The 72,089-nt window shown below is 35.3% G+C and overlaps 1 protein-coding gene across 5 annotated transcripts; it reads left to right on the top strand.

Moving 5' to 3' along the window:
• The first annotated feature begins 23,800 nt into the window (after positions 1 to 23,800).
• On the top strand, positions 23,801 to 42,795 carry ptbp2a (polypyrimidine tract binding protein 2a). 5 transcript variants are annotated; one of them, XM_088927338.1, is made up of 15 exons: positions 23,801 to 23,881; positions 25,118 to 25,148; positions 31,085 to 31,160; positions 31,945 to 32,117; positions 32,447 to 32,590; positions 33,243 to 33,407; positions 33,605 to 33,715; positions 33,966 to 34,161; positions 34,661 to 34,738; positions 35,138 to 35,253; positions 36,790 to 36,823; positions 37,221 to 37,313; positions 37,868 to 38,084; positions 38,171 to 38,248; positions 38,691 to 42,795. In XM_088927338.1, exons 1-15 carry the CDS (start codon positions 23,874 to 23,876, stop codon positions 38,818 to 38,820), a joined length of 1,650 nt encoding a protein of 549 aa, XP_088783464.1. In that variant the 5' UTR covers positions 23,801 to 23,873; the 3' UTR covers positions 38,821 to 42,795. The 5 variants fall into 5 exon arrangements, with proteins under 5 accessions (XP_088783464.1, XP_088783462.1, XP_088783463.1 ...); XM_088927336.1 differs by having other exon boundaries at positions 35,123 to 35,253; XM_088927337.1 differs by having other exon boundaries at positions 33,966 to 34,173.
• Positions 42,796 to 72,089: the final 29,294 nt, after the last annotated feature.

The following is a 72,089-nucleotide window of genomic DNA, read 5'->3' as shown; positions in this document are numbered from 1 at the left end:
AATTAAGTTCTTGGTAAATCATTAAGAGTCATCAACAGGAGCACAGGATTAAAAAGACAAATAGACAGAGAGAAGGAGACATAAGAAGAATGGACAGAAAGACTCAAGAAGAGAGGTGAAGAAAAAGTGTCAGACTAGAGGTCCTCGTTTGGATCTTAAAGATCAGATTCTAGTTAAGTATCTAAACCTTGTTAAAGATCCGAATTTCTCAGAACGGTTATTACATCTCAGTAAAAAAATATATTGAGTGTCTAGAAAAATCTACACATTTTAAATTAAGTATAAAACTGTGAACTTTGAGAAAGAGAGTTTTAGAAAACTCTGATTTATTTTATAAAGAATACCTAGTTTAAAACAGTGTCACCTGGTTAGTAAATGCATTTTTTTTTAATAGGGAGATTGGGTCTCTTTTGATTTGTAGCATTCAGTCTTATAGGAAGAGAGATTATAGGTCATATTCTGTTCAGTGTAGAAGGCAGGTTTATCTCTCCTGTTGGCCTGTGTAGGTGTTATATAGGATTTTAGATACAGGGTCTGGGTCTTTTCTGATTGGTCAGGATTTAGGCCTCTGAGATGCCTGAGACGTTTTGTAACTACGACAACTTGTATGTTGTATGTTGCATTGTGTGTTGTTTAGTTTCTGTCATTGTTAATAAATATTTGTTTAACCCTGTGTGTTTGATCTATTATTTGCCATAGCTGAGCCAGAGATCTACAGTGCCTCTAATAATACCAATTTCCCTGATATATTCCTTGCATATCTTTCTGGGGGTCAAGATTGTTTATTTTAATTATTGATTATCATTGCTTAGTATTTTCTGTATTTTTTCTATTTTCTTAACCCTAATTTGTAACAGTGTTTTATTTTAAGTAAGTAAACTTCCTGCCAGCTGTGTTAAAAAGGAGGAATAAGGGTCAAAATATTACATGTGTAAACATTGAAGGTCGTACATATACAGTATTGTATGTACTGTAAATCTACTCTTTATCTTATAAACTCTCTTTACCATCAAAGAATCCGTTTTTCTAGGGAATGTTAGATGTGCGGCTCACATATGCATGACAAACAACAAAAGAGTTGTGACCTTGAACAACACTGCTCGAAGTGATCAAGCATGAAAATGTTCTTGCACATTCTGGTACCCATATCCATAATAAGTAATCTTGAGTCTCTCACGCTTTCCCCTCCACTGAAAAGAACAGCATAGTCATCATGTTTTATTGTTTTTTGCAATGTAAAAAATATTCGTATTCTTTCTGATTAGTATAAGACCGTGAAAGATAAAAATATATAAGAATCGGATTTTCTAGGAAATGTTAGATGCAAGTTAGTGTGGCTCAAATATGAATGACAAATGGCAGATTAGTAGTGTCCTTGAACAACACTGCACGAAGTGATCAAGCATGATATAGACTTAAGTGCTATACACACAGAAAATTAGAAAATGGAATAAGACCAAGTCAAATACTTTATTTAACTTGATTTTTTAACATTTTTTTATTTTGGAAGACAACAATAGACACAAATAAAAAAGAAACTCATGGGAAAATTTGTTATGTACTGTATATACCTGTATGTTTCTTAAGTGTGGTGTTCTTAAATTTCTTTAACGTTATCAAGTGTTCACAAATGTTTTTTCTGAAAGCTTGAAGCTCGCTAATGCTCACTAAAGCATAAACTAACTGAGTGATTCCAAGCCTAAAGACCGTGACATAAAAACCCTACATAATGAATTTTCAATTATCAAGCACTAAAAGCACTGGTTTTCTTAAAAAAATATTTAAATGCATTTTAATGGTGTTCATATTTTATTTATATATTGCTTTGCAGAAGTAGTTTTTTTCTTTACATTCAAGCAGTTCGTATTTGTGACCGTGAAATAAACAGGAATGATAAATAAAATAGAATACACATTGTTTAGGTAATTCATGTATACATTTGACCACAGTAGAGCAAAAAATGCTTTATGTTCACCGAACCCCTTGGTTGCATTGATCGTATGTTTTTGGTAATTGGTGCATGGTGAAGCACCACCCAAGCATGCAGGCAATCTTCTACGTAAGCCAACAAAATGTTTCTCTGAATTCCACAATTCATTCTGCTGCTGGCATTAATTACGCCATCAAGCGAGACAAGTAAAACAGTTCCAGGATAGGTCATGTTTCACAGATGCTTTAGTGTTCTTTGCAACATCTGCAGTTCCATTCACCCTTCACACTTTAACCTTTCCGTTACTTGGGTAAAGAGCTACCTCAGTCTTATTATCCATAAAACTGCTTTCCCAGACTTTTAAAGTTCACCTTCGTTATATCTGAGTAAGTTCTGAAGCATAGTGGAAAAAATGCAATGGTCTTAGCATGCTTGGCTGGCTCTGGAACTGGTTCTCTTAGACTGCTTCAGCCAGGTTTAAATCCGATTGACCAGTATTTTACATGTTGAAGAAGAAATTCAGAACACCTGAACAATAAACAAGAAACTGACTTTGCTGCAGCAAAGGCATGGCAAAGCATCTCAAATGAGCGTGCAAAGTGACCTCATTAGGTCTTGGGTCCATTAAATGCAGTAAACTCCCTTGTATCCGGAAGAAACAGGTTGGGGGGGAGGGGATCCCTGAAATATGCAGATAGATGAGATTAAAGCAAATTTACATGCAGTGACACCTAGCCTAAAGCAAAATGATTAGGATAGCAGCACAATGATACAAGGTGAAGTCATGTAATATAATAATGTAATGTAAATATGGTAAAACAAAATACAACAAATGTAACCCACTGACGCTAAGCAGATGTGAGCCTGGCTAGTACCTGGATGAGAAACCTCCTGGGAGACCTAAGGTTGCTGCTGGAAAAGGTGTTGGGGGACCATAGGGGCCACCCATTCTGCGGTCTTAATGCCCCAGTATAGTGATGGGGATACTATACTGTAAAAAAGGCACTGTCCTGTGAACGACACACAATTCCAAAGTCTTACACTCCCCATTATTGTTAAAAATCCCAAAGTGTTTCTCGAAAAGGGTAGGGGTGTTAATCCTGGTGTCCTGGCCAAATTTCCACCTTGGCCTTTACCAATCATGGCTTCCTAATAATCCCCACCTATGAATTGGTTTCATCACTCTGTTCTCCTCTCCACTGAGAGCTGGTGTGTGGTGAGCATACTGGTGCACATTAGGTGCCATTGCATCATCCAGGTGGGGACTGCATGCTGGTGGTGATGGAGGGGAGTATCTTTTTCCTGTAATGCACTATGAGTGCAGTGTCCAGAAAAGCACTACATAAGGTAAGTATAAGGAATTATTATTAAAATATGGTACTAACCATCCTGCCATGAAGCTATAGTAATGTAATAATGTAATCTTGGGCGCTAAGTATAAATTCAATTTTAATTTTAACACTTAACATGAAAGTTAGAAAATCCCTAACACTAAGTTTTTGTGCATTTATACTTAAAATAAACTCAGGTTCCGCCTTGTCAGAGTTGTCAACAGATGACTAGCGTGTAGGCCGAGGTGAAGTGTGTTCGGAATGTGGCACTGGAGGAGGAGAACATTGTGTTCAGGTCAAGGGAACAGAATCAAACACTGATTCGAAGCAAAACACAGCGGTGTGTGCCAGATTCAAGCTTACTCTATCACCCACATTTTTTTATTTTTAATTTTAATGATACTTGTTTATTTAATATTCATTTTTAAACATTTTTTACAGTGGCTTTATGGTCAGATGTGATAGAGTTTACTGTACTAAATTTTACACTCTTCATTAAAGGTCAGTGTATCCCAATACTTACGGTTAATTTGAAATCAAAGTATATTTATATATTAATATTATCAAATGTATATATGGAATTTGACAAATGTAAAAAATATATTGTACTTCATAGTAATCACATGCTCCCTAATAGAAATTGTTTGATTTTAAAGCAAAAACAAGTTTTCTACCTTGCTATCCCAATACTTTTGAAGGGCATTGTACTGTATATACAGCATAACACTTTTGGTTCCCACCTCGAACATACAAGCTACAGTATGTTGATGTGACCAAATAATTATTAAATATTTTAAAATAAATCAGTTTTGTACACATTATTACTCTGAGATTAGTACAAACAAACAGTAAGAATGGTTTGTAGATAGATGTGTCAAATTACCATTGAACTGGGTACTCAAGAGCAAATTAAAAATCAGCAGAAGTAAGTATTTCTGTGATATTGGTTTTGTAATAAAGTTCACTAAGTTGTAAGTAAATTGTGTTACAACATTGCCCTTTCACCATGTAATGATTTATGAAATTGCAGATAGTAGCATTCATATATTGTACATCATATTTAAATTGCAGTGAAAGAATCAGGGCAACCTTATTGGAAAACTGACATATTCACCTTAGGGAAGAGAACAGTGAAGTAGCTGCTTGTAATACAAGATCAGAAAGCTACTTAGCTAATAGGAAAAGAAAAATAAAACAACACATCTCCTGGGATCCCTGTTCTCATTGATGCTCCCTATTAAACTCTGCTGAGATACTGACATAAAGAGCAATGCATCTGAATTGGTAAACTTGTTTTTTTTAATTGAACATTTTTTTACTTCTAATGTTCCACATAAATATCAGAAAAATCCAGTAGCGTATATGCCTGTAGCTGTTAGTCTGTAAGATAGGCAGCCTTAGTTATCTTTGTAGTTCAACCAACTTTCTTGTGCTTTTGGTTTGCACCTTGGGAAATCCAGATGTTTACTGAAAACTTAAATGACAAAATCACTACATTAATGCAGTATCCTTAGGTACCAATTTAAATCTGTATTCCTGGTTCCGCAGAAAACATATCATCTTCCTGTCACAAAAAGCTAGGTTATGTGTGTATGTTCATCTTACTGCCTGAAAATGAAATTCACATTATGCCTCATGGATGAGAGTGAGTACACACAGGTTATTATCAGTGAACAAACCAAACAAGAAATGAAAATACAATAAGGTCACTTTAGTGACAGCTGGACATTAGCACAGTCTCTAGCATAGATTTTTTTACGTCAACATGAACAGGATCCAAGTAACTCTAATACAATTATGTATAATTAAAATACAGTCACAGTCAAGACAGTTTTCATAGTCAAGATTAAATTATTTACTATTCTATTTATAATTACCATAACTATTATTATGAAACTATCACCCACTGTGATCTCCCTCAATTTAAAGTTCATTTTTGTTATGATTTATTCTTATTTTTATCAAATAAAAAATATATATATAAAAACACAATTCATAGCAATAACCAGCTACATGTGGGCTATTTATTCAAAGCTGATTCATTACTACAGTATATGCCTATGCAGATTTATATATATAGAGAATACAATATTCAAGAAACCCCTCTGAGATGTACTTCAACCTCCAAGTATTATTTCCAGAATTAGCTTGCAGAGAGTTAAATGCATGTCAAAAGCATTGATCTAGATATCAAAGATATTATAACTTTCCAAGAGTTAGAGAGCTCTTAACACTCCCAATTATCCAGATCACTTTTCATTCAGGCTTCTTCTTAACCAGTGGAATATTAAGGAATTATAAGTTCCAATGTGGTAATTAACTGGAGCATTGATAATTTCTCAATTGGCATTACAGTAGTACCTGCATATTCATGAAATGGAAATGGCCCTGATTATTATTAATGTAATCTGAAGGTGGTCTGAAGGTGGTCACATGGGTACAGTCAATTGCCCTGATGCAGTTAAGAATTCCAGAAATCTGATTAAAACGTGGGCTTCATTCTCAGCAAGGATTGTCTGTCATTGGGGAAAGGAGATAAAATGGCAAATTAAATTAAGCTTTAGAAGAGTGTTTGGTATTGGGAACCCTGATATCCTATAATAGAGCTCACATTTCTTTCCAACATAATGTCCTCATCTTCTCCCTTATTTGTGTAGTTCTGTTACACTACAACATTGCTGATCTGGGGAGATGAAGTTATGTATTCTGACTTCAAAATGGGAAGAGTTTGTCCTCTAGCCCAAAGCTTCCAGTGCAGAGTGTCTGCATCAAATTTCTGTATCAAATTACAGAAGCAATCAAGCAGAGAAATCTATTTGTACAGTAGATACTAATAGTAGTAGAAACCACACTGTCCATTATGTTTTGGCTGTGCTACAACCAACTGTTTTTTTTTTAATTTGCCTTTCATTTAACTATTTATATGAAACTGAAACTTAACTGAAACACATTATAACAACAGGCTGTACTTGATTTTGTCTCAGATGTGAGAATCCTTCATTAGGGGCGACCGTATTTCTGAAACATGAAATTTACTGAAAATACTTTTGCTACTGATTTTTGACAAAACACCTCACGTACTGTATTAATAGTCACAGCAAACACACACATGCAAGTGAGAGGGCGCTACCAACAATAAGGTACAGCTCTAAATACAGCACTCTCAAATTGAAATGAAAAAACAGTTTACTCCAGGAGCCCAGAATGGATCATACAGAGACAGCAATGAGGATCTAGGGAATACTTCATCCAAGGCTCCACATGGAGTGATTTTTGTAATTCCTCAAAGCCACAAGGTTTAAACATTTAAACATAAGAACAATTACAAACAAGAGGAGGCCTTTTGGCTCACCTAGAGTGTTTGGTTGCTAGTAGCTAGGTAATCCAAAAATCTCATTCAGCTGTTTCTTGAAAGAGTCCATTGACTTTGTCAATGACGTCAATTCACACTCGCTCTCAAAAACTGAACCCACAACCTTCCAGTTATATACTGTACCAAGATCTCTAAGCATTACTTTGCTCATCCTATCTGGAAAAGATATCAAAAGCATTCAGTTTTCTTAGAGGCAGTAACATCCTTCCATAAACCACAGCCAATTGCCTTATTTACACATGAACATAATTGATCTTCTTGCAATTAAGCTGAAATATTAAAAACAAAGGCAGGTATGTCACAATAGGCATAAAGCTTCATCAAGATCCAAACCATTAAAAGTACATATACTGTACAAAAAACATTAATGTAACTCTGTTATACCTTTTGTAGAATATTAAAATAAGACACTCAAAAAATTCATCCAAAAATGTGTCATTACTAATTCATGCTTCTCTTTATCTTATCTCCTTATGTTGTAGACATTCCAGCATATATTATAAAACCAACTTGCACACATTGAGTTTTATAGGCATTTATGCATAACTACTAAAGTTATCAGTTCATTAGTATTCTGATGATGTGGTCCTTGTAATTAACTATTTATACATATACATTTTAAAACGCTTAGCAATGATAAAAAAAAATCTAATAATTGAAAGTTAACAAATGTGGAGTGTTCATTTACATTATTGGTATTTCCTGCTGGTCACTCAGCTGAAAACAGCAGGAATATCACTATGCCTCAATGATAGTAGAAATACTCATATCACGCTTTCACCTGAGCATAACCTTTAGCATATCCACATGAAAGACCCTCCTTTCTCTCACTGTTAATTCTCTATTCCTTGAGGGCTCAGACAGTGAAGATATGATGTTGAAATACCGAAGTCTCCCAGCTTCTGTAAATATGTATGGGATACCTTCATTTACATTTCCCATTTGTTTAATTTTAATCTTAGAGCTTTTTAATTAAAATATTCTAATTAGATTGCTAAATATTATTGCCAGTAAAGGTACACTGCGCAATGCTCCATAGTGCTTTCATTTAGAGCAGCAAGATGTTTATTGTTTCAGAGTATACACTTTTCATTTTGCAGATATGTTTTGTCCTTAGATGTAATACCCCAGCTTTTCTTCAAATCCCTGGTGAGTTGCTTTGAATACATATAAAAGAGTATTATTAATACATTGTTATTTCTTTAACCTGTGTATTAATCAAATTTAGTCTGCTCAGGGAACTCTAGATTCCTGCTATTAGTTTCTTATCCATTTTCCCCATGAAATCAGTGTTGCTTTTCTTACACAACCATAGGATTGGAAGGCTTATTATCTATTTGTGTCTTGAATAAAATCTGTCTTCATAATTGTAAAATTGTTTTATAACTTGAAATGTATTGTATTCCACAGTATTTTTAAGTTAAATTATTTTCACTTTCAAAAAACATTAGTACTATTCTTATTACTACAGAATTAAAATGTCACATTTATCCCACCTAAAATGAACAGTATGACAAATAACCTCTAAAAAATTCAGTTCTTACAACTCATCATTTTCCTGCTTCTCTCACCCACCCAATGTGACAGTCCAAAGAAAAGACTCTTATTTTAATATTTCATCATAAAAAAAACATTGCAGTTAACACAGAAAACTAATTTCTGAAATTCAAAAATACTTGAGATGTTACTGTTAGTAAAAGTAGATTTGATAGGTATTGAATTGGTATTTGATTTGTGTAGCACTTCAATTTATCACGGAGAATATTGCACTCCATTCTCGCAACTTAAATTCTTTGGAACTTCTTTTAATGATCACAGCATTACATTTTTGTAAAAATTATGTACTGTATGTGCATATACTGTAAGTACAACCACACATTCAATAGGTGCTACCTTAGTGCTCATCTACTGAGGCAGCCTATCAGATTGTTGATAAGGCCCTGCAGTCTAGAAATCACCTGCTTCTGCTTGGGCTGTAGTTTTACTCAACATTGACTGGTATTTCCCAAGGGGAAGTGTGCAATGAGTTGAACACTGCCTGGGTTGGGCGAGTTCTTGGCCTTCCAGGGTGTACCCAGCTTGTGAATCTGTGAGGCTCCACCGTGTGAGTCGTCAGTGCCTTTGATTTTGCACTGTTGTCGACAACTGATGCCTTGATTCTGCTCTTTGTGCTTGGTGGTGTTATATCTAAATGTGAAGAACGTGTGTATTTGAGGGCACAGTATGATGTCTTCATCTTTCCTTTACATGTATGAAGGATGAGCAAGACAGTAATTTGAAGAGGAGAGATTTGTTAGTCTGTAAAAAAGGAAAGTAATTTAATTTTAAACAAATTTCAAAGTGTTAAGAAAACAGAATTTTTCACAAGCTAACACCGTGATTAATGATTAGGCTGTTATGAATGCATTTAAAAAATCAGTTAACATTATTATTCCTTTACATTCTCTTTTTGTTTGTCTATCTTCACTGCTGCATTTGCTTATTGCGAAACAAAGAAAAATCCTGAACAGTGAACAGTGGTTCACTAGACTGAAAGTGCCTTTGGCTCCCATTCTCTCTCAAGCATGAGGCGAGAGACCAAACCCTCTAATCGGGTCCCTATGGTAATTGTTTACTCTCTAACTGAATCATATTTGCCAAGCTTTTGCACTCTTCATTTTACACTTATAGCATTTGAATTGAGGTAGGCCAAAGAAGTGACTTACGATTTCCCAATCCCCAAGCAGTTTTTGCTAATAGCTTCCTATGTGCAAAGAGCTGAATGCTATGGTGACTAAAGAAAATTAATTATCAATGAAATACCCTGAATATACAGTACCAAAGTACAATAATAATAATAATAATGAAATACTGGTCAGAGATGCAAGTAATGCATTTATATTGGATATATATGTTTCAGTTTCTAGTAAGATTTAACTAAATGTGTAAATGTTTGGCTTGATAGTGTTACACCCAGTTTTCATGTTTATTCTAAATGTATTCTGTATCTTACACAAGAGTTGTTTTACCTCACGATTTCATGTGATGAGCTGCTCAATCAGATCACCAGTCCAGTTGAAAGAAATTGGTGGATGGACTCTTTCAAACCATTTGTTCTTAATAGTCACCAGCTATTTGTTCCAACAAAATGAAGATGCATTATACAAATTAGAGGGAATTTAAATTAAACTGACAAGAGCCTAGAAAAATGCCTAACGTGGGTCAGCAACAACAAATGGGACCATGACTGGATTGCAGGAAGAAAACTTTTACAAAGGAGAATTTTGTAATGTAGACTGGATTATCTGTTAGCCTCTGTGGTTGCAGGGAATATCACTTTCTTTGTGGTATTTTTCTCTGTGATGACACTCAAAAAAGCCTTCACTTCCAAATTTCCCTCCAAACACAGGACCATTCCTTTCCAACTGCCTCCGGAGTTAAAAGTCAAACAGGTTTAATCTCATTACTGTACAAGGCCGGCCCAACCTGTGTAGCCACTCGCTGACACAATCTGGCATTAGCTTTTGTGATGCCTTCCCAGCAACCAGCTGTACAGCAGAAACTACTAGTTCTAGGATTGACATATCCTAGATAATTTACCCAGCCTCATGCCATGTACAGTACATGTTGTTCTGCACCACAGTGTGACATGTGGCTAACAGAAAGTAGTTCTCTTAAACCCTGGATTATTGACCATGCAAAACAATGACCACCGTGCTTTTAAAAGATGAGTTCTTCACATGGTACATTAATTTTGATTCCTAAGCAATGCTGTACTCCATGGGATACTACATTTGATCTTATCCAAAAGAATGAGAAGCTCAGTAAGAATCATCACGAATTGATTTATCAAAGAAATTAAATTCTTGGAAGCATCACATTCATGCTTTGTTTTTTTTTAAAAAAAGTTAAATACTTATATTGCGGTCAAAAACTGATTTTCTTTTTGTTTACTATGTTGCCCTTCAACAGAGTAGGGATTTTAGCAAGTATCACTTTTTATTTTTTGCTCCAGTTTTCACCATCTTAAATTCTACAGTCTATGATTTTTCAGCTGTATCACATTTTAATGCCATAACCACTCCTGATAAGTAGCCACTGCTGAAAAGAAATTCCCCTAACTTCCCTACCCACACCGTATTCATTAAAAAGCAAACATATTTATTCATCAAGGAGTTTTTTTTTCTGTGGAAAAACTTTTTTTTTTGCTGCTATACTGTGAGATAGTGCTATAAATAGATAAACTAGTAAATCCAATAAGGAACAACATAAAATCAATGTCTTGGACAGATTTTGCAATTTAAATGCTTTCTTTTGTCTACGTGTTTGAGGTGACAGGCCCCGTGAGAATATAGACAGCTTGCAGCACTCTGTTTCAGCTCATTTTCATAATCATGAGCCATCCAGTGTTGCAGCTGTGCCAATACTGCATGGTTAACTGTAGGGAAAACATGATTATACTACTCTGCCAGTGTCCAGGCATCCTATATAGCAGCATGGAATGAGCTCCTTAAAGGAATATTTGTGAATTCCTAATTAGATCACATTGGGAAAAATGGATTCTATCTCTTGGTCCCTCATGGATGTTCATTTTATCCTGGAGATGAGTTATGCATGGAAAACTGTGAGAGTTCAAATAAAATATAGTGGGAAAGGAATAATTAAAAATATGACAAACGGGAAAGAGAAAATTATTTAAATGGGACTCGGACGACCAAAAAAAGAATTCGCTCACTTCAGTTAAACTTTGAATTTCATGTTAATGGCGTGGACTCAACTATAAGTACAGTACATGTACAGTAAAATGTTTCTCAGATATTTTTTTTTAAAGTTGTTTATAATTACTATGTTTTCGGATTCATCTCACTTGTGCTTGGACAACAAGGAATAGAGTCCTTTAGCCCCAGGAGAATAATCTCTATTGCAAAATTATTAACTCAGGTTCCTGGCCATCTTGAAATATGTGTGTGTAATATACAGTAGCAAGGATCTCCCTTATCAATGCTGTGAAATCTCTTTGCTCTGAAATAAATGCAGCTTGACAAAAAAATATCATGCATTGCTGCAGGACCAAGGAAGTAATGGAAATATCACATGGGGAAATATTTGCAATTCTATATTTGTGAACTTGCCTTCCTCTGAATAATATATATCCATATTTTAATCCCATCTTGATTTAAGGTATCTTCTGTCTTCACTTTTTCAACTGGGTAATTGACTGCCACAAAATACTCTATTCCCAATTTACAAGTAAAATAAATGGAAATGCTTGTATGCAATGAATATATGCAACATTCTTAGGATGAATAAAAGATGGTCATGGTGTGTCAGTTTCTCATTTTTGGGCACACTCTATTACTTTAAATTAAATATAAATCAATCAAAGTCTACTGGTTTCATTTATCAATAAATTCATTTATTGCAACCCTGTCTGTCCCTCCACATGATTGTATTCTGGTTGATCTATGACCTGTGAATGCTCCACTGCTGTTTGAGAAGTGCTTCCAGAATCTAGACTGGTCTACAAATGACTCTGAAACGTTTGCTGCCCTACTACACTAATACATACAGTGAGCCTTGTTCATTACATTTCAAACATCTTTTTCATTATATCTTTCACAACACATTTTTTTTTAGTTGGAAAAAAAAAAAGCTGTCATTATTTTAAAAATACATTTCCACATCTTCAGCATTCAGAAACCAGCTGTTCCATTGTGTCTTTGACCCGGTTTTCATAGATTTTCACCCCTGTCACTGTTGGCAAGTGGCCCGTTGCTAGCCTTCGATTTGATTACTATGCAGCTGTTGTGCTCACCTCAGCCCAAGTTACATAAATAAATAAAGCAAAGAAACAGCAGCAACAACAACAAAAACCATACAAAACATTACAGCTGTCCTCTGTAGGTAAAATCTATGCAAATTATTAGTCTGTATTCTGGGACATTTAGTCAAAAGATACTTGGTGGATGCTGCTATTTAGTTTTCATCTTACCCTGTTCTATAATTGCCCAGGTGGAAAATTACTAAATACAGTACTTGATAAGAATTTTAATGAACTAAGTAGGGGGTTTTCTGTATTTAAATGTTAGTTTTGTATTTTGTTTGGTATATTACTGTCAAAAACATGAAAATAATGCAGTTACTCATGCAGAAATTCTATATTAATATTGATATTTAAGAGTATTTACATTATCTAGATCCATCTACAGTATATAGAAAAATAGATTATGAAGAATGTCTATATTTAAAAGGTGTATTTGACATTTCTACTATTACTACAAATAATAATGATGTTTATCACTATTCTAAGTTAATACCATTGTAGTCATCCCTTATAAGAAAGTAAACCTGAAATAATTAAAATTGCTCTCCTTATTATGAGCTTTCTTTCGTTTTAATTGATATGTCACTATTTTTTGTGGAATACCAGTTTTCTGTACTTTCTTGTTTACCTCCTTCCCTTTGTGTCACTGTTCACTTTCTGTTATTTTAGATGCCATTGTTCCTTTTGTTTAAGCTGTTTCTCACTGTGTTATATGGTTGTGTACAAAACGTACCTTTCCAATGCCTTGGAAACCTTGTTTTTAATTGCATTCCTTTAGAAATCACTTTTCCAACTATGGCTTACTATTTGAGGTTGCCTATTTGATTTATAACTAACCAAAGAGCAGTGACATGTGCACTGGTAGTATATTTTGGTTTTCAAGTTGCTGTTGCAGGTTTGTGGAGTAACAATGGAAAGGACACAGCATCTTCCCTGATCACTTTTTATTAAAAAAACAACTGCCATGTTGCTACATGGTTCCAAAATTCATGTGTAGGCATATATCGTAGTTGTCAGATGTGACATATCTACAACATGAACCTCAATACTTTCTCCAGAATATTCCATCTTTCCAAAACCTGTTGCACTTAGTTTAAGATTGATTGAAGCAGACTGTCATGACCTGAAGCAGATTGACTGCATGTGCCATTATATACCTGTAAGGAAGATAAACATTGTAATCTCATTACATTTAAATATCCTAAAATAAGTAACATACATAATACAGTGCAAACCAATTAACCTGTTTGATTATCATATTCCAAAGGGTATGATATCTGTCTGTTGTAGTCTATTCTAGCTAGTTTCAACTTCTTTCTCCCTAAAGTTCTCTTATCCATTGATAGAGTGAATAACTACTAAACATTTTAGCTCAATGCTTAATTTACCAGACTCTTAGGTGACTGACCACAAAGTCTGCTAAAAAGAAAATGCCTGCTGAGACCTTTTCAATAGAGGGGTAAATTAGATACAGAATGGGGGAATATTGTAGCTCCACTTTGCCATCAGCACATTGATTCTGCACTGTTGGACTGATACCAATGTACTGGTACCCAGGACTCCAGGGACTTAAACATGTATGCAGAAAATTGGAAATCAATAGAAGTCTATAATCACAGGCAAGCAATGCTATTTTTATTGTGGAGAGAGATGGCAGGCATCATGTTGTCATTATGGGAGCTATTAGACTGAGTGTTTTGTGCAAGGCCTTCATTCTTACCAGAGGCAATACATCACCCCCTGTGTAATGTAAGTACCCACTATATCATGTGAAAAGCCCGTCTATAATGTCGGCAGCTATCATGCAACTCTTTAAACAAAAAAGAAACATTATACTTATTTGTCATGTATGTTATTGCAACATTCAGCATTTTTTTAAAAAGATTGTGCACTCACCTGTCGTGAAATGAGGTTTATTGACCCTGCTGCTAGAATTCCTTCGAAGTGTGTTTTTCTGTTCTGCTACCAGAATTCCTTCATTGTGTTTCGGTTTCTGTTATGTAATCTGGAAATATGCAGAAGCAGATCTGGTAGTTTTAAATTTTTGCCATCATTGTCACTTCAATGTCTGGGTTTTCTTTGATATAGTTTAGTTGTTGCAATACTTAAAATAGTTCCCTTCTTTACAGGTAGCAGCCGTATCACCCTGCAACTCACAAGTGGTAACCCTCTGATGGAAGACCTCCTGGAAAACTAAGGTTGCAGCTGGAAGTGGTGTTAGTGGGGCCAGTAGGGGGCACTCATCCTGCGGTCTGTGTTGGCCCTTATGTCCCAGTATAGTGACAGGGACACTAATCCTTCAGATTAGATGTAAGGTCCTGCCTCTCTGTGGTAATTAAAAATCCCAGGGTGTAGCCCCCAAATTTCTAATTGGCCTATACCAATCATAGCCTCCTAATAGTCGCCATCTATGAATTGCCTTCATCACTCTGTTACCCCCCCCCCCCACTCATAGGTGGTGGTGGAGAGGAGTGTCCTTTTCCTTTAAAGAGCTATGAGTGGAGTGTCCAGAAAAGCCCTATATAAGTGTAATAATTATTATTATTATTATTATTATTATTATTATTTACAGTCCAGAGTGTATTTAAACTTCATGCAATTTATGGTGTACCTGGAAATGTATGCTATATTGCAATTAAGGATTTGTACTTTTATAATACTTAGCTTATTGTTTCTATCATGATAAAATTTGTACCTGTGGATGTATCAGTAATTCCTCAAAGTGTGGAAAGAGATTCCGAATGTTTTGTATGATTGACTCCTGAAACCTTGTAGGTGTGCAAAGATGCACAAAGAATCTAATGTCCCATTTGTGTGTCAAAATACAATTTTACATATATGTTTCAAACCTAATCCTTCTGTAGATACAGTACCTGGCCTCTAATGAAATACTAGATGTAATACTGTAACATTGAGTAGCATGACACAATTGTCAAAGAAATGCACAGTTTTACTTTTGTAAAAACTGATCGTGTCTATGTTTCTGTTCTGGGCACTGGTTCTGCTGCATGTTCCTTGAAATGTCAGGTGCTGTGGATGGGTGAAACTTTTATTTTGTCACATACTGTACATTAACAAAAAAGTGTTTTAATAATAAAAAAAAGTTAAAATGCAAAAAACAAATAAGGTCTCATCTTCCATAGAAAATAGTATTTATATAGACACTGATCAATATGTAATGGCTATACTGATTATATTAGGGAAAAAATTAGTATTGATGTTCCAGATGTTAAAGGTGGTCAATATAGTTTGAAAAGGCGCCACCTACAAAATATATCCACAAACTCTGCATAAAATACATATATTTTCCCATTTAAGATTCTTGAAACAATGTTTTTTGGACAATGGGACATGTTGCCTCCAATTGTTCATATACAGTAGCTAATAAGGTGTAAAGACTACACAGATTTGTGATTGAATGATGAAGTATCAGCAGGATTCACTCCAAACAAATATGAAAGAACATATAGGTTTAACAAAATCTGCAGTATTTTAGCATTTTTTGTATTGACATTGACTTTACTATGATGATCATTACATACTTTGTTTCAAAACAAATCCACAGTGCTTGTACCAACAGTTCTAAAGAGAAAACAGTTCAGTGGAAAGAAGTGATGGACCAAAAATCTAGTAGTGTGAATAATTTTCAGGGTAAAAGAAGCCTCAAATAATATACAAATAATTGATTGTCTAAATAGCTATGATGCTAATTTATTGTTTTGTGTAGGCTGTCAATCAATAACAGGAGCCCTGTAAAGTTAACGGTAGGAGCCCCAATCTCAGAAAATGTAATAACTCATTTCGAACAAGTTAACAGAGAGAAGTTACTTGGGTCTGGGATACATCTGTTGTAACAGACAAATAAGTTCTGGATCCCGAGATGAAGTTTAAACAACTGAGTTCATTGCATGCAAGGAACAATAAGATCAAAGTATTGTTCAGAATATAGGTACAAAACTTCCAGTTTATATAGCAAACTTCTGCCGTTTCTCACACAAATTGTTACCATAGTAATGGGGGGAGGTCACCCGTGTTTGGACATTCCCAAGACCTTGACCACTTTGATAGCCAGTTTTATCTTTCCTTAGTTAGGGGGTCTCTATCTTGCACTTGGAATCTCTTATCAGTTAACTCCCATTCCTGCCATAACTCAAAGGTGCTTAAGCATGGAATGTCTTGTGTCACAAGAAGTCTTTGTGCAGAAGGAAATCAGTTAATCCCTTTTTCACATCTTATATCTTTCTTCACATCTTTCATGAAGAAGTTGTCTGGCACGCTCATCAGTTATCCACAACTGTATTCCCTAATACCACAATATTTGTCCCATAGCACACATTTGTAACATAAATAGCACTAAAACATCTTGAGAATGACACCTCTTCAAACCCATACTAATATATTGTCTTTATAGATAGCAGATGTAATGTGATAACTGACAGACAAATGTCACCTCTTTCAGTTCTGTATTCGTTTTTTTGTTAAAAAGGGCTGTAACATATAGAGTCAACCTTCATTTAAAACATTTGTAAATGACTATGTTTGCCAGAATTCAAAATGAATTTCTGAATTTTGTTCTAATTAAGAGTGATTTAATTTATTGAGATATGTACAATTCACAACTAGCTCATCAATAAGCATAAGGAATAGTAATGCCCCTCTTACTGTATGTTGGCTTTTCTACACTTGTTTAGAAAACACAAGCAAAATATGTAAATAGAACTTGACCTTTATAATAGTCTTTAATTATATTGTATTAAGTAGCAAAACTTTTTATATTGCACTTAATTATATGATTGTTAGCAAACGATACTCGGCATATTTGTGTATAATTTCATGTTTACATTTGAAACATAAACAGAGCATCTAACGATAAATGAGTGCCTAAATTCACAACTCAGTGCTACACCAAAGCATATTTACAGTACACGCTTTAATTTGTAAATGCAGTGATGATATACCCTATTGGTCAACAGATATTCTCTTAGCACATCACACCTCAAACTGCGTTAGATTAAAAATTAAAAGAGCTCCCCTGGCGAAGTCCTGTCAAAAATCTTGTCACTACCATCATGGGAAGCAGCAGCCATCTACATTGGCAGGCTTTCACATGTTCATCCTCCACTTAACAAAGAAGAGAACTGTTTCTGACAGCATTCTCAATAATTCTGCTTAGACATATTCACCTCTTTATATATATATATTAGAACTACCATCCTTCTTGTTTCCAGAGTTTTGTGCAATTTTAAATAGCAATATTTTGACAGTAGGCCCATTCATTTTATTTTCTCCCATCACCTGGAAATTTGAGATGTTGGTTATTTCAGTAGTGGTAGCGATACATCTTGTTAATAAAGGTTGAAGTGGTACTCTTATTATATGTTACTACATAAGCATTAAATCTGACGCTTTTTTAGAATATTTAAGTTGCCTTTACAGATTCACATTTAGATGAGGGAACTCTCATCCAGGGAAATGTGTTTGTCATCATAAATATATATTGTCACTGCCTGAGTAAATGGAAAAGGTATCCTATAACAGCTCCAACAGCTTCTTATATCTCTTTACTCTGCGGTATGGAGACCCAGGTTTGTTTATTAGGTCTTGTGCAGACAGCAAAGCTGTTAACAAATATTCATTTATTAGTCAGTCATGTCTGACGCTTTTATTTCATGCCAGCCTCCAGCTTCTCTTGACAAGCTAATTTCCATAATGTGTTATTATGTCAAAATGGAAACTTAAATGCTTCCTTCTGGTCTGTAAATGGCAAAAGCTTGTCAGTTTTATACAAAATTCAGGAACTAATGCACTCTTCCTTAAGAAGACCTCACTGGCATTCAGAGAAGGATCTTCATTTGTCCTTCAAATTACTCATTGGAAAACTGGCTTACAGTGTCCATAAGAAATTAAACTTTCATTAAAATATTTTACTCCTAAAAGATGTTTTAACCTGCATTCAAGGCTAAAGCTGAGCTACTGGAAGTATCCTTTCAAGTGAAGCAATGTAAACTTAAAAGTTCTCCAGGAAGGAAGAGTAACCAGATGCCAATTTTGTTTTCTACAATATCTCCATACCTTTTATATAGTAACCATCATGAACAGTAATTACCATTTATTATTATTATGATGATGAAAAATTCAAGTGTTTTTCTGAATGTCTTTCTTTATAAGTTCAGCATTTCTTGCTGAAAAGGGTCTCGATCAGTTATATTTGCAATTAGTGTTTTTTTATTTCAAAAATTGAAATAATTGCACTATGAATTTGAAGCTAAAACCGATTAGATGTAATAGTTGAATAAATATAAGACATATTTCTAATGAAAATAAGAAGTACTACTGTTAAATACTGTATACAGCAAGCAGGATACCCTTCATGGTCTTTTTTTATTTCATTAGGCAGGTTTTACAGTAGTAATGAAGTTCAGAAAATTCTATAAAGTTGAGTAGAACTAGAACATGAATGGAATAATAGCCTTCAATTTACATAAATACAAGTGGAGTGTGAAAAACAATGGGATATATATTTCTATTATTTAGAGAGAATACTCTGAAATCGTATATCCTAAAACTTTCCCTGTTGATAATAAGACCTGTTTTACAAAAGAACCAGCATTCACCCTGCCTCTAGATGTTTTATTAAATGATATTTTTTTTGCCATGTGACAGATGTATATTTTCTACACAAGAACACAAACACATTCAGCCTATCTTCCTGAAATAGTGAAAGGAATAGTTTAAGAAAATATATTTTATCTAGAAAATATGACAGAATCCCATTCAGAAATACCACTGCTACAATATTGGTGGTTGTGTGACATATCAAACTAAAGTGTGAAATTTAGCATTGATTTATGAAATACTACAAGCAGTATGTGAATGCATTAAAGAAAAAAGGGACATAGAAAATATAAAAAGCAAACGGAAGTCATGAGGGTGAATGAAAAACGATACACACGTCACTAAAAGATTGTAGGGGTGATGGTAAAAAGACCAACATTAGTGGCTCTGTAGATCAAAAATTAAATGTACGTGTATTTTAAAACATATTCTGATATTTCTTTGGGTGACAGAATTGCATTACAAATTTAAAAGTTCTGACAAGCAATATATTTTGCAATGGAAGTAAACCATGGTTTATATAACTCCAGTTTAAGAGGGGCAGAGACATTACAAGGGAAATTAAACAATACAGTTTTAATGCATGGCTGCTGTCAGTGTGTTGGAATTAAGTTGAAACCTATAATGAGACTTAGTCTCCGAAGGAGACACCTTTTTTAATTACTGGTGTATTTTCGTCATGTGAATAAACGGGTTGAAACCATGTGTCTTTATATTGATTTAAGGCTATAAAGGTAAAACTGGTCTCATCTGTTATCAGGTGACTGCAGCAAAACCTTCCCTTTTCTTTTTTTTATTGTGATGCTGTCCCTTTATATTACTTTCCTGGAAATAGATATCTCTTCATCCAAGTGTGAAACTTTGCTCTTGAATACTGTTCATTCCTTTTTAATTGACTAGTCTGAAAATAAAATATTGAGGTGTTTCTAATTATCTTTAAGGAACTGAAAGTCAGACAGTTTTTATTTTTGAGAGCAAATGGCTAGTTTTCTTTGCGATTTTGCGAACGCCTGACAGTTCGCTACTTTTCTTTCGCTCTAGGGCTCACAATGCTAATTTCAACATGCCGGTATTGAAAGTACAACGGAGTGTTTGGGGAAATGTCATTTTTAATTAAGTCCCAGGTCTTTTAACATAGAATGAATTAACTTCACTTGGGGCGTGCAATTGCAAAGAAGCTGGGAGAGCATGACGTATGTCTGTCAAGAAAAATGATATGCATAAGGAAGTAATTTTCTGTTCCCCAAGAAAAACTGAAGCATTTAAGCACTGCTAAATTCTGAAATGCAATCATATGGATCAAAACTGTGAAAGAGTATCTCACTGTTAGGGCCACATGAATAATTCACAAAAGACACTTAAATGCAGACATGTATGCAAGAAAGATTTGTTTGATAAAACTTTGATATCAAACAACAAACAAGATGAGTATGTGTTTTATAATAAAAACTTTGAAGCTGTTTTTAGAGATGTTTTCTTCTGTTTGGAACAACCTAATTCCTTCTTTTTAATACTTATTTTTCCCCCACTGGCTTGACACAGGAATTTCAAAACTGCTAAAAAAATTTCATTTAAATCATTCATGACCAAAATAAAGTTTAAGCGTACACAAGGAAGCTCAAAGAAAAGGCAGAACTTACAAATAAGATACTAAACAACAACATAACAAATATATTACAAATAATTATTGTACCGTGGAGTGCTACTATACAATGCATGGTAAATTTCTGATAATTACATATTTCTTGGTTTCTTAAGATGATAAATGAAATCAAAAATAAAGAAAACTATTGATATTGATGCAACAAGTGGACAAGGAATTGTTGAGACAGATGATTCTAACCGTAGAAAATAAAATTGTTTATAAAGTTTACTTTTCCTTCTTCTGAAATATGTTTATATCTGTTTACAAAGTTAGCACTATTAAGCTATTTTTACTCAGTTCCTTAATATAAACAGTAGTTATATAGTTTAATCTGCAAATAAAGAATAAATGACAACAAAAGAGAAAATGTTTTTTGTCAGTAGCCCCACCTGAGGTCTACTTACACAAGAATCAAAATAATGTGCTTTTGCTGAATACAGTATATTTTCTAGACTTTAAAGAAAACAAAGTTAGGTCTAGAGTTCACTTGATTTTTTAAAAGGGGTTTTGGAAAAAAAAATAAAGAAATGTTGGCAAGCAAAGATTTTTGGTTCCCCAGAGTATTGTAGTTCAAGAATTAATACAAGATTAATGACTGCCCATTGTACTTTTAATGCACTTTGTAATGTGTATTAGAGTTCACATGTTGTTTCCATTATTTTGCATTGCTTGTGTTTTCCATATTTTAAATTCAACTTCCGTCCTCTCTCTTTTTTTTTCTTATGGGAAAAATCCTCTCCAACCGCTGCATAAACACGGTTTCTGTCATCTGAAGTCAGCAGTCTGTCAGTATGATGAGCAGAAAGGAAAAATAGCGACACAAGGCAGCCTGTCATCTCAGGAGAAGAATTTGCCTCATGGACCTGTGCTTATGGAGCAGACACGCTGACGAAATGGTGGTACAAGGTGAGGAAAAGAGAATGATGACGCACACCCGTGCCTGTTAGCAATCTCAGAAAGAGTGTACACATCATTACACTTTAAGTGATATCACGAGAAGGAAAGTCATGCCTTCAGGTAAAGATTTAACTTGACAGAGGACGTAAGAGGGCAACTCAAATCCTTGTGGAGAACCACTGTAGACATAGATTTCACTTCGCCCAAGAAAAACCGGTATGAAACAATATGAGCATATTCATGTTAGGAAAGAAATGGAACATGGTGGTATCAGAAGTTGCAATGTAAATTCATAAAAACGCACAGAAAGGGACAAACAACAATGCACCATTATTGTTTTTTGTTGTGATGGCTTTGTTTAATACCTTGTAAGACTAAGAATGAGAAACACGTTTTAAAAAAGTACATTAAAGTCTTCCTTCCTTCAATACATCTATCTCTTGTAGTTTATTCCTGTTGTTTATGCTTCCTACAGATACAGAATTAGATTGAGGGGGCATTCAAATTTCATTTACTGTATACATCCTTTATATCCTTTAATATACAAAAATACATTTCTAGATACTAACCTGGTAGTATCTTTACTAATGATTAATATCATGATATTAACAATAGCTTATTTGCAATCATAAATGCTTTATTAATGCACATTTGAGTATTAACACCTTGTGTTAATAATGATTGTTACAGATTTATGAAACACATATTTTATATGTTATAGCTTTATCAATAACAGAATGATAATCATGCTTGCTATGCATTTATGGATTGTCATTTCCTAGCCCTAAACTTCAGTGTGTACTTTATTAAAAGCATACATAGAGTCATATTAAAAATTGTAGCTGATTATTTTACCTGTTACAATGTTTTAAAAATGTGCCTTGTGGAATTTGATTCCAGATCTAATTAAAAATAAATGATTAAAAAGTTGCATAGAAACCTTAAAAGTCAAATAACCCTGCACATCTAGAAATAACTGAATATGTTGTGTTACTAGCGTATACAGTACTGTACGGTATTCTACTATTCCTCTGCCTTTAATAAAAATTTAAAACTGCGATCCTAGAGCCCGGTGAATGTGCTGGTGTACCTGTGGAATTTGCTTTGCCTGCTTTGGGATTTGAAAGCCACCCTGTGGTTTCTTAGGCTGACTTGCATGGCCACAGGAGAGTACTGAAGAATGAGCTGTCAGCATTGCCAGTGACAGTTTGTAAGAATTGTGGATTCAGAGTGACACACACATTCTGACGTTATTAATATCTGACACCTCTGGACATATTTATATTGAGTGTATATATAGCTAGAAGACCAAAAAGATATTCACCTACAGAAACTCAGAAAGAAGAAAAGCAAAGCATACAATTTTGAAGATAAGGCCATAAGAAAACTTACAAATGAAAAGAAGCCTGTTCGAACTGAGATTAGGTCCTTTTATTTCTGTGATGTTGGATGTGATATTGATTTTGTTGCATGGGAAAACAGCATGAGCTTGAGTTTTACAAAGTTCACCTGTATGTTTCCATCTGTGCAGATGTGGCCAAGAAGTTGCAAGGTACACAGTTGCCAAACAATAATCCTTAAATAGCAATTATCGCAATCTAAGGAAATAGTCTTACCTTACAGGTTGTTTTTAAAATGCTTGCAAGTTAATTAACAATTGCATGCTGTTTTACTCTCTCATACAATCTCCTTTGAATAAGTGTGATTCAACAACTCAACAGCCGCACTATTTAACTTTCAATACATTTGGTGATTTTCCATGCACAGATATTTGAGCCTTTCCCAATAAAGTGGGGCCATACTTCGTTCCATCAAAACTGGCAGCCTGTCAGCAATAAAAAGTACAACATTTTTTATACAACTGATACTCCCACTGTACGTACCTACAATTTTATATGGTTTAAAACACATTAATTAAATAACTTCAATATAATCTTCATGAAACTAGACGATTAGCTGTTTTCAGTTCTTCCTGCAAGCTCACATACACTGAATGACTATGGTTTAACAGCAGAGGTGAGTGGAAGAAGAAAAAGGAGAGGAAAGAAATAACATTGTAACGTTTTAACGGAGGGACAACTGATTCTCTGTACTCCCGGTGGTGTACACCTCCCATACACGGTTTATTTTACTGCCATCGATTCGGCGCAGGTTCCCGTCAGAGGTTCGGCTATGTTCGGCCATTTCCGTCTAGGGTTCCGCCACCATTTTGTCGACTTGCGTGCAGCTGGCTGAGGTGCTGTACCGTAGATCACATCGTAGAGATAGCTAATCCGGCAATGGACGGGTAAGGTGCCTTTTGGTTATGTTAATTATAAACATTTTAATTGTCATATCTTAGCGATCACTGCAAAGATACAGTAGAGACTAAGATGAACTGGGAATGAGAAGTCGGACGTGCGTGTCCAGTTAATAAACGGTCTGTGTGTTTTTTCACCCCAGCTGAGAAAGAAGTGATTTTTCTTGGTTATCTTGGATGTTAGGGCTTTGTTTCTCTTTTGGGTTATAGCGGGAATTGTAAGGGTTGCAAGCAACAGAGTGTGAAAAATGTTTAAAATGGTTCTTTGTTTTGTTAGAGAAATAAGGCGTGTTTATTGCTGCTTTCGTAGAAAGTAGCGCTTAAAAAGCACTGGCTGTCTCTTGTCGTGGATAGCACTGGGATCATTTGTGTGCTTTATTATTTTAAAACTAATGTTACGGATTTCTGCCGCACTTTTACAACCTCGGATGCACAATCCAAACGAATAAAAAGGTCTTAGGTCCCACTTGGTCCTACCTACAGTTTCTTTCTTTTTCCGGTGGAGAGCATCTTTCCTGTCAAGTCACGTAGACGCATCTTTGTACTTTGTAATCTAAATATGGTGTGATATAAGCGGTGCTACATGTGCTTTTTTCATACAAATTAAACGTTGGTTATAATAAGAATCAAACCTGACATTGCAAAGACCCCCGTTATTATACGCTGATGTGGAAATGAGTTACGCGGTATTGGAGGCGAAGGCCATATGGAAACAGGCCTCTTCAGTGGCGTGGAGCCAGGTTTATGCTTTTGAGAGTAGGGCCCTATTGATTCACGCTGTAGAGAAGTTGTTTTTGTCGAAGTGTGCTCCTCAGAGAAAAGTGGACTCTCTGTACATAATACATTTTAAGAATGCTTTTGAGTGCCTTTCTGAGGTTGTATCCAGCGCCATTTAAGCAGTCGTGACGCCCATAAACCTCTCCCTCTGTAATTGCTAGGCTGCGGTGAAGAACACAAAAGGATGTATTTTTTGCAGCAAATCACTGCCCATTAACAAAACACCAGAGGTCTCAGACAACTACATTGTAGTGCCGTTTGTAATAGCATTGACCAAATTCAAACAGGGTGGTTGCTTAAATTACACTGGCCAGATGTGTCTCTAAACCGAGTTGTAATGGATGATGCTTTGTTTTCTCAGGATAAGGCAGGTTGGTCGCGTGGGAGGGTCTTTGTTCGCTGGGTACCATACAGTAACACTGACTTTCTCCTTTTTCTGTGTTGTAGCATTGTCACTGATGTTGCAGTTGGCGTAAAGGTAAGGATTATTGCTTGTTATAAACGTGTAACTTTAATGTTTACACTGCCTGTGCCAGGCCTTTATTTTCATGTAAGTACTCATCTTCACAAAGAAGTCTAATGGCTCAAGTAGCCTGCACCCCATGAAGACAAAAAAAAACTTTCACAACATTAGAAAGTGATTTGAGGCATCACTTGTCTAATGCTTTCCTCTGTTCACCTGTAGGCTAAAATGTAAATTTGGATTTGGAAAGGACTGCTTATGTTAGTTATTTTAGAGTTGTATGAACAGGACAGGTGGATAGGTTATGAATTCAAGGTGAGTTGGTTTGGGTTATGTCATAGAGTACAAAGACATAACCTTAAATCATCACAGATGTACACTTAAAATAAGCTTATAAAAAGCGGACTTTTGTTGTAACTCTCTTACTATTTTGGTTCCCACTACTCACAGTTGTCTGAAGTGCCTCGGCTTCTTGTGCTTAGCATATTTAGGATGTCACTTTCAATTTAAAGGCCCATGAAGAACAATAGCCAACATTTTTCGGTGTACAATGAATATTTGAAATCAATGTTTACGTTTTTATTTTAAAAGTCCTCTAAAACAACCTCATATTTAGCTGGTCCCAACAAAAATAGTAATTCTGTCTTGACTGTTTCTTACTCTTATCGCCAAAGCATTACAAATACAAGATGGTTTGGTCGTACATTGTTTCTATGAAATCAGTTTTTAAAATGACTGCAGTTTTTTTCACAAAAAGCTCAATCTCAATTCGCAATTCAGAGATGCAGACAGCATTCCCATTGTAGCAACAACTTATCCAATTAAATGTGTGAGGTTCTTATACAAATTAAATATCTAACATCATGTCTTGTTCAAGTGCTTTATTCTGATTCCTTGAAGGACCCCTCACCAGAAGGTGTAAGGATCCTGCTGTCTTGACCTGAGTATGTTCTTCCTGTTTCCCAAATAAATGCCCTTCTGAGCAACTGATCTCCAGATCAGTATTGTAAATGTGAATTTGTCTCAATTGACATACCTGGCTATAAACTGATTAAATAAAAAATACATCTTAAAAAACATATTGCATGCAAAAGAACTAGACTGTAAAAGATGTTAAGGTGCCAAAAAAGTGTAGAAAGACATAAAAATAATTCAGCAAACTACAGGATAAGAATACATGATGCATGGTCAGTACAGCAGTGCAAGCAGGTACACACCGGTGTGTGTTGAGGAGCAGGAAGGTGGCTATGGATGATGTAGTCCTGCAGCTTCAGGGTGTCTGACTTCACCACTGAAATGCAAGGGGGGGAAATGAGCAGGCCAGGAGTGTAGAGAAGTAACTACTGAGTAAGTAGGTTAGTGGGTGAGAAAAGGGGAATTTACATAGATAAGTAACATGAAATCAGAGGTAGCAGAGCACTGAAGACAGCAGTATATAAGGAGAGAGGGATCATAGGTTGGATGTGTTTTGGTAGCTAAAGACAAGTGCAAAGATGAGGGGTTGCTAGCAGAAGAGGGGTATGGATTTTATTTCCATCCAGAAATCCTGACTAGTTCAATACACAATATACCTAAAGTTTTAAAAATGCTAATTCTTTTTTTAAAGTTGGTGAAATCGAATTTAAAAAACATCAGGACTTTCCTTGTAGAAACAGCAGATAAAATGTAAGAGATCTAAATAAACTAATTTTTATCTGATGTTTATAAGTATTAAAACATTTTGTTATAGGTCGAGGCATTTGTTATCTTTTAGTTTCAAAGTTTTAAAACAAATGAGTGATGCCTTAGTAATGCAATTAGTTACCAAATTGGGTGTTGGTGTAATAAATATGTTTAAAATCCATAGTTTTTTTAACTATTTCTTCTCAAAAACACATTACAGTATTAATTCTTTTGCATACATTATGCTCATTAAAATGGTCATTTTTATCTCTCATACAGAACAAATAGTTTTCTATCTATGATAAAAAGGAATTGATGCATTTTCTGAATTGTTTCCAGATATATTTTGGGACTTAAGAATCATGGTTCTTAAGTTTTCTGGTTTCTTTATCAACCATTTGCATAACTAATGCCACTTGTCTTTCTGTTAAAATACTGAAATAATTTAAAGAATCAGAGCAGAAAATAAAATGATAGCAGCTTTTCAAGATTAAAATGTTTTAATTTTGTTAAAATTGTATCAGAAGCAATATACTGGTTGCTAATCATTGTGTCCTTGGATGATTTTTCAGTCACTAAATCATATTTTCCAGTACAGATGGACTAAAATGAACTTGTAGGTTCAGTTAATCTTGAACGTCCCTTATGTGATTTGGAATGTTTTGTTGTTGGTTACCTGCTTATTTCCTACTGTCATTCATAATTAAACTGCCTTAATAGTTCATAGTGTTAAAGTGGTAGGAGAAGTCGTGTGCATTACAATTAACCTTTTGGTGTTTAATTATTGAATACCTAGAAATTAGCAGTTTAAAGTACTTTGATTATTGATGTACTGTTTTCATTTCATCAGATCACATAAGGATTTTTCTTAAGCATTCTTCTTCCAGTTAGCTGTCTAACATAATCTCCCACTTATCACACATTATGTTGCTACTCTGCAATGGCTTTCTTTGGCTACTGCACAGACTCTGGTATCTTTCAAGGCTAATATTGTGGATTATTTCAGGGTATGATAGGCACTGCACACAGTGTCAGTATTTCTTAGTATTAATGTCACTGCTGTCCAATGGCTCAAGTAAGACAGTAGAAATAGCAACAAAACTTTGAGTATAGAACATGTTATGAAAGCAAGGCAAAATATTATTTTGCTTAGCCTTTTCACATTGGTGAATAATCATTTTTGTATGCTTTAGTTTTCATTGTTAAAGTTTTAGGAACATTAATTGTATAGTCTTGTATTTTATGATTGTAAATGAAGTGCAGAAGTCATAATGTCAAAATTCAAAGCCATAAAACCATCATGTAATATTATCAAGGGTGATGTTAGCAGCTGCTTTTTAAAATGAATATGGGTGGTTATTTTCTCTGTATATACAGAATCTGGAATTGCCTGTTGATCATCTGAGTTCACTGCTGTGGCTCTTGTACCAGGACAACATAGATTGGTACCAAACAGAGCTGTCCAATACTTCTAAGCCCTGTAGTTCACATGGTCCCTGTAGGAGAATGATGAGATACATTTGAGGAGTGTTGTAGCTCTAGCTGACAAACGTGTAAGCCATATAGGTGCCCAACAAGTCCTACAGGCCTAAAGAGACTGATGAGGTCAGACTCGCCCAGCCTGGTAGTGCTCAGCAAGTTGTGATCTACTTGAGAAGTCCTAAAGCTGACTAATGGTCCAATCCAGCAAGAATGACTCAACCTGTACCCATTATAATGTCTTTTAATTTGCACAAAATAAGCTAAAGGTATATTTTCATTGTCAGTTTTTTCAAAAGTTGTAGTTCGTATTGTATGTATTGTATAGTATGTATGGCAAGGTATCCATGCAATACATGTGCATAATGCAGCAGGTATCACATACACATGCAAACAGTCACATAAAGCTATGAGTGTATAGTAAGCAGCTCATTTATACAGACACTTCATCATGATCAGTCGTCCAACATTTTTATTACAATATTATATTTCAGAAAATATTTAAGAGAATGTTGAGGTGTGACTTTCAATACTGTATCTGCATCTCCAGATTTTTTTGAGGGTATACATGTTTCTCTATATGCATTTTTAGTTACATAATGAAAGTTCAGTTCAAGGATTGTAACATTTCTTGTGCATATGTCTGTCTTTCTTCCATCTTTGTTTATACCAGGATAGAACTGAGCTTTACAGAGATGCATTAAAAATCTGGGAGATTGGGCCTTCATGTAATACTTCAGCAAATATTTTTAATACATATATAGCACTTACATATAAAAAATGCTATTCTATGTTCTTCCAAAGCTACTTTTTAACACATAGGTATATTGATTGTGTGGTTATACATTAGAAGGGTTTGGGTCATTGTAGTAAACTATTACTGCCAAGAAAATATTGCCTTGAACAAACCTACCAGTGGAAGTAATTAATGACTGATTTGTCTTGCGATTCTTTGACTTGGCTAATTAAAGGAGTTCATAAAACTCTAATTTTGGCAGGTGCAAGAAGGGTTCTGCACTTGTTAAGAGATTTGGTTTCAGCCGATGCCAGGAAGGCCTGTGTGTTTAATTTGTTACCTCTGTCATATCCACACAGCACTGTGCCAGAATGTTTGATGATTGTGTTGAAAGACTGCTCACAAAGGGATTGTAAAGTCAGTGTAGGGTAGGAATATCAATCGTGTTTTTAAATATCTACCCATTGTTCATCATATAAAGCTATAAAGATTAAGTCAATTTTAGGTGTATGGAATAAAGTATATAAGCCTACTGCTCCTCATAGTGTTTTGACACTGTTATAGGATTTTCACTATTTCACCTGCTTTATTCCATTGTCATTTGGGCAAATAATATATTTTTTTTTTTACTCACCTCACACAATTGCTTTATCCTTTAGGGAATGTGTATATGTTTTTCCAAGACTCAGAAAAGTGAATCTGATTTTGAACCTTGCATCATAGTTTAATTTTGTTTGCACGTTTGAATAGATGCCACTTTATGAGGTTAGGAGGAAGCTGAAAATAAGCCAGGCTTGAGGTATTTTTCACTGATGATGTAGTCTTTAGATGTAAAAAGTTAAAAGTAAAACTGAATTTTTCTGAATCATGCTATTACAAATCCCTATTTTCATGACATTTTGAAAAAGTTTTCTTTTTCCAGAAGTGCTCTTTTCATGTAACATCTCAAAATGCAGCATTCCATCAGTAGCAGAATTTTTGTTGTTCACTACATGCCAAAGTTAAGCTTTTGCCTTTGTGAACTACCATTATCTATAATGTGGAGCTCATACCAATGGGCTGTTTTGTATAATGTGGAGCTCATGTCAATGGGCTCTTTTCTTTACTTTGAATTTGTTTTTTCAATATTTCATGCAGTGGAAGCTATTAATGACTGATTTGTCTAGTGGTTCTTTGACTTGATAATTAAGTTTTTAAAATTCAAATTATTGGCATGTAGAGGAACAACTTTGCACTTGTTAACAGATTTGGTTTCAGAGGAATGCAAAGACTGCTCACATAGCAATTGAGTTAAAACTCCTGGCAGTGTGCCACTCTAGGCAAAAATATCATTTTAAAATAAATACTGACTGGTCATCATTGCTGGGAAAAAGTGTTATACAGGTTGATTAACTTGAGTTAAAGGCATAAAATCAATATTCTGTTGAGGTATTTTAACAATGTTACAGGATTTTCACTACTTTACCTGCTTTATTCTAGGTTCCTGAATTGATGAAAAATTTAATTTCTTGGCTTTCAAGTTTGTCTTTTTTAAATTTAATGTAGAATTTTTCATGAATTCGCTGTTAGGGGACTCACTTGTTAAACATTTTTTCTGCAGCTTACATTGGCTTAAATCCAGTAAGATTTAGATTGTAGCTATATTTTGACATTTAATTTATATGTGGGCCCTGACCTTTTGGGCTTGCATTTAATTTATTGCTTCCATAAAAAGTGAAGCCTATAAAGAACGTTTGCAGGAATGCACGCTTAGATGAAACTGAGGTGTCACATTAGATAGTGTAGTGGATAACACAATTCAGTAGTCAATTTGTGTTTGACCACCCATCTATCAGTCATTTTAAGCATAGCTCTTAGGAGCTTCTGACTGAAGCAATGACTGTTCTGAATCTTTAGGGAGAACATAAGGTCCAGATGAAATTACACCATCTGGTTATTTTAGATCTTAGACTTACAAGATTAAAACAGTGAAAAGAGAGCAACACAGCTTGTGTTGTTTTATGTCTCTCTATCTGTGTACTGTCTTAAGAGATCTGTTTGTTCAATATTTACGATTTCCTATTTACTTTTTCAGAGAGGATCAGACGAGCTACTGTCTAGCAGTCTGTACAACAGCCCCAACTCTAATATGAGTGGCATGGTTGTAACGGGTGAGTGTAAATCAATTTAAATTTGTGACCCAAATAAATTGAACTTAATTTTGTTTTGTACTTTTTGCTTCAACATTATAGTGAGGAATGGATGATCTTTAATTATCGGCTATCATGATAGTTATGTGATTTTTTTAAAGAAAGCATGACAGAAGATTCAAACAAGCACTACTAAACTTTGGTTTTTCACATGTCACATGCAGTAACAACAGTAGAATTGGGCCAACTGAATAGGATGCTTCATAATTTAGTGGCATTAAAGTCTTAGTAACAATTCGTAGACATGAGAGATTGTTCCCATATCCAAATAAAAACTTGTGTCCAGGAGATCCATTGTCATTGTTATAAAATTTGAGTGAACTTCTTGTGTAGTATTTTTGGGAGGAATACATGTACTCTGACAACTGTATGCATCTTCACTAGAAAAGGAGATTGGATATTTCAAGGCTGTTGCAAAGTTTGAAAAAAAATGTCTCATCGATTTCCATACTCTGATTTGAATATTCTAATACTTTTTAAGAATAGAAAAACTACTTGTACAAAAAAATATTTCAGAACTATTCTTTACTCATAAATTACTAAAGGTGATCATAGCAAATTGTCACATGTTAAAATAAATCATAAAGAGAAACAAAAGAGATCCTTTGACTAATTTTGCCTGCATTTACGGCATCTTATTTGCTTTAGTGATTTTTAATGTTGTCGAATAGCCAGTACTGAGATAAGATGGATGAGATTTCTATGAGAAAAGGACTTTTAATATGTAAATGTTTTTTTTTTACAGCTAATGGAAATGATAGCAAAAAGTTAAGAGTTGAAGACAGAATGGATTGTCCTCCTTCACGTGTTCTCCACATCAGGAAGCTGCCCAATGAAGTTACAGAGACAGAAGTTATTGCCTTGGGTTTACCGTTTGGGAAAGTCACTAATATTCTCATGCTTAAAGGAAAAAATCAGGTGTGCTTGTTACTTGTGTTTTTTATTATTTTGGGAAATAGATCTTCGTGATTGTCTGACATGTATTGTTTCAAGTTAGTGTTGTAATATTATTTAAAGTTACTTGTTACTGAGATTTTTTTTTTCTCTTATATACTTTAGCTGAAAGAGTGAAACTGTCAGCCATAAGCAAGAATTTTTTATTTAACTGAAATAGATCTTTAAACATTCAAAATAAGTTTGGCCATCTTTTAAGTAGTGAATGGATGACAGAAGGAAATGCTTTTTTTTTTGGAGCTGTAGAGATAAATTTAAGATATTCATGTATATCTTCATTTTCCCCCCAACAGGCCTTCCTTGAACTTGGAACTGAGGAAGCAGCTATTACAATGGTTAACTATTACACAGCTGTTACCCCTCACGTTCGTAATGTGCCCGTTTTCATCCAGTATTCAAATCACAAAGAATTAAAGACTGACAATGCTCTTAACCAGGTATGTTCTGCTGGATTGCTAAAAATGACTAGGACAGCTAACTCCACCTGCATCTAAAAAGACCTCAAACTGGTGTTGTAACCTAATTAAGGAATGTCGTATTTATAATGGTTTATTAAGATTGGTGAATTGTGTTAATCCCGCTTGCGTCATGACTGATACATTTTCACGGTAGCGTCTTCAAAACTGTTATATCTGTTAAATGTACATAATGAGCTTAAAAGTGAAAGAACTGTTTACATTTGATGCAATGACAAAGTACTGAGGAAAGTTTTACAATTAAAAATTAACGAATGTTTGTTGTCTTCCCTGTGTGAATTGAAATGGACCATACGATGGTTCCCGATTCTACACCTTTCACAAGTAAACCTGAATAGCATATAATAGAACTTATTTGCAAATAGTTTCCTCAATATGTCTGTGCTAACCCTGCAATGGACTGACGTCCCTTCCAAAGTGTAACCTGTCTTGTGTTTTGTCTGCCCTTTGTTTCACTGCAACCCTGTTGTGCTCCATTTCACTGCGTCTGTATTGGACAAAGTGGTTAAGAATAAGTGAATGGACATGGGTGTATTTTGGAGACTTGTATTGCAAAGCTTTTCGAAAGTTTTTAGATGTTGGCATTTTGAAGTTCATTCAATTTTCATTGTAGCGTGCACAAGCAGTTCTTCAAGCTGTCACTGCTGTCCAGGCAGCCAGTACCCCAACATCAGGGACTACAGCAAGTGAGAGTGCATTAACACCAGCTCCAAGTCCAGTGCTCAGAATAATCATTGACAATATGTTTTACCCTGTTACACTGGATGTTCTTCAGCAGGTAAGTTGGTATTTTACAGTCTTAACTTTTGTCTGGTTTATGGTTATTTTTAACTTGACATTAAATTTTATTTCAGGCAGTGTTCTTAGATCGCAAGCACAGGTACCATTTTTTATGTCTTGTTCTTTTAAGCACAGGAGTGAATCAGAGGTGTCATTAAATGTAGCTTTTCTAACCAGACCTGTTTCAATTGACAGATATTTTCAAAATTTGGAACTGTTATGAAGATCATTACATTCACAAAGAACAATCAGTTTCAAGCTTTACTTCAGTTTAATGACCCAGTGAATGCCCAGCAAGCCAAATTGGTGAGTGAAAACAGAAAATGGTGATTTTTATGTTCAAACAGTTGGTGTGCATGTCAAAAGAGACTAGCAAGTTACGTTATCTTTAAAATGCAAAATTGACTTGATCCAACATGGTCAACGGCATTAAGAACCTTTATTTTTTTTATTGTTGCAATCGTTTTTGATTTAAGATCAATAGTATGTACTTGCTTTAAGTCATTAGTCTTTTTGGGGAATATGAAAAATACTGATTGTTCCTTCTGTTCTCAAGGCTCTGGATGGTCAGAATATTTATAATGCCTGCTGCACTCTACGCATTGACTTTTCTAAACTGGTAAATTTAAATGTTAAATACAACAACGACAAGAGCCGTGACTACACCCGTCCCGAGCTTCCAGCTGGAGATGGTCAGCCCAGCATGGACCCTTCTGTAGCCGCTGCGTTTAATAAGGATTCCTCGCTGCTTGGTAAGAGTCAAGGTATAATAAACTTTGTTCCAAACTTTAAAAGGGGTGGGGGATATGGGTCAGGAAGTTGCACAACAATGCTTTTCCCTTTTTGTGGCCCTTTTGACAGATGCAACTTTTGATATACTAATTTGTTTTCAGTTGTGTGCCTTTGACCACAAAGATCTGATCACACTTTGCACGGTGTAAAATAACATGCTTGTGTTGTAAACATTGTTAAAAAGAAAGAACATGGCTTTTTCAGTGGCGATGCAGTCAACCAATGGGCAAAAAGAAGGAATGAGAATATAATGGAATTTGGGTTGATTTAAATCTTGTTCCTCACATGCCAACAAAGTGATAAGGGTAATTGGGTAAGCATTTAAGGAGTCTTTGGGGGAACATAGTGTAGCACTGATTGAAAATTATCCTTGGCTGTTGAACTGCTATCTCACAGTTTATTGTTGTAGATTTAATGGCATTGTCTGTTAAAAGAATTTAATGTACAAATTTTCCTTAGGTACTCCTTCTGGAATGGTAGCTCCCTATTCTGGCGGTGGAGGGTTTCCATCCTCTCTTGGTTTTGCCCAGGGTGGAGGTACATGTACTTTCATTATGGTCTGTTCAGGCTGTTCATGTTCACTGAGGTAGCTTAAGCAGATTGGCTTGTTTATGCAGTAATTGTTGCAAAAGAACACGGAACACCACTGCTGTTTTCAGCATACATCTTAGAAAGGTTTGAGCCAATTGAAAAATGTTTTTCCTTATAACGTTTATAAATTAACTGCATGCAAGATTAGACAAGCTGTAAAGTAACTTACCCTATGGCATGTGTGCCATGTTATATTCCTATGCAGAGACCATGGTAATCTTGATTAGAAGTCCTGAGCTTCATGTGTGAAGCTTGCGTGGCTAGATAAAGGAAAGCTCCAAGGCTTCTGGTTCAAGTACCCAGCATCCGACGAATGTTTCTTCTAACCAGGGCTTGCCTTTCCAGGGGCTCTCAGTCCTCTGAGTGCAGCAGCAGCTGCAGCCGCAGCCGCAGGGCGGGTAGCGCTGTCTGGGGTCTCGGGCACCAGCAGCGTGCTCCTGGTCAGCAATCTCAATGAGGAGGTCAGTAATCCACTGCTTTCCCCTGCAGACTGCGTTCTCTTTCTGTTGAGTGAGGTGACCATTGCATATTGTGCTTTTTATTGTGTTGCTCTTTTGCCATTGTCTGTGCGGTCTTGATATAGTGTGTAGTATTTCAAATGATGTGAACAAATCTGACATCTATTTGGGTTTTAGTTTTATTTGTAGCATTAACTCTTCATCCTGAAAATCAAATATACGTTAGCTATTATAGGTGTTTTTTTAACAGTTGAAGAGATAAGAGTTCATATATTTACAGATTCTGTGATGTAACTGCATTAATATTATGTGTAGCACATTTCCCAAAAGTGCTTCTGACATAAGGGGCTTTGCTTCTTTGGAATCACCTAAGCAGGTCTCGGCTTATTCAACAATATATTACACCCACTTAACGTATAACAAAAATATAGTTGATTGTAGCTCTTGTTGTTCATTGTTTTATTTTCTAAACTATTTTGTTTGCCTTTGTATTTGTGCTTGCATATGTCATATTTGTTAAATCTTGGCTTTATGGAAATTCTATTGAAATACCTCTTTCTTTCAAGGTTCTCTCCCAAGAGAATTGATGAGGGGCACTTTCCAGTCTCTTAGCAGTATTTTCTTTGCAGATTTTGGCCACTGTCTTCTAAACTCATCCTTCTGTACTCCTTTTTTTGTCAACTGATACTCGTTAATTCTTGGTCTTTTCTCTCTAAGCTCTCGTTTGCCTTTTCTCTCCTGACTTTCTCTACTGTTTTCTGTTGCTATGAACGCTGGTATGAAATGTGGGAGCGTTACCCCACTTAGGGGTATATCAATTTAAATTTGCCATGATTTTCCCAAACTCTTTGTGAGTTTGTGGATATAACATGATGTGCTTTGTGTAGTACCATAACTTTGCAAGGTGGTTTTCATTTCTACACTTGCATGCTAAAACCGATTGAACCAGTGCACCTTCTTTAACAGTTTGCCTGCATTTCATACTTTGCCATGCTTAAGCTATTAAAACGTCAGATTCTTTTGCATGCCCCTTTTTTCCTCATTGTTATATGCTGTAATTATTCTTTGATATGAATGTACTTTGCCCACGTTTGTCATGGGTGACTACATTTGGCACAATTATTTTCTTGTAAAAAACATAAACCAGCCATTTTCTGACCAAACTCCTGCATTTCCTATGTACTGACCTATATTTTATTTTTGTTCCCCTACTCCTTGTTTTATTCTGCATTGCTACCCCCCTTCCCCTTTCCATTCCTTTCCCCTCCTTTCTTTCTCTTGCCCTCTGTTTGCCCTTTGTTCCCCTGCCCCCTCCCCTCTTCATTACCTGTCCCCCCTCCCTCCTGTTCATGCTTTGTGCTTGAACAAAATGTTCCTCGGACCAACTTGCCCCAATTAACTGCCTTGAACCATGATCCATGACCACCTCACCATTCTACGGGAAACCACCCTTCGTTATGGATGATCTGTTCATCTCCGCTCTTCCTCGACTCTTCTCTCTTCCTGTCTTACGCTGCTTGCTCTTCTCTCCTTCTAAAGATGGTTACGCCCCAAAGTCTGTTTACCCTCTTCGGTATGTTATTGTTAGCACTCTACTTTTTTTTATTATTTTTTTAAATGTTTTTCATCTTTTGAATTCTGATTTATACCTAGCATTTTGGCTTACAGTTGTAGTATCTTTTTTTTTTTACTTCTCTCTTTGGCTTTAAAGTTTCTCTCCATAGAAAGTTTATGTTAATGCATGGTTAAATTATTTTGCATGTAATTTTTATCATTTCACAAAGCTTGTTTTGGAGGGTGTATCAGAATGTTCTCTTCAAATCTCTATTCAAATCTTGATTTATTTATTCATTTGGACGAATGTGCTATCTTTTCACTTTGATGTCTATATATCAGTTTCTGAAATGTTAACTGTTCTCTTAACTTCTAATTAATTTCTTTTCCCCCTGACTGCTTTTCACTCTGAAAAGGTGTTTATGGTGATGCTCAGCGCGTGAAGATACTTTACAATAAGAAAGACAGTGCTCTGATACAAATGGCAGATGCAAATCAAGCTCAGCTTGGTAAGATTTGATTTTTAGGATTTTAAGATTAAGATTTTTTTGTAGGATTAACAATGATTCTCTTTAAGCCTAAATTGAAGGTTGTCATCCACCCGAGAAAAAATATGCCCATATCTGCAAACGTTTCTTAGATCTGAAGTGTATTAACTAGTTTTCCACCATGCGTTAGTTCTTACCACAATTAAGAATAAATAAGGGGATGGCATATACTTCCATTTTCATTCATGATTGAAAATGCCATCCATAGCTTTCAGATCAGAAATGCCTTCTTGCCAAATTTTACAAAGGACAACGAAACATGTCCAATAAACCTTTTTTCTCTGATTCCTGCGAAGATATGACACTGAAAATGGATGGATTTGTTTTTTTGGGCCCTGTGTTGAAAAATGAAGTATTATGGTTGTAAGCCCCCAAGTTTATAGGAAACTATAATTTCATAGTAGGCATTTTTTAGTCTAGATTAATGTGTTTTTGAAATCCATTTCCCCCCAATATTTTCCTTATTCCACAATTCCTTATTACAGTTGAAAGTTTCCTGTCCTTGTATTTCTTAGCGATGAGTCATCTGAATGGCCAGAAGATGTATGGGAAGATCATTCGAGTGACCTTATCTAAACATCAGACTGTACAGCTGCCAAGAGAGGGGCTTGATGATCAAGGGCTCACAAAGGATTTCACCAATTCGCCATTACATCGTTTCAAGAAGCCTGGGTCAAAGAACTTCCAGAATATATTTCCTCCTTCAGCAACCCTTCACCTGTCAAACATCCCGTAAGTAAATAAAATAACTGTCCCATTTTTTTGGTTGATAATTTTACAGCTGAAAGTTAACCTGAGCTTTTTTTTCCCATTTACAGACAAGACATAACCGAAGAGGACCTCAGAGTACTGTTCTCAAACTCCGGTGGCACTGTGAAAGCCTTCAAGTTTTTCCAGTAAGATTCTTATCTTAATTTTATCGATTTTCAAGTCCCTGAGAAAACTTTAACTTGCTTATATGTGGGGGAAGTTTCCTTTTAAAAGCTTATTGACTTGTATGAGTTTTAGCTCAACATCTATTTTGTTTTTACAATGTAACCAGATGCCTTTTACATTATTTTTAAAAGTACTTTGTTTTCACTAACTTAGTTAAAAAGCTATTTTAACCATGCAATTCCTTATTTAAGTGTTAATTATATTTTGCACATTAGCTGGATAGATGGGTTAATTTAAGTTTCTTTTATGATAAAATATACTACCAAAACATTTGTCCAGTTCAGCATTATTTTGCTGCATTTACCATTAACGAAAACTTTAATTACCATTAATGAATTTCTTAAAAAACAGGCACGTGGGCTTTAAAGTCATGCATTTTTTGAAAACTATTCCTTTTTACAGGGATCACAAAATGGCACTGCTGCAGATGGCAACTGTTGAAGAAGCAATTCAGGCCTTGATTGACCTTCACAATTACAACATGGGAGATAATCATCACCTGAGAGTCTCCTTCTCTAAATCAACAATTTGAACATGCTCGCAGGATAAAATGTGTTTACGCTCTTTAGAAGCGTTACCTATTGACTGTTTCCGGACACTGGGGACCACAGTTTGACATTTTAAATTTTATCAATCATTCCTTTAAGAATATGATGGATTATCAGAAAAGAAACATTACACAGCAGAGTCTACTAGTCTGCTTTGAAGACTTTCCCCACCCCATTTATATGTTAGGCAAGCCATTAACTTTTTTCCATTTCATCATAAGAAGGAAGTAAGTAAATTCCTCTTTTTATTATAATTTGATTAGTTGACAAGATATGTGCCTTACTTGACAAAATAGTATCAACACTTTTACATCAGTACATTTACATGATCCATTACAGTTGACTATTTAGGCACATTGGTTCTGATGGTGTAAGAAGCAGAGCTGTAAAAATAGGTATTTCTGTATGTATTTGTACAGTTTGTGGAGTTCTCTACCCCTCAAAGTGTAGTCCTTACTAGCTGTGATTTATTAATTTCTGCAGATTTCCTTCCTTTAGTTGAAAATTGCATTTCATCAGTTAAGATTCAGAGTTTTTGTAAGACCTAAGGTGAACAAAGGACATTGTTCTGCTACGATTGAGGCTGGGGTGATGTATTGATTAATCAGTAAATTGTCAGTACATTTCCTTTTTGATCATTATCGATATCCAGGCCAGTGCATCATTTATTTTTTCCACTCACAAATGGCAGTCACAAATCTGACATCTTAATTCAAATACATTTGAGTTAGTTAGATGTGGAGCAGATTAAATCAAACAGAGCATAAAGAAGCCCAAATAAGAGTACATTACCAACATAGACATTTGTTAGCTCTGGCAGATAGGGTTTTAGTTTGCCTAAAAGTATTTGCCTAATGCAGGGATATTATTAAAGCAAAGCATATGGAAGTCGGATGGATGGCTTTCCAAGCCAGAAGAATAGTAATATGTTGCAGTTGTAATAAGTTTAGTAGTTTTGGTTTTATATAACAGAATTGCCATTCCAAGGCAGTCCTGATTAAAAAAAAAGTTGTGGCTCTTGAATGTGTTAAAGAAAAGTATATTCTTTTTGGGGTGATGTCTTTAAAATGGGGGAAGAAACACTTGTCCCTTTGTTGCTTAAAAGTATTGTCTTATTGAATTTAAGTTGAGTGTTGTTCCCTCTTGTATAATGGTGTCATCAGTCAGCACATTAAAAGAGCAAGATATTACGTGACCTAGAAAACTGTCACTAGCCCCTGTATTGTGCTTTCCAATGTTATTTCATGTATATTGTTCCCATAAAATATAATTTTGCCCCACACAGTCAAAAGTCATGAAATAAGCATGGAAGGCTTTAAAATTTAATTAAATACATTTCTGCTTCCATATCTTCCATATGACCAGTGGTTTGCACCAGGATCCCACAAGATAAAGACTTGACAATGATTTAACTATGACACTGATGTTCATATAATTGGATACTGGTATTTTACAGAATATGTACACCCTTTTTGTGTTGATTTCTTTTGATGGAATTCTCTAAACATTCTACAGTAGCATACTTTTAATTTGTGCAGTATTTTGCCCTTAAGAAATAACATGACTTATTTCATCAATAGGCCTACAAAATTACATCTGTTTTACTCTCTTATTTTTATCAAGTTACTTATTTTCATTTTAACTAAAAGAAATTAATACAGTGCCAGTGGAGCAGATATAAATTGCATATGTGTGGGAAGAAAGCATACAACCTCATGTTTTTTTTTAACTCAAACCACTCTGTTACTTAATTTTTATTACTTTTGATTGGCTATTGCTTAATTTTTTGTGTGACAGATGTAAAAGATGAGATTAGTGAATTATCCCTGCAATGTGTGATTAATTTTTACCTGAAATCTCAATTTATAAACAGATTAAATTTTGACCAGTAGCCAGCAGTTGTACAGATAGGTCTGCCAGGTGAGCTCCCTAACCATGCACAAATTCGAACAGAACTGATGCATTAGTTCATTTTACTCGAGGATCAGTTTGGAGACACTTTGACAACTCTTTCTTTATTCTCAACACATCATGAGTGTGACCGTAGCTGCGATTAACATTTTTTCTACTAATTCTTTGGAATCCTAACTTTAGAAACCCAACAGATGTTGTCGGAATACTGACAGTTTCACCTAGCTTGTGGGACATGGTACCAATCGGTTTTTAATCACAAGGGTATGTGGTTTTTCAGAAGCATTGGAACTGTTAATTAAGTTTCTTTCTCTAGTCCAGTTTGTATGTTTGGTTTCACTATAATCTCCCACTGGCTTTACTGACAATTTGCTAAAGTGAAAGAACAAATTTATCGATATCTCAATTTTATGGGAAACAATATATACAGATAAAAAGTCCTCGCCCCAGCCTTGGCTAAAAATGATCATTTTGCATTTGTTTCACTATTGACTTGCTTTATCCAGACAGCCAAAGATAAAGCTTTAATCTTATCTGAAACTCAGTAAAACCATCTAAAATGTCTGTTATACACTGTTGAGGAATTTAGTGTAAATGTTATGACTAAATATACTTTGTAGTTGTTTTTTGACCTTACTTATGTGCATTTATATTTTACCATGTTTAGTTTATATTTGAGGATTTAAAATGACTGTGGATTTCTGAGCATGTACTGACTGGTCTAGTTAGTTCTGGGACAAACTGCTGTTGCATGCATTATAAAAAGCTAACAGAAGTGAGCTGTGCAGTCAGCCTACAGTAACAGTGACAGTTTTTGTTTGAAGAGGACAGCCTGGTGGGACCAAAGTTTATGTGCCTTTAGTCTTAATTTTCCTTGCATTGTAATATTCAGTTTTAATGAACCTATGAAATTTTTTGTATTTTAAAATCCAGACTTTATAACAAACATGCCTCAGAATCTACATATGAATCCTTCAAGGATATTTACTACATGAGCTCACCTGTGATCACCATCAGATGTTGAAAATCCTTTCTCCTCAACCCCCCCCAATAGATGTACTTAGTTAAAAAATAGATTCTGTGGTCTATGTTTAAAAAATCATGTATATTTTCTATATTAGTTGAGTTTTTACATCTTTAGAAATGTAAAATTCAGTATAGTTTGGGAGCGGCACAATTAAAAATTAATTTTCTAACAAGTCGGGAGGTTTGATGGTTGTGTTAATTTCACCCTGCGTGTACTCTGCTTACCTCTGTAGCATGCTCAATAAACACTTCTGTAGCTCTATATTCACCTCTTCTGTCTCTATACTGCCTCTCTCTCTTCTCTTGTATTTCACCTCACTATGCTTCTGATGTCATGATCTTTGTCAGGGTGGGAAAATGCAGTTATTTGAAAGCTTTTACATTTTGGAATCCTAATCGGGAAGAGAAAGCCAAACAAGAAATGAACCAACAAAAAAACCCCACTGTCGAATCTTAAAAACCTGTTTCCCACCCTGTATTGTACTCTGCTGCGAAACAAATCTGCCCTCCCTGATTTTTAACTCTTTGTTCTGTCTCCGTAGATGTTTATACTAATCAATCTTTCAGGGTTTCATGCTTCTTTACTGCAAATTCATCTTTCACCTTCTATCTGCTATAGAGCCCTTTTCTACTAAATCTTTTCTCTTCACAAAATGCTCATTCAGTGCATTTGTCTATAATGTATTTTGATTGGCAGTCATACTTGATGCAGATTTATCCTCGCTTATTTGTTGAGATGCTTCTGCAACAGTGCAGCAAAACTGTCTGTAAGCACTGCTATCCAGATGTTCCCAGCATTTATTTTTATAAAATGTTGCAGATCCGGCAAAGGAAATTATAATTGGTTACTGCGCAATCTACTTTTCATATTATAGAAGTTTATCCCTCTAATTATTGGATGTTTTTTTTTAAATGGATTTACATTTTGTATACAATTTAATTAACAAATATGAAGGTTTGCATCAGATTCGAGAAATCTTATTGCATAAAATGAAAACAATAAATTGGCATTCAATGAAAAATATGATGTGCCAGTGTTAATATCTTCCTTTGTTTTTCTTTTTAAAGTGATTTCATTAGGTGCTTTTTCTCTTCCGCACATGCTTTTTGCCTAATTGGACAGTTAGAAGTATCATTTGAAATGTAATTACAGGATTTGCAAACAGGAAAAAATAGTCAAATGTATCTTTTATAAAAAGTGTCATACACTATAAATATTAAGTACTAGGTACTTAATAGTATAGTCTTTGTGACACTTTGCTGGTAATGGGTTGTGTCAGAGGCTCATTCATATATAGAAGGTGTATGTGTGGTAGTCTAAAGGTAATCTATACTATTTTAGAAGTTTTCTGAATGTGTGTTGCACATAGATTGAGGTAGATGGAAAATCAGCCTGCATTGGAAGTTGGTCACCTATAACTGCCCATGAAGATGTGGAAGTTCATAACTGGGGGAATGCTGAACATGCACAGCAAACTGTGGAACACAATGAAGAATAATAGCTGATTCTCAGTGCTTCAAGGTTATCCACTGTATGCTATGGGAATTTATGGCAGGGGCACAAAGCACAGGTCAGTGCTCAAAAAGGAATACACAAGGATGGCTTTTGGATTCTTGGATTCGCCGATATTGAGGTATGGAGAAGGGAATCATCTGTCGGAGTTATGAGCTCTCAAAGAATTCTTTGGTTTGCAGTGCAATCTTTATGATTAAGCGTGGTGATGACAATATGTTTATATGCATACATTTCTAATGACTTGGACTAGAACCATTGGTTTATGTGCAGAGAAATATGATGACTGTCCAAAACACTCGAAAATGTAATGGTACAGTATGTCACCCCACGGACAGCTCAGGCTACTGGCCAACTTTGGTAAGAACCACACTGCTTGATTAGGAACCTTTAACCTGTGTGTTGTCCCAATGCTTTTGGTAAAATATTTAGGAAAGCAGATGGATTGCAATTTCAGACTAATTTAAACCTTGACAAGTTTCTGCTAGCCAATAAGGCTGTTAAATAATATAAATCAAAAAGCAGAAGATTTGCTTTAAAGGAAATGGAGCAAAAAATAGCTAAAAATCAACACTAATCTATACTTTTCCTGGCTAAAAGGCATGTAAAGTCAACACAAGCTCCCATTCCCAATGACTTAAAATATCGTTGCTTGCTTTCAATGAATATTCTTTCAATATTATAAGTTTAAAGCATCTTTTTTGAATAACATTTTATTTAAATGTTCACCCATCCAGTCTTTAAGTTGAGTGGTGTGTCTCATAAAAGCAAACAGTGTGAATTGCATTAAATGGATGGCGTGGTTGTACGGTTAAGATTCCTTCATAAAAATTAATCACAATTATCAAAATAAAAATGATTTAGAAAGGGTTGCCAGTGGCTCAACTGCTTAAAGCTCACTGAGAACACAGCCGGAGCCCTGTAATTAGGACGTTGCTAACAGTGACTGTGATTCCCCATGTGTGAATCAACAGTTGCCCAACTCTGACTTGGCTGGACATTGCAAGCTTGCTTTATTAAGAGTCACTGTACTCTTCCAGTTAGCAAATTCATGTTTCAGTGGAAAGAGTGCTAGGGGCTAGGGTAATACTAGTGATAAGGCTCAGTTTAATTAGCAGTGATTCTATATTATCAGGGATAGGGGAGTTACAAGAAAACACCTAAACTGTATTATTACCATTATGTCTAATGTTTTAAATTTCTGCAAAAGCTTCAATATTGAATAGCAAGGATGATACTTTTGACACAAAAAAGGATGGCTTTAAAGATGCATGGAGCTGAGGCAAATAGCTTTGCCAAATGTGTAAAAAATTAACTTAGTTCTTGTTTTAAGCTTCTTTTCTCACCATTCGGAAGAGCATCACAACCTTGTAGCCTCGTCTCCTTAGATCTCAGAGGTTGGGCTTGGAAGGTACTGGGTTGGGAGGCATGCAAGGAAATCGAAGTTACTGCAGAAAGTTGTGCTGGTAGACCAGTAGGTGGCACTCTTCACTCTGGACCAAAGTTTTTCCAAAACCATGCCCTAGTATTGTGACCAGGGGATATTGTGCTGCAGGTTGAGCTCCCCTTTTGATTAGATGTTAAATACAAGACCTTATTACTTGGTCATTAAAGATCCCAAAGCATTCGAAAAAGCAGGAGTGTTAGCCCCTGTGTTCTAGCTAAATTCCACATTAGTCTTGTATAATCTGGTCTACTTAGTTCTCCCTTAATTCAATTAGTGAAGTACTTTCTCATTGTTCTACCTAATCTGTGTAGTGGTGTTATAGTGCATTACCCTGGTGGTCCTCTTCGATGTGTTATGTGCTTTGGGATCCTTTGGGATGAAAAGCGCTACATAAATGCAAGAAATTATTTATTATAATTATTAAGGAGTACTGTCACGAAGCTGGCTTTTAAAATTGAAAGGTTTGGGTAATAAAACTGAAAAACATTATGAGAGCCTCTCATTAAAGTACATATTTCAATTTGTTTCAGCTTGAGGAAGCCAAAAATTATATAAAATTTAATGAATTACATCTGTGGAGGGTAATCCAAGTAACTATGAATTCAGCAAATTAGAGAAGCCATTCTAAACACTGATAAAGCAAATTAGTGTTTTCTGAGATTTTGTTCAAGACAAAGTCTATCGAATTTAAATTGCTTAAACTGCAGCTAAGGTGCATTTAACCCAGAAATGAATTTTTCCTAATAATCAGTTTTCCTCCTCAGTCCTAGGCAGCAAAACTGTATCCCTAAAATAGGTTATTAGGTGCTTAACACACTCCGCCTTTTTCAGCTGTGTACCACTAAATTAAATTGAACAAAAAATGTTTTCTTAATCATATTTTGTCCTGTGGGAGCTGCTGCTCTCGTAACAGGTGCCAGCAGTGTCTCTCATTTGTAGCTACTACTGTGTCATTTCTGAGAGAAGCCCTGAAGAGTTAATTCTTTTTTACATTATATATCATCAATGGAATTGAAGGATTTTTTCCAGCAAAAGTAGACTTGATCACTGACAAGGCAGGTGTCTAATACCATTTCCCTTTTAAAGTCTCAGCCTGGATCTTGGTGATTAGCAGTCAGTGTGCCTTTTCAGATTCTTTTTAAATGCACCACCTAACTTTGGTGAATATCACTCAGAGTACACGTGCAGAATGCTTAAGGTGTCGCTGCAATTTTTTTTTTCAGAAACATTGTACACTCCTTAATCATTTTCTTTGTTTACTAATTTGTGTCAGGCTAGATAAACTACAAGTAAAAACATTTTGAGCATGGAGGATTATAATTATTTTTGCTGCAAAGTAGTGCTGGCACCTCTGCACTCAGCAAAAACAATTAGATTGATATTGAATGCCCTCTGGGTGGCATGGTGGCGCAGTGGTTGGCATTGCTGCCTCACAGTGCTGGGGCCCTGGGTTCAATTTCCAGGGTGTTTTCTGCATGGAGCTTGTATGTTCTCCCTGTGTTTGCATGGGTTTCCTCTGGGTGCTCCAATTTCCTCCTACAGACTAAAAACCTGATAGTAGATTAATTGGCTTCTGTAAAATTAGCTTTGGTGTGAGTGTTTGCTTGTCTGTGTTTGTGTCTGTGTGTGCCCTGTGATGGACTGGCTTCCTATCCATGCTGTCCCCTGTCTTGCGTCCATTGCTTGCCAGGGTAAGATCTACTTCTGTGTGACTTGGAAGAAGTGGTAAGAAAATTAATGAATGGATGCATTCCATCTTCAAGAATATACACCCTGTTACAGTGGTTCTTACAATGTAATAATACTTTTATTTTGTCTATAGTGCCTTGAAAGTGCTTAACAGTAAAACAACTGACAGGTATGCTCAAAATAAACAAAGGAGTATAAAAGTGAGTTTGGGGGCAGAATTTAGCAAGTGCTGAATAACTTGCAAGATGTGATATTGATCGTTCCCCAATCTTGGAGCAGTGGAACAGTGCTCAGGCTCTTACTGGAAATCCAGAGGCAAATGACATGAAGGTTTATAAGGAGTTAACAGTTCACTGATGTATTTCGGGAGACAAACCGTTCAAACCCATAAAGGTTAGGCAGTAGTATTTTGAATGTTTTTTCTGAAATCCATAGGGAGTCAGTACAAAGAAGGGAAATATGTGTTCACGCGTTTTAGTTTTCGTTAAGATGTTTGGTTAAATAATGGTAATATTGCCAGCTTTATTTTCTGAAGAGAAAAATAAGCTCCTCAGTTTAGAATCGGTAGTGAAATCCTACAGACCTCTTCCCAGCAGCTGTAGATTATTGTAACATTTAAAAGGGCTTTTTTATTCCTCACAGATACACATCCCAATGTGCAGTTTTGAAAGAGCTTTAGGTTTCCTGTCAGTCATCCTTTCCAGTGGTTCTGACAATTTGTTGCAATTCTTTTTATTTTCTTCAATTCATATTAATTGGAGGAAATCAAGTACAGTTTTTTTTTAGTTTTCTGTTATGTTTAAGTGGTTTACTTGATGTCTTCTGAAAAAGCAGCCGGCAATATAATATCCAATTTTTTTTTGTCAGCACATTGGGACCCATTCAGAGCTTGTTTAAAACTTGCCCAGTTAAGTGTTCATGCTGAGCAATAAAGAAATGCTTTAACATACTAAGTGCTTACAGTATGTATGGCAGTTCTTATATATTGAATGAGCAACAATGATCTGTGTGTCTTGATATTTTCAAGCGTGAAAGGTTCTCTTTTACTCGAATTTCAAATTTCTATGTCAATATTAAAGACAGTGTGACATGATTTATGTTGAAAATAGCATGGGTTAGTTAAGGAAAAACTGAATCACCAAAACGTTGTAGATTTTTTCTTTGCCTTGCTCAAAATATGTAGTGATGCACTGTTTGTAAGCCTGCTTACATGGTACAGATGCAGCCATTCAAAGTGCGCGTTACAGACACGTACCGCAGGTGACGTCGCTCAGTATGACGCAAGATGACGCGGGGCACCGCAGTACGTGATTGGTTGACCGACAGGGGCACTCGTGGTCCGTTGGTCTGTCGTAGAAAGACAGTAAACGTCTTTGCTGTGCCCGTTGTAGGTATTGAATTTTACCACTGAAGGGAAATCTTAGTAGCTGAGCATAAAAAGAATAGGAGCATACTGTAACGCGTGTGAAGGTCATAAACGATATTAATTTTGGAACATAAACATACAGTGTATAGCTGGTCTTGGTACTTTAAAGAAAAAAATACACACCAGTATTCCATTTCTCCCTAAACATTTTAAGCTTCGAAGTCTTTAACTAACGCGATACCGGAGTCAACAAGCATACTTTTAGAATTTGATTAAAAGGGAATATAATATGGAATCGCGTATCTAAAGAATTTAATAATGGTATTCGTGTGCTGCGACAGGGCTGTGTAGGGCTGTTTCGCCTGCCTGTTCATGTGAGCTGTCTTGTAGACGTGACTACCAGCTGACAGGTTGTGTTTTCGAATCCAGCTGGTGCTGGTCTTTTCTTTTAAGAAACATTTCTTCGAAAAAATAGAATAGCGATATTATGGACAATCAATTGACTTTTATATTTCAAAATATCGCAACATGATCGATATTTGCGATATTTTGAACATATCTTCCCTTCTGACAGCGGTGCCTGCTTCTATTGTGTGTGTGTGTGCAACAGAGTAAATTTTTAATAGCGTTTTAAGCGAATAGGTAATTAGATTGCTCGTAAACCTAATCGCTTTTTCTACATAAACACAGCATGATTACTCTCTGAAAATGCTTTTCCTTTATTTTTAAAGTAGGCTCAGATTTCAACTATAGATCGTATTATTATAAACTTTCTTGGAAAAATGTATTTTATGTAAACCATGTTTGCTATTAATTCATTTAGGGCTAAAATACGTTCATTGTCTTCCAATCGAGTCGAGTTGACATTGGAAGCCTGCCACACCCGGACTGTTAAACCAACGCATTAGCACGTCAAAGCCCATTGAGGGTATTGAGCCAGTATTGGCTTTAGTATTCCCCCCCTCTCCCCTCAATTCAATTCAATTCAAGGTGTTTTATTTGCATGACAGATGGGTACAAGCAGTGTTGGGTATGTATATTGTAACGCTTACGGCAGACAGGCACTGTGTAACAGCCGGCGCACCAGAGCAGCGCACCGAGGGAGCGTCTGCATTTATAACTTGGTTTTTAAAATTAGTCAAGCAATATGAAGCATCTTCTTTTACTTTTGAGTCCCTTAAATACATTGAACACAGCTTTCTCACCACTTAAGATTGCTCTTGATACCATCCTTACACAAAGCAGAAGGGAGATTTTAGTGCCTGAGCATAAAAAGAATAGGAGCATACTGCAACGCGTGTGAAGTCCATAAACGATATTAATTTTGGAACTTAAACGTTCAGTATATGGCTGGTCTCGGTACTTTAAAGAAAACATACACACCAGTATTCCATTTCTCCCTAAACATTTTAAGCATCGAAGTCTTTAAGTAACGCGATACCGGAGTCAACAAGCATACTTTTAGAATTTGATTAAAAGGGAATATAATATGGAATCGCGTATCTCAAGAAATTAATATGCAATAACTGAGTCAAGGGACTCAGAGGATCCAAGGCTAGACTGAGTATAATAGGCTTCGGGCTTCTATTGTGACATCTACTGTAAATTACAGAAATGTTAAAAGTAAACAAAATAAAGTAACTAAAATGTGGTCTAAAATCACCCCTTTAGACACCCCTTTTACTTCACTGGTGTCAGATATGAAAGGCAATAGTCTCCCGTTCTGTCTGCTGTGTGTTGCAGCAGAGGGACTCCCTGCCGCTGAAAGGGGCAGAGTAACTTGCATGCCCTCTAGTACAGTTTACACATGCACGACTTTAAAAGCTAGCAAGACAGGTTTCGATTCACATTAGCTGGCGAGCCTTGTTAAAAAAACGAATGATAATGTAACATGCCACTGTTCATGAACAAAGTTATACTGAGATTTCCTAAGATACGCGATTAAAAAATAAATAAATAAAAATTTGAATCTCCCGCGGAACACATTCCATAAGAATCAGTGGTTTTACAGTATATATCGCCTTTAAAGGTGGCTTCTCAAAACGCTTTACGGGATAAAAACAACCAGAACAGCAGCAACAACAATATTGTATTTCGTTGCACTTTGAAAACCAAGTAATAACTTAACTATACAGTACGTGCAAACGTTTCGTATGTTGCTGTCGTGAATGTCTGCGTACCCATAAGTATCTTATTTGCCTTGAGTCTGTCTACAGTATCTCTGTCCCACTACCCCCATCTCTCCCTCAATTCAATTCAAGGTGTTTTATTTGCATGACAGATGGGTACAATTCTTGTTGGGAATGTATACTTTGATATTTACACCCGGCGCGGCACCGAGGGAGCGTCTGCATTTATAACTTGGTTTTTAAAATTAGTCACGCAATATGAAGCATCTTCTTTTACTTCTGAGTCCCTTAAATACATTGAACACAGCTTTCTCACCATCCTTACACAAAGCAGAAACTGTCCGATGACTCACAGTACAAGTGGAAAGATTACAGATTTTAATCGTCTTTAATTTTGTCTTTAATTTTGCCTGTGGAGTGTATCTTATTAAGCTCTAAATTGCATTTTGAGCGCGGTTTTTTACTTTTTTTTAATTGCATTTTGGGCGCGGACAGCACATACAAGGGTTAATGAACTGCGCCAAGAAATTTAAAATAGTATTCTTTAGGTGTGAGGGTAGGAGTGGACCGCAGCAGGCATAATCAGCAAACCAGGAAAACAAAGAACAGGACAGGTGAGATGTGTATCCAGAAAGCGAGTGATCAGAAAAAGGAAATGGAAAACGCAGAAAAAGAAAACGCTTTACAGGATAAAAACAATAACAACAGTAGTGGCTGGGCAAACGATTTTTTTTATCGAAATACAAATTGAGATACTGTACTGTATAATGATGTGCATGAACAAAGGTATACTGCAATTTTCCTTAGATACGCGATTAATGCTTCGTAGGAGGAGGCGGTCTTTTCCTCTTGTCTAACAGTTTGTCCACAAACAAAACATTCCTGTTAGACAAAAGGAATTGAAAAAAACCAATTTTGTCAATGAAAACCGGTGTGTGTGTCTCTCCCTGCTGGATGTTCCTCTCACAAACTGCTGAATGAATAAAATAATTTTATTGAAAATGCGTTTGCGATTGTCTGGTATTTAATCTGGTCCCTTTTAACTGTTTTTCGATCTACTGTATTGCTTTGAGATGCCACTTTTAAAGGCGATATGTAAAATAAAGTTTTTTTTATTATTGTTATAGAGAAACATGATCAGATTTTCCCTGGTTCAGAAAAAAGATCTAAAGTGCTACACATAACTTTCTTAATTCGATGTATTTAAAGCAGTGAACTACTGTAGGTGTCACATAACATTCAGAAATACAATCACGTATTTGACAAATAAAAACGATTATAATCTAATCCTTCCACGTTTGATCCCAAAATCCCAAGAAATATAAATCTTGACGGGTAGAAAGCTATGCTGAAAGTTTATTAAGATGCTTAGAAGACAAAGATACTGTATCAATTTATGTTGCATTAGCCTGATTATGATTAAAAAACACATATAATTAAACACGCGTTTGCGATTTAAATCAGAACACGATTTAAATCAATATCGATTCCATATTATATTAGCAGAAAAGCTTAAAACTACCACTTTTTCACACGCTATTTCACATGCTAGTTAAATACTTCGATGCTTAAAATCGTTAGGGAGAAATGGAATACCGGTGTGTATTTTTCCTTTAAAGTGCCGAATCCTGGAATCTGACTGGCTGACACCCCTCTGAAGTGGTTCCATAAAATCTGGTATACGGAAAAGAAAGCGTTGATAAATACAAGTGTCTTTTAATACACTCTTTGCTGTGCTCTTGAGGCATGACTTTTTGCATGACTCCAAGGCATGACTTTTTTATGTATAAACATCAGTATTTACTGCTATTAATTACTGTACGATTTATAGTTGAAATCTGAGCCTAGATATAAAGTTAGATATAAAGTTAAAATCTTGACAAAGCAATGTAGGAAATACAGAGAAAATAAATTCTTTCTGACATCTAAAATCAGTTTCGATCAAGGTCTCTAAAACGAACAAGAAAAAGAAGATTTTCGGAGGGCAATTACGCTGTGTTTATATAGAATAAGTGATTTATGAGCAATCTAATTTCTTGTTCGTTTAAAACAGTGAAATGTCAGCTGTAAAAGATCGCACCAGAAACAGCACTCACTCTGCCTGTCATAGACGTTCAGGAAAGGCTGAATGAAGTCATGTCAAGTACAATAATTCGGAGAACAATAATACCAGTTGTAGGACAGTATATAAGGAGGATAAGGATTTTGAAGTTGACTCGAAATCTGATAGGTAACCAGTGCAAGGACTTGAAAACAGGTGTAATGCATCCCTGATAGGATTCTTGCTGTCATATTCTGAACATATTGAAGATTGCTCAGTGTGGATTTAATTTCCCCAGTGAACAGGATGTGCATTTATTAATTCTAGAAAAAAAGCCTTTCTTGATTTCTCTAGTTCTTAGTTTCTCTAGTTCCCTTTAAAATAAACTATTATTCCACAATGCAGAGTATTACATGGCCAGTATTTACACATGATATTTGTGATTTAAAGAAATTAACACAAGCAGCTTTTGGAGATTTAAGTGTTGGCTGAGTTATTGCAGGATAAAAGACTAGAGATGTTGGCAAGAAGAAGATAGTTTGGGGAAAGCTGAGGAATACACTTATAACAAGAACACTTCCTAATGGGGTTAGGCATACTTTTGATGAAGATGATGAAGTTAACAGACTATATGTTTACATAGATACTGAAATAAGGATTGTATTTTAGATTATGTGTAGTTGCTGGCATTGAACTGTGTGTTGGATGCACATGAATTGAAGGAATGGGCAAACATAGCTGATGCGGATCCACAGAGCCAGCATATTAAGATGTTTATAATTAGAGGCAATTTGTTTAAATAACTAGGTATGGATACTGATGTGCAAGAGAGGTGGAAAGGCTGTTTCCTTAAGCCAGCAGTAAAAAATATTTTATTCTCAGTGAGATGCTGCCATTTCATAGTGGGTTTCTAACACTGTGTATAGTTCCATCCACACAGTGCCTTTACTTCCATTTCTAATCTCTTTATCCAGTACAGAGGATTTGGAGCCTATCCCAGTAAGCAACGGACACAAGGCAGAATACACCCTGGACATAGCGCCAGTCCATCACAGGACAGACAGACACAAACACACACAGACCAGGGCCAGGTTTCCCATAAACTAATTAACTTACCAGTATGTTTTGGAGTGCGAGAGGGAGTCATATCACACATATGGAGAAAAACCATGTAACCCAGAGAGAACATGTAAACCCCACACACACAGGATGGCAGGAATTGAACCTAGGACCCCAGTGCTGCAAGATAGCAATGCTAACCACTTTGCCACCATTATAAATGGATGGATATCTTAGTTATCTTTCTAGTTCACAGGTTTGCATGCATAATTTAATTTTGAAAGCCACTGAGACATCAGGTACTACTGTTGTATTTATGAAAAAGAAACAAAACAAAAAACATACTAACAACTGTGCCATCCTACGCCTTAGCTAATACATTTTATTATTCATAAACAGTTAACATTGTTAGCAAAATATTTTGAATTATATTTAACCCTATTTTTTCTTTAGTTTTGTATTTAACTTATTATATGATAGTCAGACTTAATGTATATTTGAACAATGAAAATATATTTTTACAAGATTTTACATTAAGCACTTAAAATTAATATGGTTAATAATAGTAAACTGTAACATGCTGTAACAAGATCGGTTAAACAGCGAAGAAAATGCTTTCAGAGAAAATGTTTCAGGTGTGAAGAACATAGATCTCCAATGCAATTTCAACCAAACCTGTTCCCACACACCCTGCCCCCACTACCATTAGAATATACACAAAGCACTCAAATCTTTCGAGCTAATGATCAGGTGACCCGAGAGAGAGCGAGAGAAACACCAAGGGGTATCACCAAGGGTATTAATAATACGATCTATAGTTGAAATCTGAGCCTAAATAAAAAGAAAAAGCAAGTGATTAGGTTTATGAGCAATCTAATTACTTATTCGTTTAAAACGCTATATAAAATAAAGTTTATTATTAATTTGCTGCACAGAGCGGTGAATATTGTTATGCATAAGACAAAGATAACGATCCTGATCAGTTTAGAAATCTGTGTACGCTGTAAGGTTTTTACTTCTTAAACTTTTAAAGTACACGTTTTGAATAGAAAGAAATCCTCTTCCTGTTACAGTATGTATAGCAAACTAGCACGTCTTTTTTCTCCAATCAGAGGGGTGTCAGATGGTGTCAGCCAATCACCATTCTGCGTTGGGTAGCAACGGGTGACTGTTCTCAGGCGGAAGATGTAAACAGCTTAATGTTCGTGTTAAATAATTTTTTAAAATTCAATTAAACGGGCACAATTAAGACATTAAATATACATATACATACTGTATACAGTACAGTTTGCATACGGTAATATGTTACGCGATTAAAAAATAAATAAATAAAACTGGAAGGTTCAGCACCAGCTGGATTCGAGCACACACCCTGCCCGTTGGCAGGCACGCACCTAGACCAGTCGGCTACAGTCAGCTCGCATGAGCAGGCAGGCGAAACAGCCCTACACAGCCCTGCCGCAGTACATGGATATAATCATACCGTTATTAAATTCTTGAGATACGCGATTCCATATTATATTCCCTTTTAATCAAATTCTAAAAGTATGCTTGTTGACTCCGGTATCACGTTAGTTAAAGACTTCGAAGCTTACAATGTTTAGGGAGAAATGGAATACCGGTGTGTATTTTTCCTTGTGATATTTTAAGCTCTAGTTGAATGATAGGTGTCGCATTTTAAATCATTTTCGTAGTTAGAAATTATGAAACGCCCTGTTAAAAGCAAGGAAGTTTTTATGCCCGTTGAAGTAAAACAAAATGCCTGACAAAGTATGGCTTGGACAGATTCCAAGTGCTTGTACAAATGTGCTAAAGAAATTATACTTTGAGTATACAGCTTGTCCAAAGTCATCCATTATTAATACTATTAGTAATATCTCCGGTAAAGGCTTTGATGCATAAATATTTCTGATAAAGGTAGGTTGTGTACTTTTGTCCAACTGAGCAATCTTGCTTTCATAAAATATACCAACATTTTAATGACTGAAGATTAACATGCTGTAATACACTGTTCAAAATTAAAGGCTCAAATGCTGTACATGAGAGGTTAAGCTCCCCCTGGCGGTTTTACAAGGTGACGCCGGATAGTTTCCGGCAGAGCGTCAAATGACGCGCGATTAACACGTCACACTGCGTGACACTGCGAGATGCCGCGCCACGCCCACCGGGGTATGCCGCAAAATAACGCACGCATTTTGAATGGCTGCATCTGTATATTGTTTCCTGACAATATTTATGAAAGTGTAAGATTTTTTAAAATAATACTGTACTAGATACTTCCAATCCAATTTTTTTCCAACATTAAAGTGGGTGTCTAAGTGTCATAAAACAAGTCAAAAGCATTTCATATCACACTGTAATGACAGCATACAGTAACCATTTTTGTTATTATTTCATCTGAACAAAGTAGATTGTAGTGCAGTCTATAATTCTAATACCAAAGAGCAAGTGGTTCTAAATATCTGGTCACTAATGTCAAAAGCTGTGAATTCTTCGGTCAACATTGAGAAAGACAGGTTCATTCTGAGCAGCTGTTTTTATGCAGGGAAGCAAACACAGGGAGTAATTGATGGTGGCTGTGTGGAGTATAATGCACCTTAATGTATGATTATGGATTTAGAGATAAGAGATGCTTTTAGACTGAAAGCTCATTACCTAGCAACCACTCAGCTAAAAAGATCCAATCAGGAAACTGCACTTAAATGTGTCTGTTGAGGCAAACTGCATATTATTTTTTAATTAAATGGACTGCAAGGTTGTATGTTCATCTAATGAAAGCAGAATTCACTCGTTCCTTCTCTGTCAGGTAGAAACCAAATCACCAAAATGACTTCTTTAAAAGAGGAGGATATGAAATTCAAATTAAGCCGTGCATGGGTTCTGGTGTGAATGTAAAAACCGCAATATCTCAGCAAAATAAAAAGTTATTTTAGTTTTTCTTAGGCTTTTTCTGTTAACATTAGGGGTCTAAAACAATTGTTATGAAGCAAATGATACAGTACTTGAAAGATTATGTGTTCATCACCTTGCATAAATTAGCCACAGAATTAATGAAATTACAAGGTACTGTTTTTTTTGTGCTCTCTGATCATCCGACTGAATTTTTTTTCCAGTTGTCGTTTCTTCATTGAACTATATGCATTTTTAAAAAAAGGATACTCAGCTTGGTATTTACTTGTATTCCTTTGCTGTTTTCAGAACCCCCAGCTGTAGTGATATTTTGCTCATTTTTAAAGTTTCTTTTGTTGCAGCTTTTGAATTCAGTATTGAGCTATAAGATCCAAAAGGGAAAGCGGCTAATAATATGCAAATATACTGAAATACTTAAAAAACAACATATTTAATGTCTTCAGATTTGAATTCAGAATTCACATTATCACCCCAGTGACCCTTTTTATAACATACTTCATTAATGAGCCCTTGTTTTCATATTTTGACAGTGACTTTTAGTACTTTGATATATGCATGACAGGACTGTATTTTTGTTTTGCCTAATATAAGTATAATTTTGTTACTGATAATTTAATATTCCTATGTAATAGGGTTTTAAGGGTAAATCTGACTTTTCTTTGCTGCCTTCAATGTAACATCTTGCACTCGGAACAGCAAAAATGACTTACTGACTAAACTAATCTCTGTTAAAAAATTCTGTTATGATAAAACTGAGTTCTGCTTGTGGGAATTAAGATTCTTCTTTTTTTTCTAGAGAAAAGTTTTGTTTTTTGTTTAGCTTGAATTAAATTCTAGTAAGGCAAATTTATTGCTTCTGGGGCTCTGTACTTAGCTTTAAAAACATGCCGTCTTTTACTTATGTACTTCATTCACTTTCAAGCCTTTGGGTGGTCGCAGTAAAATATTCCAGCTGTATCCTGGATAATTCGAAAGAAATTGTATTACATGTTTTAAAAAGAGGTTACAAAATGTTTTTTTTTCCATTTGCTCAATATTGCATAAATGTTTTCTTGTCTTGTCTTGCCTGAAACCGGGACCTTACACCATCTATTTATCACCCCTGGATTGAGCTACAGTATAAGTGCAAATGCTTTTTGCCTCCTCGTCTTTTTGCATTTCGTTTCATAAAGGGAAGAATGGTCCAGCCTGGGGCCTACTTTTAAATCAACTTTACTTGCATATTTCACTTTTATAGCATCCCTTCACTGGCTTCCTCTGGAAATTTGATTAAATTTTTGGATTTTTTTTACTCTAACGTGAGTCGGGACAACATATTAATTTCAAAGTGATGTGAGTCTTAAATCGTGTTCTATGAGTTGCCCCAAAGTAGGCTATTTTTGGACATGAAAAAGGTTTATTATTTATTTCTCAATATATCTCAGACCTTTGTGATGCACCCTGACGTTCATGCGTTGAAAGACACCATAAAAAAGGACATTTTCTTGACCTTTTTTCTAGCCCAGATTCTCTTAAACATTTTTACTATTGCTTTTTGAATATGGCACAAAACAAAATCCCAGATATTGGTATAAGTTGATATGACTAAAATAATAATAATTAATTACTTTCTTTGCTGACAGCTTGTCTCTGGCAGTTTTTTTTTAGAAAAAGATCATTATCATGCTTTCAATATTCTGAAATTAGTTTTAGGGCTCCACAATGGTTTTATATGAGTTTGTTTTTTTTAAAAGCCTTCTAAACCATTCATTTGTAATTTTTTAGATGTGGTTGTCCAATGAGAAAGTTATAGTAACAAGAGTACTTTTCTCTAGTTATATTACAGAGAATCAAAATAGCACTATGCTGCCCTATGCCCCAGAGCAGGTCATGGTATTCTGATATTCAATAAGTAATTTCCCATAGAACATTAAAAATTAATCCAGAGCTAGGTTACTTATTCTACACACTCTTTACTTTGTAAAATTGCAAATGATATTAACAGTTGTAAAAGTAATGAATTATTTAATTTTCTTGTCACCTGTCAAATTTCATCATCGTTCCTCATTCCTATAATTTCCACTGGATGGGTAAAGAGGTTATAGGTTAGTATTTTTTAAATTGTTCACAATAATGACTTGGAGTTGTCAATTTGGGATTTGTTTGACAAGCAGAAGATCTGTGCTTGCTTTCAAACTGTTAAACTAATCTCCCCTCAGGTTAATACAGCAATGTGATACGGGTTTCTTGTTTTCTACATATAGAGTATGGATAAATGTAATCTATTCAATTCACAGTAGTTTTTATTCTATGGGTTCTGTCAGTGCTCCTGCATGTAAATTATGGTTCATGTCACTTCTGCCTCCTACTACAGAATAAATAGTGTAGTTCTACATATGCACCTTGTGAAGAAAATGCAAAGGAGAGAATATTGTTATATTAATTAGTTTAAATTCTAGTTCCTGCAAATTCCAACTTTTTATTAAAAGCAGACTCTACAACCTTCAAATTTTAAGTTTTAATTTAAACTTTAATTGTCGTCTTCTTTAAAGCTAATCATTTCTTCCCTAAAAATCCCTGAAGAAAATTTAGTTTCTCCAAAAATACATTTAATCTGTAACGGAAGGAACTACAACACCCTGTATAATATATACTGTATATATTCCATTTCAAGGATATAATGTATATATTTGGTAAAGCCTTATTTTTAATTTGAACAAGCAATATATTCATGTTGAATATAGAGGTTTTCTAGTTCCTGCTGCCCGTGTTTGTTTTTGGCTTATTAATGAAATGAGAAACTATTTGATTAAACAATAATCTACTCATAAATTGGCTTTGGTTAATATACTGTAATTTTATATTACACAGAAAATAGAGGAAAAAGAAAATATTCAAACACTCAAGCATCGATTTTGTGCATAACAATGTTATGTGCATTGCAATCCCTTGTTGTAAAGTTGGTAAATGTTTTTTTATAACTCTCCAAGCTGTTCTGTCTTCCATAACCTACCATAAAGATTTTAACAGCCATATTTTCCTTTAAACCAGACTATCATTAGGTGCTCTTTTTATTCCTCTATATAGTGACTGAGCCACCCCGTCATGCTCTATTAGATACCTGATTCCATTTACTAAGTTCACTTCTTAGTCATTAACGCATAACAAAAAAGTGCAACTGTTAATCCATACACACTGTGGTCAATTCACGCTTTAAAGGAGGAGACTGTACCTATCCATCATTTGCTCTTCATTTATGTCAGCTCCTAGCTACAGGAACTGTGACATCTAATTCAGCAGAGTCCTACTGATAATGACAGTATCGATTGGACTGTGTTCCTTTCAAGACGCACTGCTTGTGTCTTTTCATGTCGGACTGGCTCACTGCATTGTCTTCCCTGGTTACGACATTTTGTGGATCGTCATGGTGACCACATGTGACAAGGGCAAAGGGGAGTAAGGGAAATTAGCAAGTGCTGTTTGTTTAGTCCTACATGAACAATCAGCATTGACAAGAATACCTGGGGAACCTGCTGGTGCCGTGGGCAAAATGGCCTTGAAAAGAGTAATGAAGGCATTTTTAAGAAAAAAGGTTCAACCATTTCAGCATATTTTGTGAATTTATAGCTAATAAAACAGCTAAACATGAACAAAAAGCCTTCTATTTTACCATAATTATTTGATCATGACAGGCAAGACTATTTAAGGGATTATATAAAGAATTTATAAATGGAATAACTCCATATAATAGACCATATTTTTGCAGTAATGTATCAGTACGTGGGCAGCACAGTGATGCAGTGGTTAGCATTGCTGCCTCGCAGCGCTGGGGTCCTGGGTTCAATTCTGAACCTGGAGTGCTATCTGCGTGGAGTTTGTGTGTTCTACCTGTGTTCACGTGGGTTTCCTCCAGGTGTTCCAGTTTCCCTCCACAATCCAAAGACATGAGATTTCATACATCCAGTACTTTTAATTGGCCTCTGGGAAAATTGGCCCTGGTGTGAGTGTGTGCGTTTCTGTGTCTGTGTGTACCCTGTGATGGACTGGTGTCCAATCCAGGGTGTACCCTGCCTACAGATGCAGCCATTCAAAGTGCGCGTTACAGACACGTACCGCAGGTGGCGTCGCTCAGTGTGACGCAAGATGACGCGTGGCACCGCAGTACGTGATTGGTTGACCAACAGGGGCACTCGTGGTCCGTTGGTCTGTCGTAGAAAGACTTACAGAACAGTAAACGTCTTTGCTGTGCCCGTTGTAGATATTGAATTTTACCACTGAAGGGAAATCTTAGTAGCTGAGCATAAAAAGAATAGGAGCATACTGTAACGCGTGTGAAGGCCATAAACGATATTAATTTTGGAACATAAACATACAGTATATAGCTGGTCTTGGTACTTTAAAGAAAAAAATACACACCAGTATTCCATTTCTCCCTAACGATTTTAAGCATCGAAGTATTTAACTAGCATGTGAAATAGCGTGTGAAAAAGTGTGACTTGTGATGGAAGTGACCATGTGACTTGAAATGGAAGAAGCAGTTAGATGAAGAAGCAGTTAGAAGATGGATGGATGTATCAGTAAGTTGCTTCATTGCTTTATACATCAGTGTTTGCACCCATTTGCTTGGTGGCCTTAAATTCCATTTTGTAAAGTAAATTGTGAGTATTGTAAGTTTAAAATTAGTCAACATGTACTGTAACTTCACAATTATTATCCACTGAAAACTAGATTAATGAAACTAGAAGAAGAATATAAGAAAATGATTTTTTGCTGGTGATGTCCAAACACTTTAATATAAGGGGCTATAAAGCACTACAGCAGCCTGACTTCAACTCTTCTTTACCTCAGAATACAGCTACTGTTCTGGCAGAGGCCAAGTAAATGTACTGATAATAACCCCATCACTTTACGTCATGTGGTTACTGAGCCATTTAATAGTGCACTTTCTTAATTTCTGTGGTTTGAGTGATAACAGCATTATGGCAGATATAACCATAATCTTTCATTTTCAATCCCATATAGAAAAGAAATCAATGTACTAATCAAAACTTATCCAATTCTTCATTGCATGTGCCACTTTTAATGAAAAACTCTTTGAGTTCACACTGTACAGTAGTTAGCTATGTAAATGATATTTTAAGGAATGCATTGAATTTATTTACCGTGTTTTATCCTTTCATTTCTGTAAGGTGTTTAAACTCTTGCTGATGTAAATACATTTGTTTCACATGGTTCTAGAACGTTGCGTTGCTTATTAAAAACGGTATACCTTTTTTTCCCAGCTAATCAATGTCCCTTGAAAAGCTATGCTAATAAATAATCATAAATCTGTTCAATTACATTAAACAGTGCAGTGCAAATTCACATCTGAATTTCACCATCTTTTCTCATAGACTGTTTTACATAATTTATCATTACAAATTAAAATAATGTGGAAGGTGTAATATGCTAGGGGATCATGCATATTTTATTCTGCCTGCAAGAAAACTGACATTGCTGTGCAATACATTTTTTGGAAATCTCCTCTCAAATGCCTGTGGGAAGTAATCTTTTATTTTTTGTTAATACATTGTGAAGCAAGTTCATTTTGGCTCATTGCCTTTAGTCATGCAAATCAACAAATTCTATTCAACAGTTACATTACCAGTGTTTTGGAGCTTGAGCCAAAAAAAAAATGAAGAACAAACACTTTTGTCATTCTCTGGCTGCAGATAGCTACTGTACTGCTATTTAAGGCTGCCAGGGATATTTGAATTATTGCATTATTATTATTTAATTATTGCTTCTGAACTTAGACCTCATGGGACATCATTCTTCAGCTGCTGTCCCAGTCTGTCAGGTGATCATCGGCTGTTTTCACAAAGCGCAGAAACATTTTAATTCACCGCTTGTGTGAAATTACAGATTACGGTTTGTTTTGCTTGTAAGTAAAGGGTGGGGGGTTGGGGGGGAGAAGGGAATTCTTTTTTTCATTCTACCACTGCAACACTGTATAGTAAGGTTTTCATGTGCTTCGACAGATCGCAGGCAACTTTTTGCAGCTTGTATAACTCTTACATCCAGCCAGAATAGAATTTAAATGTGTTGTTTTTCTATATTTGTCATTTTGCATATCCCCACCTCCAACCCAAAATAGAGTAGCCCAGTGTACACTAATGGATGCACATTTCAAATGATGTGCTTCCTGTGCTTGACAAGTGTGTGGCCCCTGGTAGATGACAAGGTCAGCCTGATGTGAAATCTGCTGTTGGGCTCGGGTCAGAGTGTAAATGAAACACTGCGAGCTGGGATATAGGAGTGTGCATGTGTAAATAATCTATTAATTATTGACAGCCAGGGGATTAATAAGTCCCTCTTCCTTGTGACATCTTCATTTCCCCCACTGACATACCGGCTTTGGAAAACCTTGAAAGGACATTTATTTGCAGATTAAAGAAAAATCTTTCAGATTGCTTTATAAAATGGTAATTTACAATATTAAACTGACTTTTATCTATATGCAAATGACTCCCATCTTACACTTATTTAAATAATTTATGTGAAGTGTTGAAGGAGAAAGGCTTTTGTTGGGGAAGATAACACAATAAAAGCTCTTCGTATCAAAAGGAACAATTAACTTGGTAAAAATATTTATTCATTTCATACTCACATTTTCTATGGGCTGCAAAAAAAATTGCTTTCATATTTAGAGGTATAACGTGACCTGTAATGTACAGGTTAGAGATTTTTTCTTGTCTGTTACCCTGTATAACAGCATAACTTTGAATACACCTACTGCACATACAGTACATGTTAGTTTTGGGGACATGTTAATTTAAATACATCTCCTAAAAGCTTTCTTTCCTTTAATGGCTCACTGAGGCAAAGGCTGTGATGATGTCAGCTGTGTTTTTCTCATTTTTTTAATTGAGATTTGCAACTCCAATCTGTTCTTTTCTGTTTTTCAGGCCTACTCAGACCTTAACGACTTAATTGAATGAATTAATTGGATAAGACGTCAGCTCAGCAGTGTTTTCCAGGTCTTATTCGGGCGGAAATTGAATGTTACATCTAAAACCTGTAGGATCCAGGTAGTCAAGGACTGGAGTTGCGAGCTGGGTAGTAGGAACAAAAACCGCCAGGTGTGCAGGCCTGCAGGGCATGAATTAGGACCCCCTCAGTTATATGACTCAGTTATATTCCTCTTTCAAAACATAAGAATCCTGAAGAATCAAACTGTGCTTGCAACCGCATGACAAGATTTTAGGCCATAGACTCTGCACTGTGACACGCACTAAGTGAATAGTTTTTGTTTTTTCACGTCAGATTTTCAGTTTCACTGTACAAGGAGGTTTAAATTAATTATGAAACAGGTGAGTTTGAATGAACCCCAGCAATCGCCCCCCCTCCAGTTCTTTCTTTGGTGTGTTCACTTTAAAGTATTATTTGATGTTATGCTTTAATCCTTTTTGTAGAATAATTATTTTAAGCATCACCGAAAAGGAAATTCCCATGTTAACTTGAGCAACTAAACAGGCATGCCATCTTCCTACCATCTAGCAGAAAACACAATCTGGCTGATTTCTGAAACATGACTCATACAGAAAAAAAAACAGTACTTCTATTCACTTAGACAGTGCTTTCAAATTTTTACAGGGCTTACATAGTTTTCATTTGTTTGATATTGATTTGTCCAGGGACAGAGAACACGATCATGTTCTTTTATCTAGGCTTACCCAAAGCCCTGGATTTAGTAAATCATCTAGTTTTTAAAACAAAATGTGTGCGTTGCATCTTATCTACAATTCAGGTGACTGCTTTGGGAGAAAAAAAAATCAAATCTCTATTAATAGACTATGAAGTTGAATAATGTGTTTTACTGCAACTTAAAGTAACCTTGTTATTGGAAAATAAAAAAAGAAAAAGTAAAAGTTAAGTGTGGAAGACATTTTCTAAAAGAAAATTGTTTTTTTGGTACTTGAACTTTATTTTCTAAGCATTTATTTTTTAAAAAATGAACAAAGCTAAAACACTTGCTGTTATCAGAAATTGCAGATGTGTAGTATAATGCTCATGATTGTTCTAAAAATAAGATTATGATTTACTAAATTGGTCTTTGTGTACATAGAACTAGGAGGACTCAGTACTAAGACACTATCTGAGAAGTTATTGTAGCATTGAAAAGGCTCCACATTGTTTCTGACTATATCTGATTATTTCTATTATTCCAACATCAGCCCAATGGACATCTTCAGAATCAACATTGAAGCATGAACCAGAGGACATAATCGAAAGTGCTTTTAAAACTGCCATCACGAGGCACATTTTTATGTGGAGTTGTCAGAGTATGTAATAAGCTACCCAGTCATGTTGCTGAAGCTGATAATCTGGTTTCTTTCGAGAAACAGCTGGATAAAATCAATGGATTAATTAACTACGAACTACACATGTGTTACATGGGCTGATAGTGGTCCTCTTGCTTGTAAGCTTTCTTATGTTCTTATAGTCTGACACAGTGCTCCAAAAGTTCCAAAATCAGAACTAGAGCTCTTTTTCCTGCTTTGCTCAGCTTGCATTATTTAGTTCCGCTCTGTCCCTTTGGGTGTCTCTTGACCATGGATGGTTAGGCTATTATATAAAGCCAAGTGATAGGCAGTATGTAAACCCTGAAGCAAGCTTTCTCCCTGAAGAAAGGATTTAATAAGAGCACACTAAGCAAATTCTACACAGGCCAAAGGTTAATCTTTCACATTGCAATTTCGTATCCCAAAGCCTATAGTAAATACCAATACTCTAGACCAATGGTCAAAAATATGAGAAGTGTTTTCTGTTGAACTTTGAAAGGGGATTTAGGCAGTCTTGTTGTGATAGCCAAACCCTGTATAGAATAATAATCCAATATTAGGTGTAGCTGATGTCTGCTGGCTCTCTGTAGTTGTATTTACTGGAGCCTCTTTTTGTTTCAGTCGAAACCATTTTGAATCACTATTTGATCAAGACCAAGACTTCAAGGAGACTAAAACTGGACTTCTAGATATGTAAGGGAACTTGGCTCCTAACATAAAACACATTTTTCATTTAGATTGAATGATACTGTATTCCTATTTCATTATATATACTGTATACAATCAAACATGACACTTTAATACTTGTTTTTTTAAACAAAAATCCTTTCTTGAAGAATAAATCCAGACATCAACATCTAGTTTAGAATTGGCTGAGAGAGAGAGACTCCCTCTACTGTCTTTGAATCACATTGCACAAGAACAACAGTTGAGAAGATGACTTATTTATAAAAAAAAATCTAATAACCCAAATATATTTCTCGTTTATTAAGGTATAGTTTCATAATGTACTATTTTTTGAAGATGATGATCAATTGTTAAACCTATGCTAAATTATAATAGAAACAAAATATAGCATATACTGTATACAGTCATTACTTGGGCTCTTATATCAATCAAGTGTTACGTAAACAATGTTATTTGACTAGTGAAAAATCATATTTTTCATCATTACAATTTATGTTTTATATAAAGTATACTAACTCTTTGGCACATCTGTAAGTCACATTAATTAGATTTTGTATATGTTGTTATACAAACTGGGCCTCCTGAAGAGTTTTAAGATAAAGTTCTAACATTCTCTTGTCCTGTGTATGCTGAATAGGGTTCAAGTCTTATATATATATTATAGCAATATAAGGCATTGAGTTTTGCAAGTGAGGAAGATTTGTTCCAAGTCATTGATATTTCACAGAAAATGAGACCTAGCTCATCTCAAAGAGTTTGGGATGTGTTGTAGTACCACAGGAGCACCTGTGTAAAACTTACCTATTGAAATGTTGTGTAAGTCAGAAATTATACCACCTATACCACATTTTAAATCCTGTATAAGGTTGCTGATGCCTCATTTAGAATTTAGAAGCGCTGTGACACAAATGTTCTATGTCATAACCTCACTGTTTTATGTCCTTGTTATTTAATTTTCAGCTGAGTTTTTTTGTCATGTTTCTCTTCAAATGTACTGTAGTCACTTGTTTTAAGGAGTTGTTGTATTCAGAGCTAAGACCATTTTTAACCAAGCACTCTAAGGTGTACCAAATTTTGTGGCCACTATGTTCTACTTACATAAAATGTACAGTTATTCTGTTCTGAGGTACTGTATATGAATTATAACTAAAACTGATAAACTATTAATATGGCAGAAACATGTTTTACCATAAATACTTGATTTTAAAAATACTACCTGCACAATATAAAGTAATACAATTAGCATGTGACATTAGCTCATTAGCCTGAGAGTTAATAGCAGCCACTAAAATGCTATGCATGAATTATATTAATTTTTATGCATGTTTTTTAAAACCTTATTTTTAAGTTACTGTACATACTGCTAATACTTTCTCAAAAGAGAAAAGGCAAAAGAGGTGCCTTCATTCTGAAATCTACTTTTAAAAATGTCTTCCATTTAGGGGAGCATAAGCATTGAAAGAGCCGTTTGTTTAAAAAAAAATATTATTTTCAAAGTAACGTTTAATGAGCAAATTATCAGTAGACTGACAGAGAGAAATGGCTTTAATTTCTCATGGGAGTCTGCACTTAAAAATGACATCAGCACAGAAGGTGAAGTCACTATCAGTGATCTAATCTCCCCAAAGGATGTATTATAAAGCAAAATGAGTTTAATACACTCTAGCTGGACCAAGTCTGTTCTTTCAGATGATGTAAGATGATGTAGAGCTACTGAAGATCCAATTTACCAGTGTTATCAACATAAGTGTTCTGTTTACATTTAATATGAAGCACATTTCTCTTATATTTCCATCCATCTCTTGATTTTACAAAATACTGCGTGGTGACATTTGCACCTTTGAGTTCACCAAATATACAATCTGCAGGCCATGAGCCTAATGCAGAGACCAAGCCCCAAATATATGGGTCTATACAGCATCCTCACTAGTAACGTACTATATAATCCTAACTTGTAAATCTCATTATCCTAAGTCTAAAATGAAATCATGACCTTAATCCTAAACTGTATTTAAAAATGTATTTATGCATTTTTTTAAAACCTGATATTCTGAAGGATCTTCTTCAGAGGCTTTATTTACTGTATTGTCATGTATTTATTTTTACAATGTGAGTAAAAGACATGGAGCCAAAAGGTATAACAGTTCATGCTGGAGACATACAGTATAAGACTGAGAACAACATTCTGCTTCTTGCACTTTGTATAATGAATACGGCTTCCTAAAAGAAATTTTAATCATATCAGTGAATGATGTGCATTTCCCTTAGCAGAGTGCAGTGGAAATGACCATGGCTAATTGCTTCATTCTCCTAAGTATCAGAGTTCGCCACTCTATTTTCTCTAATAATTTGAAAGCTTCTGACCAAGTCAAGGAAGCACATAGCCTGGAACTGCAACGTGCCTGATCAACTGTATTCACAGATCAGCTTGACTCTGGGATAAATATGAGCCAACCTCGAATCATTAGCCATGAAGACAAAATGTCACACTGAATGTTCAGCAGATAGTTTATAGCATCTTACATTGATACATTCTTGTTAGAGATTCCTAGTAAAAGACTTCATGACTATTTTGACCTTAAAAAAAACAGATTTGAAATAGGTCTCGGGAGATATGGGAAGTTATTTTTTAGACTGGTTGCTAAGGAGTCATTTGTCAAAAAAGCCAGCAGTCACTGTCATTTGTTTTTCAACAGATCAAGAGCTATTTACCATTTCAATGCCTTGTGCAACAGCTGGGTGTCTGGCACCTGTCCAGTATCCATTAACGTTTATTAATGAGCCACATCATGGATTGTTTCTCTGGCTTAAGAACTGGAGGCTGACACATGGCAACAAATTAAACTAGCAACACCATTAGCCAGACTGCACTCGGCCTCCCCTTATTAAATCATAGATCAAGTCCCGTAAAAGACTTCCATTTATGTACAAATCCTGTGACCCTTGTATTAAGCAAGACGATTAAAAAATATTTATTGGCACATAAATGGCTGAACAGACAGACAAAATAACCTAAAAAGCCAATGGGGAAAAATGAGAAAATATTTGAATTGTAAATCATATACTCTCTGTTTCGGGTTCTTACAGTACTTCTCTAGTTCTGAAATAAACTGCTTATTATATTTAAGGGAATCACAGAGAAGTGATAAACTGCTATTGAAAAATATATTTCCTGTTCTCTTGCTAGTACCATATTCCATATACATTCATGACAGATTTTATTGTTAGCAAATTAATTTTCTGTTTAGTAGACTTTTCTCTGCTGATTTGATCGAATCAGGTGATTCAGTGTGGTTCCTGTTACATGTTGCTGGTGGCTTGATACAGTATGGTGAAGGTTGTATTTCACTCCCCGTTGAGGAATTTGTCAGCCCCTTTAAGATGGATTATATCACAAAATGAAAATCTGTATCATGTTCAGGCCCTATGCGCTGTTATCAGTGCAGATGAAATTCAGATAGATTTTGACCTTTAAATTTAAGTCTTGTGTACTCTGCACAATCAGCCATAGACATGCTTAGTATGAAATTATAGTGGATATAAAACATCTAGCAGAAGTTTTAAGGACCCCAGTGCACCACAGAGAAGCAGTATGAGATAAAAGCAGCTTTTCACAAAGGATTTGCATCCGATGTGTTGTTAATGGAATTTTATATGTTGCCACAATAACATCATTGTGATCAGCTGCATGCATTGCAACTGTTGACAGTTAAAGAGAATATTAAACATACCACTGTAAACCACATTCTTTTAGCTCTGTCTTTAAAGATCAATGAAAACACAATTACTGCATCTTTCTTATTGATCTAGTCTCCTGCTGCTGCAGGGTTTCCATCAGCTGCGGCTTTAAAGCTTACAAGTTACTTCATATTAGTTTGACAATGTTAACAGCAAACATTAAAAAGAATTAACACAGGGGTTGTTAGACTCGGATAATAAAATTGAATTGGGATTTCAATAAAAACCTGAAATGTATTTTGTCCTAGCATTTCTCTCTAGGACAAAAGTAATTTATTATAATATTCCACAATTGCCATCTTTAGCAGGAACCCATCAAGGAGGAATAAGCAATAATGCTTCTTTCCCATTGAATATTGTGTATCACTGCTGCGATCCTTAAATGTACAAATACATAGTGAGCTATATCTAATTAGCATTGGCTTGGTCTTTTGTAAAAGCAAGTTTATATAACTGTACAAAAACTGATACCTAACAGAATACCTCATTGATTCAATAATAAAGAAAATAGAAAAACTTGCTCATATTGCAGTGAGCATTAGTCAGAAGATGTCAAATGTGCTACCAACAAGTGAAGCTGGAATCTACAGTATCTTTTTTCCAAATAATGTAATAATAAAGGCAATGTAAAAATAATATTTTATCAGGTGAAATGTAATCACTAAAAATAGTTAGATGACGGGTCTTGTCATTCAGGGTTTTTTTTCTTCTTTAATTCACAAGGAGATTTGGAGAAAATGACTTTTCAGTAAAACTTACACTTGCTGAGCCAATCTTTCCAATGACAGAAAAGATTGAAGTCTTTGTCTCAGTAGGGGAGGGATTAAAAGGCTCTTTCAGTGAATGATGCATACAGAAACTTTGTATCAAAAGGCAGCTGAGTGCTGCTATTAATCCTGTCCAACAACATTTAAGAACATAATTTACCTTCTTCCATCTGTTTATGAAATGAATGCCTGATTGAATCAGGGATGTGAAACAATGTCATTGTTTCATACAATAGCAGAGGAAGAAGGAAAAAAAAAACCTATGTTTAATTGTCATGTTATTAATAGTCAATAATCACATCTTGGAAACACTGATATGAGGACTCACAAAATAACAAAAATACCAGTTGTTATTTCTAACTGCATGCATTATCTAACAAACTGGCAGGTAATCACTTTGTATTTGTTGTAGAGATCATGCAGTCACATTTTCGTGGCTTGAACAGAAATGACAATGAACTAATGTGTATCATGAACACGGATTGTAAAAAAAAAAGGTTGCGTGGTTAAATAGTGTAATGTATGTACTGTAAATGTTGTTGTTATGCATGGTGATAATTCAAGGTTTCTATGCCATTATCTCCTCAAGATTTTCAAAGTTCATCCCCTATCTCTGTGTGATGATATTATTTTTTGTATGTATATTGTTTAAGATGTATATTGATTAAGAGAGCATTGTATGATGGGTTTAACGGTCAATGAAACACCAGAACATGCAAACTGCAGTGATTGGTTATATAAAGGATTTCATTTAGAATATATTTCTGCATGTTGCAAAACAGCTGTCAGTTTGTATAATATGAATTATACAGTATATGCTAACAATACAGATACAAAATGGAAAAAAGCATGATATGTCACTTAATATTACCAGAATGACAATGTTGGCTCTTTTTAAAGATGTTTAATTGTCGTTTTAACAATATTATTGGTTGATTTGAACCATGATATTGCTCTTAGACAAAAAAGCCCTTTGACTTCTTTTTTATTTAGAATTTCGGGCAATCTTTTTACGGCAAGGTGTACTGTTGGACATTTATTACACTTGCCAAACCAGTAAACTGAGACTTTGCGTTGGTTTATATGGTTGTTATGCATCTATTAATATTTTTTTTCTCAAACATGTGTCCCTGATGGAAATCTGAACAGACAGAAATGTTCAATCATCTCTCAATTCTGAAAAACTCTGCAAGTGGAGGAAATCTGGAGTTGTCAGTTCTTGACAAATAATATAGTAAGATTAGGCTTCTTTGGAAGACAGCTAGGCAAGGATTGAAGTGCCTTGAGGGGCAATTTCCAGGCACATTGTAGGCGTCCATTCAGTAACAAACAAACAAATGTACAGAATACTGTACATCCTACTGTTATCTGAAAAATAATGAAGAGTAGGTTATTCTAAAGCAATCTCTGTACACCATCACTTTATAACTGCATTTCCCATCCTCTCACAGATGCCTATAATGCTCTCAACCATCACCACCCCCACTCTCAACATCATCCTTCATACTGCTTATCCCTTCTAGGGTTTCATCAAGGCTTCTTCATCCATGCTACCTGGCCTATGACCCCACAATACATCTAAGCATGGCATGCATTGGGTATTGTATGACCTTAATCACCCTGTAATCCCATTCCAATGGTCAAATTCATGGATATAATAAAAATAAAGAAAATAAACATAGCATGAAAATGAATGCCTTAAATCAATAGGTTTAAATAGTAGTTTAGGTGGTCAATACAATCTTAATACAAAGTATGATGGCTGAAGTGAGACCAGATTTCTGCTATGGTGAAATCTGCTGATAATACAGTTTATCACCATTAGAAAGTAGAAGCTAGAGACTTTAATTATATCTTGTTTGTCTTTAACTCAAATACCATAGCTCTCAAATGACTATTAGCAACAACAAAATTTGCAATTAATTTATTAAGAAACGAATCATAGAAAGAATCATAGACATACCTTACTTCCCAGGTGTTCAATACATTTCTAGTTAAGACAGCAGTACGAGTTTTGTAATTTATTTGGCAAGACCAATAGACTAATCATGATGCCTTTAAAGGTGACATTGAATTTATTGTAGTTACAGAGCACAATGACAATGTGAATAACTGTGTTAACTATTTCAGATGATATACATTCCGATATATGAAAAAATAAAGAGAAAGTATCCCATTTTTGTAAAAACAGCACCTAATTTTTCTCACAGGTTTCTCACAGATTTCATAAGATGACACAGGATTTCACAAGGTGGAAGTCTTTTAAAGATTTGCATAACCTTCAATCCAGTATCAATAACAGGTCAGAAATAGTTTCCAGAAAATGATCTTATCCCCACAGCTAACAAAACCAAATGTATGTTAATTTCATCTTTTTCATCTTGCTTCCTCTGCTGCCTTTTTCAGTTTAAATGGAAATTCAATTTCAGTCTTTTAGCACATAAGACTTGGACGTATTCCAAGGCTCTTTGGTTTCTTTGTGTGAGCAACATCAGCAAAGACAGAAAATACTGAGCAAAATTTTCAACATGTTCAATATTGTCACACTGTTTACTCTTGTGCCAGGACAATAATAAAATAATAATAATAATAATAATAATAATAATAATAATAATAATATTGTAAAGGCCTCTATGATATGGTTGTAGTGGGGAGATAAAGAAATTA

The sequence above is a fragment of the Atractosteus spatula genome, chromosome 11, assembly GCF_055471065.1.
Source record: "Atractosteus spatula isolate fAtrSpa1 chromosome 11, fAtrSpa1.hap1, whole genome shotgun sequence".
Lineage (NCBI taxonomy): Eukaryota > Metazoa > Chordata > Actinopteri > Semionotiformes > Lepisosteidae > Atractosteus > Atractosteus spatula.
This window is presented reverse-complemented; position numbering and strand designations above follow the sequence as displayed.

What these genes read in the sequence shown, in the direction of transcription:
- ptbp2a (XM_088927335.1), top strand. An exon ending in GAGTGGCATGGTTGTAACGG is followed by an intron (nt 31,161 to 31,944) that starts GTGAGTGTAAAT and finishes TTTTTTTTACAG; the next exon opens with CTAATGGAAATGATAGCAAA. An exon ending in ATGCCCAGCAAGCCAAATTG is followed by an intron (nt 33,716 to 33,965) that starts GTGAGTGAAAAC and finishes TCTGTTCTCAAG; the next exon opens with GCTCTGGATGGTCAGAATAT.